This window comes from Catharus ustulatus, chromosome 7, assembly GCF_009819885.2.
Source record: "Catharus ustulatus isolate bCatUst1 chromosome 7, bCatUst1.pri.v2, whole genome shotgun sequence".
NCBI classification, from domain to species: Eukaryota; Metazoa; Chordata; class Aves; order Passeriformes; family Turdidae; genus Catharus; species Catharus ustulatus.
The window spans coordinates 6,511,281-6,573,602 of record NC_046227.1 but is presented as its reverse complement, the minus strand read 5'-3'; the positions used below and the strand labels follow the sequence as shown (position 1 = coordinate 6,573,602).

General features: G+C 40.5%; 1 protein-coding gene and 1 long non-coding RNA gene across 3 annotated transcripts; one reads left to right on the top strand and one right to left on the bottom strand.

Annotated features, from left to right (window-relative positions):
- Positions 1–5,376: 5,376 nt before the first annotated feature.
- LOC116998690 lies at positions 5,377–8,890 on the top strand. Of its 2 annotated transcripts, XR_004418450.1 has the most exons (3): positions 5,377–5,668; positions 7,128–7,213; positions 8,190–8,890. It is a non-coding gene; the product is annotated as an uncharacterized LOC116998690 (long non-coding RNA). The 2 variants fall into 2 exon arrangements; XR_004418451.1 differs by lacking the exon at positions 7,128–7,213.
- Positions 8,891–10,627: 1,737 nt separating this feature from the next.
- On the bottom strand, positions 10,628–53,999 carry ITGAV (integrin subunit alpha V). Its single transcript, XM_033064728.2, has 30 exons — positions 53,834–53,999; positions 49,980–50,107; positions 37,912–38,003; positions 37,307–37,421; positions 36,038–36,099; positions 34,464–34,509; positions 32,836–32,961; positions 32,081–32,125; positions 31,873–31,916; positions 31,728–31,784; positions 31,283–31,335; positions 30,690–30,892; positions 28,607–28,798; positions 28,449–28,494; positions 27,793–27,894; positions 27,035–27,093; positions 25,921–26,075; positions 24,489–24,626; positions 23,900–23,967; positions 22,627–22,774; positions 22,182–22,274; positions 21,103–21,182; positions 19,318–19,398; positions 18,314–18,419; positions 17,526–17,684; positions 16,481–16,594; positions 16,063–16,176; positions 15,869–15,976; positions 15,177–15,299; positions 10,628–14,804 (listed from the first exon to the last, which is right to left on the bottom strand). The coding sequence occupies exons 1-30, from the start codon at positions 53,986–53,988 to the stop codon at positions 14,709–14,711; spliced, it is 3,108 nt and encodes a 1,035-aa protein (XP_032920619.1). The 5' UTR covers positions 53,989–53,999; the 3' UTR covers positions 10,628–14,708.
- Positions 54,000–62,322: the final 8,323 nt, after the last annotated feature.

Sequence of the window (62,322 nt, the reverse complement as noted above, 5' to 3'; positions counted from 1 at the left end):
AAGTTTCATGAAATCAAGCTTTCTGAAGTACAGAGCATGATGCTGTATAATGTATTACAGGCTTCAATGAAAGCAAGCTTTCAGCTCAGGAGAGATGTCTTAGTCTTCACAACTCCTCAGTACCCCTGTGTTTATGCAGATTCTCTTCTTGAGGAAAAAAAAAAGAAAAATAAGTAGTACATATTTTTTTAATGTGTGCTTTATCATGAAAAACCCCAATCTCCTCTTTTTTTCTGTATTAGCAACTGAGTGACCTATATCCTGGAGCACGTGCATCTGTGAACATTTCTTTTTCCTTACTCATTCCCATTTCAAACTGCAGACACTTTATCCCCTATCAGTGTACCAATGCCCTCGCTGATATTTTGTTGCATTACTATGTCTTGGAACGGCACAGAAAATTCAGACTCCTAAGAACATCATCTCCAACAAACCAGAACATGTCTAAGTCTTTCATTCTTTCTCACCTAGCTGAGAAGCCACTATTGTAAACACCAGAGGTGGGAATCCTGAGAAAAATGAACAGTAACTCTAAGGCCATTTTCTGAGCTTATTTCTATAGGTGAAGTTAGCTTTTTGCTGGGGTGAGCATGTAGCACTTGTAACTTGAAAATAAACCATTTCCCTGACACCAGTTATATTCCAGTATCTACAGGGTAAGAGGGTTGTGTTGCTGCTCATGAAAAAAACAAATAATGCCAGCTCTGATCAGAAGTCTCTACTCAGACAGCCCTGGCTTCTTGAGCAGGAACTGTATCCTACATAATCACTAAGCCATGAAAATGACTGCATTTCATTCCTTACTGGAATGCTAAAGAATCTCCCACACAGCTTTTAATTCCTTGCTCATTTTCTTGTGGTATCTGACTACAACAAAAGCTCTAAAACAAAACTGGATTTATTGCAGCCCTACTAATCCCCAATCCAGTGACTTTGGAGACACTAAGCCATAAAGATTGTTCCATCAAGTGCAAAAGAAGCCAGTCACACCACACCATGGGGTTTTTAAAGTGCATTACTAGGTATTATTGCCCAAACTCGACAAACATTACAAGGTATCAGAACCAAATGCTACTTTAAACACCTAAGTATAAACTACACACCAATATACAAGTCATCAGGAAAAATATTCTACAGCAAGAAACATGGAACACCACAATTAAAAAAGCAATAAGTTGCTTATATTGTTGTTTTGGATAAATATTTCCCTTTAGGTATCTCAAATAAAAAGGAAGCATGAGAAAGTTTCCTCTTTCTGGAATGATCAGGAAAAAGAAGACAACATAGAAAAGAGTTTAGAAAACTCTGAACCAGAAATTATTTGTCAACACAGCTTCCCATTAGGCAGCCACTCAGCATCACAGGCAGGCAGACAGTGCTGAGAAATGGGCTCAGAATCAAATTCCACAGGCAGCATCCAGGCAGGGAATTTGTCTCCAGCAGGTAAAAAAGTAACCTCTAATTTTCTTCTGGGTTTGTCAACAATCACATATTTATCTCATCTGTCTCAACAAACAGAGGTTTGTGTATTAGCAAATAAATACACATAGCAACTCCAAATCCTCCCTCTCCTTTGTTCAGCACCACTGATAGCTGCTACAGCTTTTGAATTTCACCCCACAGAACCAAGCTAATCTCCCCATCACATGCAAAGCCATCTGCCTTAAAAAAAAACAAAACAAAAAACATATATATACACCAAGCAAAAATAAACTCCTTTTTCCCTGAATTCTGGAGCAAAAGGCAGATTTGGCATGGTCTCTAACAAATAAAAGGGCAAAGGGGTTTTTTTCTCATGCTGGGACTAGAACAGGTATAGAGGCTATCCATACTTTAAAAAAACAACTATTTTAAAACATCCTCCAAGTGTAATTTAATGTCTCAATATGATAAAAAAATCCCAACATGAAGATGCTGTCTGTCACCCTGTGTAAAGTGACAGTTCCCACTGACACAGCTGCTTTTCCTGCAGGAGCATGTTGTTCATTCAGTACATGTCAGACTGCCACAGAGCTGATACAGATAACTATCACTTATTCAATTAGTGGTCTCTGCTCTATTTATAGCACAATATCTGCATTATAAAGAGAATAATAATGTGGATGAAGATGTCAGGGTATCCCAAGTTCCATGAACATTAAAGAATGCAACTCTCAGCTCCTAGAAATAATGCACCTCAATAAAGATAAAGAGAAGGAAACATGGAAAACAAAACCAGATTTGCCTGGATCAGAGCCAGGACTATAATTCACTGAATTCTGCGCTCCAGCCCGCTGACCTCAATGATGAATATCTGAAGCACCCAGCAGCTTCTCTTCAATTGCTCCTGCACACCAGAGCCCCAATTTCCAAACTGCCACATGGAAAATGCAAAAAACCCACTATGAATAAAGAACCAAGGCAGGTTCTCCCTCCAGCAATCACCACCCTAACCAGAGAGGCCTGTCTCTCTCGCTCTCCAATTTTTTTATTTCCTTCTTTAATTTGGAAGAATGCCTGCATCTGTGAGATGAGATGAGTCAGACTAACTCCATGAACTGAGTTCCTCTTGTATGTCTTCTCTGCCTTGGTATAGAATTTACTTATTCCTCTTGGCAGTGGTAAGTTTGCTGTTGTTTTTAGGGGAAGAGAAGAAGCTGAACAAAAACCCCTTCTCGGCCATGATGTGCCACTAGCATGTCAGCACAGAGTGTGCACCCCAGACACTGCACACAGCTGTGCTGACTTCAGCATCTCTCCTCAGCCAGCACAACAATGACACTGGCAGGAGTCAGTTAATCCAGGAGGGAATTGATCTGTGACACGGTGTAACGAGCTTGGACAGAACAGGGCCATCCACACAGGAACAAACGTCAGTGGCAGCAGGCTGGGAACTCCAGCCCCAGCTTGGTGCCCTCCCGAGCCAGGGAGGATAAATCTCCTTTGCTATAGCAGCTCTGGGTCACACACACTCTGCACAAATCCAAACTCGGCCAGAAGGCAGTGCCTGCCTGGCAGTCCCCAGTGAGGATCTGCAGCTGCCTCTTCAGAGCCTTGCCCTAAGGGATTGCCCTGCTGGAAAGGCAGCAGCCATTTATCCTGCCTACCTCTGTCAGCTGTAAACCATCAGATGATAATTTAACATAAAAAGACATTAGTATCCATTATATTTACATCTGGAGTCACGTCCTCCTTCTAAAAAATGTCCAAAATGTCAATAAAGCAAAAATTACCTACGTGCTTTACTGAAACACCACACAAAAAAACCAAAGTGCTTAGTAGCTTCTTCAGAATAATTAAAGTTTCACAGCAGTAATTAGCTTATCTTTTTCCAAGTCTACCATCGGCCTTTTTCAGTCTTTATAAAAGAAAAAAATAATCAAGATTATTTAGAAATCCAGCCAACAAGTGAAATAAATCTTTAACTACATTTAAGCTTAACATAAACAAATGCTGACAGCTGACTCAAATGATAATTTTTAACATTCATAAATTGAGAGGGATCATGAAAGCTGTGGACTAGAAGACACTTTCTGGACTCTCATACCTCAGAACCTATGATGCCAAAAGAGCAAATAAAAGAAAGCAGCAAGAGCTGGGCATATGGGTCTGCAACATCAATAGCAAGCCAACAGAACAGACATCAAAATGTTAGGTATCAACAAAGACCTTGGCCAGGGCTGAAGGAGATAAGGTAACAGAGCTTCTTGAAAAGAAATCGATACCTGAAACCAAAGAGGATCACTGAATTAGAAAAACTGCCCCCCCCTTTTGTTTTTTTTGCCACTCAATTTTTAATGAGCAAAATGTTCACTGCCCAAGTCAGAAATGCTGCCAATGCCTTTTAAGTGGTGTTTGCTGGTGATTTATGGTATATTCTACTAAAAGTATGATAAGAAGCAAACTAATGAAAAATCATCAGTGAAAATGAAAAAAACAAGGACCAAGATGTTCATCCAATTCCCTTCTTCAAAATACTACAGTTTTAATGTTCAGAAAATAATTAAAAGAAAAAACCAAACCCACACAAAAAAGACCTGAAGAACAAATCAAGGCATTTGAAGAGTATATAAGGAAAAATTTAAGACTGTTCATTTTTCTATCAAATCTAGTTACTTGTCCTACATCTTAAGGAAGCTGCAGGCAAATACTGCAATTTAGTACCTTTGCTTATATTTCCTAATTTGCAAATTGGCTTCAATTCAGGAAAATATAAACCATCTGCCTAAAACTAAGCACATTTTATACCTTCCTGAAGTCAGCTGGGAACAGAAGCATGCCTAGATGCTAAAAATGAAACATATGCTCCAGTGATATGCTGAAACAGAGCCTTGGTGTTAAAAGGTCTTAACTCATGTTTGAAACCATCTTGAAATTCTTTGGTGGAATGCACTACATCAAGAAAAACACCGGGTTTATCCTCATTTGAGCCACTAAACTCCAGACTATACCTGTATTTTTTAAACCAGATGACAGCACAGACACCTCATCATTTGCTCTGGTTCTGCACAGGGGCACCCTCAAACATTTGACTGCAAACCTAAGGCCTGAAGCTGGAAGAAGCACATTATTTTCGTGTTCTTCGGTAAACATCTGCAGAGGGGCTGCAAAAACTAACGAGCTCAGCAGCCCCATCACTCGTTTGACAGGCTCAAGATGCTCGCACACGTTATCAGCTGGTTTATTTTTAAAGTGATACAGATAGACACAGAAATAAATACGTAAATCATATGCCTATGATATTTATATAGATATATATTCATATTCCGCGGACTCTGGGCTATCTCCGCGTGGCGATTCCTGCCAGCCAAGAGGAATCCCTGAGCCCCGCCAGCCAAGGCCGGGCTTCGCTCGCCCGTGCGGGGCAGAGCGCGCTCCACGGGGCGCTCCCGGCCGCTCTCAGCCCCGCGGGCTCCGAACGATCCAAGCCGCAGGGAGGGAAGGTGAGTGCAGGGAGGGAAGCTGGGTGCAGAGGGAAGGCAGACGCAGGGGGGAAGGTGGGTTTAAGGAGGGAAGGTGGGCGCAGGGAGGGTCGGTACCTGATGCCGCGGCGGGGGCGGCCCCGGGCAGCGCCGCTCGCTGCGGCTGCGGGCGGGCGGCGGCGGCCAGGGCGAGGGGAGGCGGCCGCTCCATGGTCAGCAGCAGCAGCAGCAGCAGCAGCGGTAGCAGCGCGGAGAGGCGCCCGCAGGTGCCCGGCATGGCGAGCAGCCCGAGGGCAGCGGAGGCATATTGCGGGAGGCCGGCAGCGCGCTCCGCAGCGGGGCCCTGCCGGCGGCTCCGCGGAGGCAGTGCCCGCCTGCCCGCCCGCCCACAGACGTGCCGGGGCGGGGCCCGAGCGGGGCCGGGCCGGGCCGGGCCGCGCCGCCTCCCCCGGGGGCCGGGCCCTGGTCCGTCTGAGCGGGCTGCCCTCACATCGCCCTGGGAGTGCCTCACGGGGCCGCGCTGCCCGGGCAGCCCCGCAATCAGCAACCACCCATCAGGGTAATGTAGGGTATCGGGAACTGCTGGTAGGAATAACCATGCACATAAGGCAGAGAGATGCCTGTGTGTAGGATCAAGGCTTTAGGCGACAACAGTGTCGTTTTAGGGACTGGAGCACACACGGCTGATGAGGAGGGACTGAGGAGCTGAGTGTATCCACACAGCCAGGCTGGGGTCATGGATAAACCACTACAGCTGTTCTCAGCAGGTAAGGCTGGAGAAAACCCCAAAACCTGGAGAAAGGCAGCACATCCCGACAAACCAAACTGACCCAGAGCAGGCAGCCAGCTACATGCCTGAGAGCTGAGCACACCCTGGGATGACCCCACAGGGATCTCTGAACTGAGAGCTGAGCACACCCTGGGATCACCCACAGGGATCTCTGAGCTGAGCTGAGCACACCCTGGGATCACCCACAGGGATGGATCCCTGAACTGAGAGCTGAGCACACCCTGGGATCACCCACAGGGATCCCTGAGCTGAGCTGAGCTGAGCACACCCTGGGATCACCCACAGGGATCCCTGAGCTGAGCTGAGCTGAGCACACCCTGGGATCACCCACAGGGATCCCTGAGCTGTGCTGAGCACACCCTGGGATCACCCACAGGGATCTCTGAGCTGAGCTGAGCACACCCTGGGATCACCCCACAGGGATCCCTGAGCTGAGCACACCCTGGGATCACCCACAGGGGTCCCTGAACTGAGCACACCCTGAGATCACCCACAGGGATCTCTGAGCTGAGCTGAGCACACCCTGGGATCACCCCACAGGGATCCCTGAGCTGAGCACACTCTGGGATCACCCCACAGGGATCTCTGAGCTGAGCTGAGCACACCCTGGGATCACCCCACAGGGATATCTGAGCTGAGCTGAGCACACCCTGGATCACCCCACAGGATCCCTGAGCTGAGCACACTCTGGGATCACCCCACAGGGATCTCTGAGCTGAGCTGAGCACACCCTGGGATCACCCCACAGGGATCCCTGAGCGGAACTGAGCTGAGCACACCCTGGGATCACCCCACAGGGATCTCTGAGCTGAGCTGAGCACACCCTGGGATCACCCCACAGGGATCCCTGAGCTGAGCACAGCCTGGGATCACCTCAAAGAGATCTCTGAGCTGAGCACATCCTGGGATCACCCCCCAGGGATCCCACACTGGTGTGGATGAACATGCCTCTGCCATGATTTCGCTGAGGCCAACATCCCATTCACTGTGAGCACTTACAGAACGGGCTAATACAAAATTTTCAGTCTGTGTTGAAATAGTGAATAGAAACTTCTCTGGAAAGTATAAAATTATTTGAATTGCCTTTTAACAAAACAAATATCAGTCAAACAAAAGGTTTATTTTAGACACTATAACATACTAGGCCAAATCCTGTAGTTCTCAGATTGCAGAAAATTTCTTCATTGAAAGAGAAACAGAGGAATAGTCACAAATTATAGCAGGGTATAAATTTGCCCATACTGAAAGGAAGAACTGCCTGGTTAGTGTGCATCTTTTTAACATATCTCTTATAAAATCTGAAGGAAATCTAATATATTTCTCCTTATGCCTTCATGTCATACAATACAGTACAATGTAATTAATTCACTGCCATTAACAATGACTTGAAATAGATTTGGGATTTACATAGGAAATACAATTTGCTTTTATTGCAGTTGCTGATAGTTCATTGGCCCCATTTTGGAACAGTCACTGCTTGCAGAGTAAGGCTGCAGTGGGAAATGCACATCCTCCTCAGCAGGTACTTCCCAATACTATTCTTTATTGCTAATCTCTTTTTTTCTTCTTCAGCACCAAAAACCTTTGCCATGAAAACCTGATTTCATTTGACAGAATCTTTCTTGAAAGAAAGCGAAGGACCACAAAACCATACAAATAAAACAATCATTGAATGTGAAACTCCTCCAGGAGCTCATAAAGAAAAGAAAAAATCTCTTTTTGGTTTAGCAGACATGCTCAGTGCCTATTTGCTTAATTAACATTCTCTCACCCAGCTTCCTATTTCAACCTTTTATGTGGGCACTGTGAAGGGAAAGTGGCTGTTCCTGCACAGCCACTCTTAGAACTGAATTAATTTTGGATTCCCTGCAAGCGTGTGTGGTCCCAGGTGGAAGAAAGGGCCCTACAGAAAACTTGCTGCTGAGCTGCCTTTTTTCAGGAATTTTTCTGGTGACTGAGGGGTGTGACACTGAGAAAGGGTGGATCACAAATTCATTTCCAAATGTTTGCAGACGTGAGCTTTTAACAAGATATAAATTATTTGGAGAGGAATAGTTGGAGTTGAACCAACTTGCCAGCTGGAACATTTTAAATTAATGTTGATTATATGAATATGTACAATTATTAATTTATAAATTCTGGGGGAAGAAAATCTGTTACATGTGTGATAAAAGTTCTCTTGAAAATGTCTTCAAAAGGAGAATAACGTGGAAATTAATTGTCTGTATTACATTTAGAAAAATTACTAAGAAAAATTAGGGTACACAATAACATTCATTTCAGCAAAAATATAGTCACAATCAGGACTGTCTTCTTAAACAAATTTTCTTTGAAGACATGAAGGTTTGTAATAATTTATTTCAACTAGCTGAGTATTTTCTTGAGGAACTGTGTCCAGCAGTAACTCCTGCAGTCTTTAAAGGTTGCTACTTTCAAACTCCAAACAAATTACAACCATTGTCATCAACCACTGAACATGGCATCTGCTATTCTTCCAGGGCTGAAAACGTGTGCACAAACACAGAAATGTCAATCTACATGGACTCTGCAAAACTCCCAAAAGCAGTACGACACGGGCCTGGCCTGCATGTGAAATTACAAACACCAGTAATGGGATATTTTACTGTCAATATGCTTCTGTTTATGACATTTGCAAGGTCTGTGTTGTACTTTTGTGTCCTGTAACCTTATTCTTAGTATGTCCTGTAAGTTTGGCAAGAGGGGTAATAATTCAGCACCAAACTTTGATAAGGTTTATCAGGAGATGCAGTAGAACAGATTGATTGTGAAATACCTTGTCTGAAGATGGGCAGCTGACAGCACTAACCCTAATTATTTATGTATATCAGACAATATATTGATGAGGAGTTCCTATAAAGATTTTTTCAAAGTATTTCAAGTTGTTCACCATGTTCTTGAGAATGCCTGAACTGGATTTAAAATTATTAATTTTCTAATCTGTAATAAAGTATTAATGCATTAACAATTCATTTACAATCTAACTAATGACCAAAGTACACAATAGTCATTCAGATGTGCAAGGAGTCAAAAAGTCCAGCAGCATAGCTCCAGTATTCTAACAAATTCTAGCAAGCCAGAGAACTCACAAGTTTGGAGTTTTTTCTAAAGTGTTCACAAGCACTAACATTTACTTCTCAGTGTTTGTTTTATCAATAAATCACTCTCATGTCTGCTTTTATTGTGTCACAAAATATTACTGTCACTCCACTTACACAGGTGAGTATCAGAAAAAAATAATCAGAAAAAAATGTAACACTGAGATAAAATTAGACTAATAATACAAGAAAAGAAACTCCAACTCTCTGAGAATTTTCCTAACCTGAGGACAAGATCTCACCATTTTCTACAGCAATGTGGCACTGATAAAGTCTAAAATATTTATTTCTGGTATGTAGGAATTTCTGTTGGATATCAGTTTTCTGGTGAATATAGAATTTCTATAGAATATAGTCTATGACTAAATCATTTTTCTTGCTTGTGATTACAATTTTTTTTGGCTCAGGGGGCCACTTGAGGTGCAAACATAAAAGTTGTGTAAATGTAACCTTTTTGAATTTCGCACGTAATTGTGGGCTACAAACATATACTATGAAATATTTTCTGGTGAACTGAATGCATTTTAAAAAATACACCTAAGGAAAAAAACCAAAAACACACCTACAGCAGAATTTCTGTTGATTAAGAGGTATTTTATTCCAAAATTCTAAATATCAGAATCAAATCAATACTTACATTTTTCAGTTTACCCAATCATAGTATTTTGAAATTGTATATATACATAGAAAAATACAACTAATAAAAACACTCAAATTTGCATTAGAATGAAAAGAATGAGTTAAAAAGCAAACCATAGCTTTAATAGCTATATATTTCATATCAGTACAAAATTACTGTTCCACAATACCCACTTCTTTGCACAATTCATAATTTAATACAAAATAAGGTGACTTCAAATGTATATTGCTCTCCTTAAATGTACCGAAGACCTTTGAAACGAGTTCATAGTAACTGAAAATATTCCTATTTATGCTGCAAGTATTTACTGCATGACAAAGAAACATAAAATGCAACACTCTTGTTACTATGTTAATTTTCTGCTTGTGCAAATAATGCTCTACTGATTTAATGCACGAGCAAACACAAAAAAAAGGCAAAAAAATCCATTACAAAGAAGTAAAATGTTACATTTTCAGCGTATTTGTATCATAGCAAATACAGGCTTCCTTCACGGACTAGAAAAGCAAAACCTGTAAAAGTTTTTTGAAGATGTAAATGCTACATGAAATCTTCCATTACTTTGCAAAAGCCAAGGCTCAAGTTATTCACCTTTAATGCAGCATATCTGGAGAAAGTCATTGTATGAAAGGTTAGATTTCCTGTGTTATGTTAAAATTCTCACACATTGGGAAAAAATAAACCTAAATACCACAATCACCTGAAACAGTAGTAGTACTACAGACTCAACCCCATTATTCTATAGTCTCTAGTCAAATTTTCCACAGTGGACTTAAAGAAGGTGGTGCCAGTTCTCAAGAACTCAGGAGTTAGTACTGGTTAGTACTACACTTCAGAATATACATCAAGCTTCACCCAATGTGGGTGATCAAAGACTTGCATGAATTCACCACCTCCAGCGAGCACGCTGGCTCTGTCATGTCCTCACAAACTCTGTCCTCACAAATAATGTCTGCACAAAAAAAGGAAACACCGTGGTCCTTTTTGGGCCAACAAAACTTGGACTTGGCAGTGAACCAGGTCAGACCATGTCATATTGCACATGGGGGTTGGAGGTTAAAGATTCAGTACCAAAGAGTTCAGATCCCACTCACACCCACAGGAGTTACCAGAGCTCAGCAATAACCATGATCCCAGCTGTGGCATCTGGCTCATCTGGGACCTGCCATTACCCTTTATAATTTTTGGATTCCTGTTTTTCTTTAATAAAATACTTTTTTTCCCCCCAACTCATTAACAGCCAGCAGCATGGAACACAAAGGATCCTGTTCAAAGGCTCACGTTAGTCTGGACCAAAGACAAAAACTGCCTTGGTTTTCACCGGCACAATGCTGTTCTGCAGCTGTTTGGGAAGATGCAGGAAAAAATACTGCAGGGCTATGTCAGGGTAACCAACAACCAACCCAAATGCTGCAAAAATCTAAGTGATTCCTTCAAATCACCATGCTGATTATAGCTGAAGTATTTTCAATATACTCTTTAAGACTAAGTATGGACACAAGTTTAGAAACAGCTAAATATTTAATACCTTTGCTTGGAATAAATGTTTTATAAAGAAAGAGCACATGTAGTAAACTTTAGAAAGTTTCCACAAGCATTATGTGATTTAGAGATCAATGTGTAAATCAAGATTTAAAACAGAAAAAACCCTGATAACTTGACAAACAATGTTGGCAAACTTACTCAAAGATTTCAAATTATGTTGATAAACATAGCCCATATTTGACTTTACAGTCATGCTTAAACAAAAGGTATTTCCACAATTTCATTGTTCCTTGAAAGACATGTAAACCTATAAATTAGGTTCCTTGCTTTACATTTTCTAAATATTGTCAAATATAGTAATAGATAATAAGCATTCTGTAATACAAATCACTTTTCAATATCGATCATGAGATGCTGCATTAATTGCCAAGTGGAGTACTTATGTAATTTCATATTTCATTATAAAAGATACAGCTCTTTAAAAATGTTTTTACTGTCTAAATAATTACATAGCTGTTGATTTTATATTTATTAAAAATCTGCTCCTGAAACATAGCTCTCAAAAGAAGACTCATTCTCTGTTACTGTACTTGTATTTTTAAAATGCTTCCAGTATGCATCTTATGCATACAATTTTGACTCAAAGGCATTAATTTCATTCTAAAATACCTCCTTTTCTAAAGTTTCTTTAAAAGCTTTAACATCATTCTCCAGTACTTGCTGTAAGAATACACCAATGCCTGTAAGTCAGTATGAAGTTTATATTGACATAAGTACATACATAATCTGGAATCTTATTGCTGAATCTAGAACACGCTATCAAAAGTTTCTCCCATTCAGGAAAATTTCCAGCTTGGAATCTCCGTGAAACACAAATGATACTTTAAATTGGATTTGAGGTGTTACATCTATGCTCACTAAGTCACCTATATACTCCATTTACATATGTTGTTGTGGTCTTTTTAACCAAACTGGAAATTAATTGACATGGAAGAAGCAACTATTTGCTTTCATCCTCCAGTAGAAGGCAAGAAATAAAAAAATCACTTAAATAAGTCTTACTTTATGTAACTTCAAAAATGGAAGATACTTTCCATAGCTACAGTAGTTGTACCAATAAAATGTACCTTCTTATCCTGAAAATCAAAGAAATGAGAGTTTCCAGTTGCCACAGCAAAATTAGGATGCAGTTAGCACTGATATCAGCAATGCTATGGGATCCCATCCATGTGAGCAGGAGAGATCTTGACCATGCTGTTTTTAAATACTCTTTTTCATCTCCTAATAATGCCTACACATGCAAGTAGTCTAAGAAATTTCAAGTCACCATGGAGTGTACATGTAATGAAAGCCCACATGTAGGAATTAGAGCTATAATCTGTCTGGCAGTCTCTTAAACCTCTTACCCTACTAAGATTAAGACTGGGTAAAACCAATCTCCTTGCACATAAATAATCAGCTGATAAAGTGTGAGAACCACAAGCCCATGTAAGTAACTGAAAATGTTGTTCTGTCAAAGTCACATTTTGAGGCCAGGATCAAAGCCTGACTCCTGATTCTCTACTACGTTACTAGTAACAATATTAAAAATAAGGACAAAAACAAAACATAGGCCACACTGAAGAGCTTGAAAGTTCAGTGAAAGCAGAATTATGCCCTGTAACCTTTCACATAAACTAATTTTACCTAAACAAACTGTCTAAACCCAATCCATGTCAATGGATAAATATGTAAGTCTATATCTGGTGAACATACTGGCCCCCCAGACTCTGCTGTCTCCTTTAAGGACTCAGATGCCATCATGGATCAGCAAGTAAGAATGGACTTAACAACAAAAGCCATTGGTGGATTTTAAATCTCTGAAAGGATGCAGAAATAAGAGTTGAAACACACTGCTCATTTCAGAAAATTCTGAGTTTAGTGGGCATTGCTGTATTTATGGGGGAGATGCCGCTGTGAACAAAAACCCCAAGGTACAAAACCAAACCAGAGATTTTGCCCTTTTAAGAGTTTGTCTACATAGAAATCTCACTAGTGTTGTAAGTACAGTAGACATCTTCCTTTATGTACCTGGCTGCATACAGGGAGTTTATGCTGCAATTTATTCCCTGTTTGGAAAAGAGAATAAACACATCTCATAGATGGCACCTTAGTAATGGTTTAAGTATGTTCACTTTAGGTTCTGTGGCTGCAAGCTGAACAACCTCCTGCTCTGCATTTACTTGTCTAATGAAATGCACAGACAATGCTCTTGTGTCAATCAGAGTAAGAAGTTTCCTTTTACTACACCAGTGGTGAGGGAATAAGCTGAGAGTGATGTAAACCCATGCCTTCAAACCACTGACCTTTTGGTATGTTCAAAAAACAACAATGAATCAAAATACTTAGTGTCTTTTCTGGTAATGAAATGCATTGAACATAATGAAATGTCTTGTGCAAAGAAGTGTCTTGTGCAATGAAACATGCAGTGACTGAAACAATGAATGAATCAAATGAAACAAGCCAATGAAGCAATGAATGAGTGAAATGAGACAAGCCAAATCAACCTTCACTTTTAAAACCCTTGTGCACTGCCAGCTCTTCCCTGTTTCCTTTGATCCCCTGGAGGTGAGGGTGGTGTGAGTGTGGCTAAAGCACAGGTTTAATCCAGATCCATGGATGTGGCTGGCAGAAATCCTAGTCTACACAGCCCCTGTGTCACTCCCTCCTGCACCTGGGCATGGTCAAGCAGGGCCAGTAAGGATTAACAGCTCCCTACAGTGCACCAGGCAACCTGTCACACAGTGTCCCTACAGTGTTCTGCTAGAAACTGAAATACAATCCAAGTAATGCACAGCCTTCACTTCAAACCCTGCAGAGGTTTGACTTGTGGACATCAAGGGTTTTCTCAGACATGTCTGTTGGCAGCCTCAGCCCATCATCTTCTCTTGTCCCTGGCAGTGCATGAATGCATCCACACTGCCAAGAGCTCTGTGGAACACCTGGATCCTGCACTGTGGAAATACACAGCAGAGTCTTGGGATCTTGGCCTGAATCCTTTCCCAAGTCCAGAAAGTACATCAGCCCCACATTTCCATCAGTCACCTGGTGTTTGCAGGCTCCATCCCTACAGTAAGAGACCCAGGACCTGGAGAACAGTATTTGTAAGGTCTAGAGGGAAACCACAAGACAGATGACGGAGTAGGCAAGGGAACAGGTGTGCAGAACAGGTATCAGATGCAAATGATTCCACTGAATATTTCCTATTTTTTGAGCAGGAGGAAAAAATCGTCATCAGAGCTAATGGGTAAAGAACATTCTGCAGTACTTTAAAACAAGCTACATTCATTTTTTTTTTGTGCAACTGACTTTCAAGAGCTAGGCAATGAAATGTAGTGTACTCCAGCAAAAACCAACCCAAACTAAACATGTAATGCAGCAAGCACCTCTGGAGTCTGTTGGCTCCAAGAGCAAATGCAGAACCTGCATAGCAATTCATGGAGAGTCAGTACATGAACCAGAAAAGTTGATGTTTCCTGTATGCCAGTAAGCAAAATCCCAGCTCTACTCTTGAGTTTGTCACACAGGGTCAGTGCAGATGCATTAGTGGCAGGTAGGAACAGGATGAACACAGGAGGGAGGATTTAAGTGTATTGCCCTTGTTTTGCACGTGCTGATGCCTTCTGAGACCAGCAGCTCTGCAGTGGTGAGTGCTTGTTTATCAAGGGGGAAGCCAATAGTTGTAACCAAGATGTAGGTAAGTGTACATTTCAGAATGTCTTACAGATAAAACTCTGCTAAGCTTCTGATGTTCCTTCCCCATTCTCGTGTGGTTGCAGTTGTTCTCTTTCTTGTTCTTCCTGAGGTGGCCTCACACGTTTGAAAAAGCCCATCTGTGATTCAGAGAACAATTAAGAAATTGCTTTGTGATTTGCAAAACATACCACATCCTTTCTCTTCCCTTCAGATCTTAGCTGATTAAGTGGTCTTTTCACTCCTACTCTCTTCCTTCATTTTTGACCTCCAAAGACATAAATATCAGTTAAAAAATTAAACTCTGTTCAGCACTATCACAGACATGCTCTTTTATTTATTCAGCTTCTTCCTGACAAAGCTGAAAAACTTTTACAGATATTCCAAAAACTTAGCTGATTCAGAAAATTAGGTGACCAAGGCATTTCTGCAAAGTGCTGGTACTACATGAAATAATTCATCACTAGTAAGGAAAAGCAAATGATACAAAATGCCCCAGACATAGTACTTACCCTGTACATGACAAACACTAGAACAGCCAGGAGCAGTAACCCTGCTAGGACAGCCAAAATTATAACCCACACTGGCACAGGCATGGGCTGTGGTTGAATGCCCCATGTAATATTTGTAGCAACCTGATAAAAAGACACAACAAATCACACTTTGCACCACACTGACATGCTTAGTTCATCCATGAAGTTTAAATCTTGCATACCTTTATCCTCTCTTGATTATAATCTTAATCCATTATATATTACTTTTTCTCTCCAGAATTAATCAAAAGCCACAAATTCTGGGCAACATAAAGACTTCATTGACCCAAATTTAATATGATTTTAAAATTTAATTCTTAATGATTTTCAGTAAAACTGTAGGAAATGTTTTGGAATTAGAGAAAAAAAATTAAGGGCTTTTCCTTTTTTTTTTTTTTTTTTTTTAAAAGGCAGTACTATTTGAAACAAAAAATCAAGTCCACAAGGTCTGGGAGAGAAAAAACCCCAGTTAATAACAGGCATTAGAAACCATATTCAAAAACTGTGATCTCCAGTCTGTGTTACCCTCAACTGAAATAAATACATGAAACAAATATGTGACAAAATTAAAATTATGCCAAGCCATGAAAATGTTACTCAACAGTAACTATCTTTGCACTAATTTTGATGTGGTTGTATATGGAAACTCAAGCTGGATGCAAATTACTTACTACTGTAGAATTGTGAATATCTTCAAAAGAAAGGTTCTTATAAGGGAACTCTATGACACTGAAAGAAGCAGATGATTTGAGAGAGTAGGAATTATTTTGATTTTCTTTCTGTAAGAAAAAACAAAATTAGTATTACATATGGGTAGAAAAATCACTTTTAATGTTTCAGAAACAGAATATTCAAAGTCACTCACATTCATGAAAGTTTGGGTCCAAAGGCGTGATTTTAAATACAATATTGCACTCTTTCCCCTTTCCAGGTGGCCAACTTGACAGACAATCTTTAAACAGTCAGCATTTCCACAGCCCTGTGTATAAAAAAAAGAAGGATATTCCAATTATGAAAATATTTGAAATGGCATTACTTCACCCATATACCTATACTGGCAAAGCACCATCAACTATTAAAATATATTAAATAACCCCCAGTGTTGGATAATTCCTTATAGCTTGCAGTTACAAAGACAGTGATATGCCAATATATTTATTTCTTATTACAGATTACTTCCATTTGTGTTTAGAAAGGAAAAATTTTCTTCCATTTGTTTTTAAGGACTTCCAAGGGCACAGGATCATAGGTGTGTTGTCAACACCTCAGTGCTATGAGCTCACCAAGGTGTGCACGTCCCCCTCCACAGCAGCCAAATCCCTTCTGCTGATGCGGTGGCCACGATGGTCCTCCCTGCCAAGTGTTTCATTCCTCTCATCATCCTTGGAAGCAGAAACCTGGGATACACCAAGCAACCCAAACAAAGAGTTAGTTAATAGCAGGCTTCAAGTTTAAGGTAAAGAGAATACCTAACTGCAAGTTTCTCTCTTTCTATCCTAGCTATTCTTCAGCGCCTGGCTGAAAAGAAATCATTGCAAATTGTGGAGTAGAAGCACAGGAACTTTGTATTTATACATTCACTGAAGTTGCTTTTTGGTTATCAAAGATGTATAAGTATTCTTCATTGTTCTATACAGGGAATATCTTCCCTCAGTCCTTTTTTTGCTCAAATTCTTCTGGAACTAACATACTGAATTTTATTGCTTGTTCTAAACTATCCTAGAAATCAACTCTCTACACTCAATTAAAATTGCTGGGTGTTTATTTGCCTAGTCCAGCCCAGGAAAAAGGAGTTTCTTGTGCTCTATAAATCCCATGATTTGTTGGCAGTGATAGCTAACCCCTATTGTCCTTTCTGACCTTTGAATGAGTAGATAAATTCATCCAAATGGGATTAATGTATCCAATTAGATAAATAGATAAATGTAATATTAAAAAATCAGTGTTTTCTTCCAAGAAACAGAACTCAGAAAATTTAGATAAACAGTCCAGAAGCATCTAATATGTTTTAGGTTTTAGTTCCTGACCACATCCATTATAATTCTATTGCTTTGGACTTAGAACTCATATAAATAGCCTTGAAGTTTAAAAAAAAAAAAAAAAGGGAAAAAAACCCCACGATAATTAAAAAAAAAGGCAAATTGATCTTTGAGCTGCTGTTTACCTTTTATTTCATTTGCTACATACATTGGCATGTACTGTGGAAAAGCGTAGACTTGTTCATCAGCCATGATGAAAAAATATCTCAGTTTCTTCTGTTCTCAGGGATTTGGCTGTTTTGAGTATTTACAAAACATTGATTCCACTCAAAGGGAAAGTCCTGCTTACCTTAATTTTCAGTGGGTTGATTTCCATGTCAGAAGTGCAGTTCATGGGACCATCAATTTCATACTGCATAATATACAACAGTGTGTTGTTTTTATATTTGTAAGGCCACTGCAGAGTCATCATCACCTTGCTGAATGCACTTGGACCATTGTTTCTCAGCTGATCATGAAAATAAAATTTACAGATATTAAAAAATAATCCTGCTTTCTCTGTTAATGTGCATATAGCTGTTACTTTATATTTAAGCTACGAATGTGGTGCTGCCACTACTCCCACCCGCAACTTCTTAGGGCAACAGCATCAAAACTTTACCTAAAAGTGATAAACTTTTAACTATTATTATTCTTCACACAGCTCTCTTTATAAGTTTTGCTTAATTAAACAATGTAGATTAAATCTGTGATAATTCTTTTAAGGACATATTAAATACTTAATTTTTTTCACAGCAAAGGCTTCAGAGTAGTGTTTCAGAACAGAATACAATAATTTACAGCCATGAGCCGTTTCCTGAGCTCACATTACTTCAAATGTTTTATTGAGATTTCAAAGAGCAATAAAATAAAATGTGTGTACTTATGTGGGTAATCAGCCCCTGTTACACTAATTGCAGGCATTCCAACCCTCCTTGGACATACCAGTTATTGGCCCAGCATTAAAAAAAATAAAATCTCTCCTTACATACAAGACAATAGGAAAAAAAAGAATAATTTATTCCAGAGAAAAGCTACACCAGAAGACTTCTTTTCATTTATGACAGAACCATGTCACTGAAATCAGTAATTCCACACCTCATAGATATGCTGAACTAGAGGTCCAATATCATCTTCTGTTTGAGGATTCTCCTTTGGCTGCCAGTTTGCAATAGGGAGGAATATGTGATCAGGGGATGACACACTAAACAGCAGAGAAAAGGAGTTGTTATTAGGCAAGTATGAAACAACAAATGTCATTCTCTAGAACAGCTAAAGAAAAAAAAATCAACACCCTTAAAATACAGTCTCCACTTCTTCATCCTCTCTATAACACCTGGAAGAAGAGAAGTGGTTTGAGTATTAAATGTTCAGTTCTGTTCTCTAGGTTAAAACAAGATTTGTCATCCAAACAAAACCAGTGTGAAATACTGGGATGATGAGAAATATTGGTGATGTAGAGCCTCAGCAGTACAGTCCTAAGACTAACTCATCCCTGCAACAGTGAAAATACCAATCATGCTTTTCCAGTGTGCCATTCCCCACCTCTCAGATACTGAACAAATTTGTCACAATAATGAATGTGGTGGAAAATTAAAAAAAAAATATGATTCAGGAATCCAAGTTAACTGGTTAAGCAAGAGGACTTTTAGGTGGGAAGTCGAGGTGATGGAGTAACCAAGTCATTACAATATTAATACTATGCTTGAGACTGACGAAAATGAGGACATTACAGACTTAAATTCCATAGAATCTTCAACTTTGGTTTCAGTGCTTTTCAGATGAAACCCCAGTCAGATTGTGGAGAAGAAAAGTGACCTGCAGAAATGTAAAACTGCAGAGGGGTGATTTTTATTTCTTCTAAAAATATCTCTAGTAATGGAGGCACAATACTCCTTTTTGAAATTAATTTCATAATTATTTAGAATTATTTAAGATCCAGAGTTTCCAAGGCTGGCTAGAGAGAACCATATTTTCTTTATGATTAAAAATTCCCCAGACCTTCCCGAAAATTTATGCAGACCTGAAAGGAAGTTCAGTGAATATGAAGAAGCAAATGTGCAAAGCTTCTTAAAAGTGTTTATTAAAATGGTATTTCTTACCCTCTAATTTCGACAGCTGCTAAAATAGCAAGGTCAGCCTGATAATATGCTACTGGGCTCAGGTTGTCATACAGGTTGGAACTGCAGGGAAAATAAAAGGTAAATTATTAAATGAAATAAGCAAAGTATTTAATAAAAAACCCTCTGCACTTCAAAGTAATTGTATGTAACATCCTAGCATGGCTCCTGAACCACTGTAGGAAAGCAAAATTGCTAAAAGCTAGGGAGACCAGATTCCAGCGAGTGAATGCATGGAAGCCCCACCCTCTGCACAGTTTGGGGAAGCCTCAGCAGGGAGAGGTTGAGGAAGGACACAAAGTTGATGCTGACTCTGTTATACAGCTGTCATGTAAGAAAATACAGGGGATGCTCCCCCCTCAAAGTGGTGCTGGGAGCAGAGTCTTGATCTCCTTTGACACATCTGATTATTCTGTCTCCCTAAACAAACACTTTACAAAGACCTTCTTGAATCTTCTAATTATTCTTCAACGCTTCTGTAATCTACAAACACATGCAACAGTGCTTTCCTCCTGACCTGTGAATACCTCACTCTTTTACAGACTAGACCTGCTCTATTAGGAACTGAGTCAGCATTGGAAATCTAGCTTTGGGAGTTTAAGACAAGCATTGTGATCCTTAAAACCTCTCCCAGATAATCCCCTGGTAATGCCTGTCCCTATAAACTGTGATTACTGTGTTCCATTGCACCACACTTCACTCTTCTTGCATCCACAAGTCATGGAAAGAATTTTCTTCCTTAAAAGGCCTAAAACAGCACAGGAACTTCCCTTCTCTTCCACCAGGAGACAAGCACGTCTTGAGCAACCTCACAGACTGCTCCTGCCCCAGTGACAGTGGCAGGTGGCTGCTGTTAGCCCAAGAAAGGTGACAGACACCACAGAATAGATCACTTCCTGAAAAGAACACTCTCATGCCACTGGCACACCTCACCAGCTGGAGAAGGGGAAAAACCAAACAGAGAGCAATGGGAGATCAGAGATATTTCATGTGCCAAGGCCTTTGATTGGTATGGCAAACCACTCTATCATTAAAATAGAATGGCAGCTTTAATCTTTCCTAACTCCCAGAGATGACAAATGCATAGGTGGATGAGATTAACTTATTTGCTACATTAAAAAAAAAAAAAGCCCTCAAATGGAAAAAGATAAAAAGTGCTTTTGGTGCACCCCAGGGAAAAAACAAAACAGCCATATTTGTACTGTCCATTAAAAGCAACATAAAACTGCTTTGGGTAAAGACACTCCTAATGATCACATCTCTGGCCTTAAATATCATCTCCAGAAGTTACAAATTCAGATTTATATATCAGATTTATATGGCAGTGCTGTGCTCATCTGATAATTAACAGGAGCACTACTGTTTTGTTCCATTTAATTTTCAGGCTCTTTAAGGCTGGCTGCTGTGATGGTTCACTGCATGTTGCTTCTGCTCAGACTACCCCACACACTGCCTGCCCTGGAAGACTCTCCTCCTCTAAATACATAAAATTCTGGTTTTACTTTAGAAAGAATTCAGAGTTCCAGCATCACTTTTAAAAAGAGAGTTATAAACCCAAAGTCATTCTGTGGCACCACAAATGCCAGCAGAGCACAATGATATGCCTGTACAAATATTCTTACATTTTTCCTCTATTTTAGGAAACCTAATTCAGTGTGTTTATTTATTTTTCAAGCCATTACGAGGCAAAGACAAGAGAATTAGGCAAGAGTGTCACTATGTGTGTGTCTTCTCCCAGGTGAGGTGCACACTCAGAGATCTCCTTACCTCCGGATTTGCAAGTCAAACTTGACAGAGGTGTCCATCTCAGACTGCTGGTGCACGCTGAAACGCAGGCCAGCTAAGAGCTGGAGGGAAAATCACTGTGGGTCAGTTGGAGGCACAATAAAGCACACCATAAAAACTTCTCAATGCTACTAGACTACCATGAAATTGCTTGAGACTCCTGTGATGAGAGAACACACACACAGAACTGGCAAATAAAGTTGTCCAGTTCATCCAGGCTGGAAGTAAACTGCCCTCTCTTAGACTACAGCCAAGGCATCACTGCCATAAAATACAAAATAAGGATTTTATCATGCTCCCCACCCTTATTTCAGCAGCCATTTCTACACATAACTGAGCCTCCCCAGATGTTGCAAAAAGTATTGTAATCTAAAAAGCAGGGAACACATTAATGATTCAAAATTATTTCTCAAGGTTTGGTCCAAGTCAATTTGTATTTGCTTTAACATCTGGGCAGTTCAGCTTGATACACTTCAACAGACTTTAGAAATAACATTTATTTGTCTATACAAGATGGCTCTTGGAAGAAAAGCATCATAATATTGTTATAATTGTGACTGATTTTCACTTCATTTCTGCATATTACCTTAAAACCTGCCTGATCTCAGAAATAATTTTTCAATTCTTCCAATTTCAGCTACATTTGATGAAACGGTAGAGGTTTCAACTAGACAAAACTCTGTCCTTCCTCATGAAAGTAGACAGAAAAGAGATTAATTAAGAGAAAGAAGTGTTGTGGACTAGCTCTTGATTATATCCTAAAAATACATATCAGATGAATATAAAAAGCTCATGAGGGACCAAAGTCCATTAATTCCACTATTTAATGAACAACTCATTTAGAGTTGCATCACAAAACTCATGAACACTCCTTTCAGCCTTTAATTTAGCTGAAAACTTGAAACCAACTACCGCTGTGCTAACCAAACGTGGGCAGCTAAATGTCAGATCTAATCTTAAATTCCTGTGAGAAAACTTCCTGCCCAAACACCCTGTGATTAAAGAAAATGCCACCTGCCCTCCTGGGAGAGGTACCAGGCACCTGCTGGACCAAACCTTACCTTAGTTCCTGCTTTCATGGGATTGCCAAGGTCACAAACTACCATGCGAGTCTGATTCTCTGTTTTGAAAGCACATGACAGTCTGGCTAAAGCCTGCAATAAACCAGAAAGACAGACTAAGGAATGTCATTCTTTACATCTGAACACCTGGATGAAAGTCTGGAGAGAAGTCCTAGAAACACTGTATTAATTTTAATATAATTTCTCAGCTATAGCACAGTCAAGTACTAAAATGAAATAAAATCTGAGTACAGAAGTCTCTAAGGACACAAATGTTTTTTATATAAGACAGCCCTGTTTTCAAAGTTATAAAAGAGAGGGGCTTTGAAAAAACTGATCACTTTTTCAATGCTTTCTTTGCTCTAAGGCTGAAATAATAGAAGCCACTACAGATTTCCACAGCAGCACCTGAAATATGACTTCCCAAAAGCAGTTTGAATTTTACCTCGTTGTTACGAACCACTCCGATGAAATCTGCTTGGGGTGGAACAACAACAAAGAGTTCTGCTTCATAGGCTCCCTCCCCCTGGTTCTCAGCACTGACAATGAGGGTCAAGGGATTGTCATCACCAATATAGATCTGCTTCTGATCACTACAAGAAAACAGAGTAAAAATGAGCTCTGCGTTCGGGTTTTAAATCGAAGTGGTTGAACTTACAGAAACAAGATATTCTGAAATTTCAGAGACATTGGAGAAATCTAGGGGCAGTACATTTGCTTCAGGAGTGTCAGGAGAGCTCTAAGGTACTTTTAAAAAAACCTATGTCTGTAATCACAAATGGAACAAGTATTACATGTTCTTTTGTAAGAACCTTTCCTGTAAAATGTACCACAAAACAAAAAACATAGATACCCTTTTCTCACAGGGAACAAACAATTATGAGCAGTTAAATCCCTGTGTACATTTTGAATTACAGGCCCACTTTGCAGAGGTACAAGCATGTATTTATAATAAAACTCAAGGGAAGACTCAACTACACAGAATGGAGCTGAGACCTCTGCAATACCTTTGGTTCCAGATACAAAAAGACAATCTTGGCAAACAACGTATTTTCATTTCACCAGCTACAAGCAAACATCTGCACTGACGTAAAATGTTACTGAAGAGCTTGTATTAATTAGTGCTTGTGAAGTGTCCCTTCTACATCCAATGTGCATATGCTGTAATGCATTAAAAAACAGATTATGAGATAATACAGTAAGAGAGGTTTTAGGCCACACAAAGTACGAAAAACTCAGACCCATGAAGGAATTACCACTGAAAACTTGTTGGTTTTTTTTTCTAGGTTTGATGAAAGATACTATCAATACCAGCAATTTTTTTTTCGTACTAGTGATGAGAGAGCCCTATTCCCCCCCTTGCTGGATAAAATCACATTTTCATGTGTCTATCAAATATTAAACAACAGAACAATGGCAGCTAGCAGTGGTTTATTCTCACTGCACATGTCCAGCTTAGCAAATAAATAAATAAATAAATATGGCCTACTTAGAGTGGAGGCTGGGGTGGGAGTGGTGCATTACATGATAAAGACATTAGGTTACAAAGCAGAAAATAGGTTTTCTCTAAAGCATTTAAGCCTGAGTTTAGATTGCATACGATGAGGAGTCCTACTTATTTCAACACATTCCTTAAACAAAAGTGTTACCAGCTACTGAATTTTAGACTTCAAGTAGGGAAATTGCTTTTCCTTGTTGTATTTTTGTCGTGTATTTACCTTTGTACTGACACCTCCAGCTTTGGTTTGCAGATATTATCATCCCCACAATCCAGCAGAATATGGGCCTATGCAAAAATCAAACACACATACAGTTGTAATAATTCCTTCATCTGTTCTAGCATACATTTTCAATAATACTGTTTTACTACCACATTAAAAAAAAATTCTACATAGCTGGTTATGAAATGTTTTCATGTCATTAGTCTCAGAAGAGTACAAATGAGTTTAGATATGTGGGGAACATTGTGCCTTGTCCTGCCCTACTGCAATTCTAGGATTGATGTTTACACCTTTACAATCTGTCCATACTTTGAATAATCTCTTCATATTAAGTTGCATCTTCACTATCCTCTTTACAAACTGTAAAGATTTGTAACAAGGGCAAAAATAAAAAAAAAATATGTCTATTACCTTAAGAGAACTTTAGGGAAAAAATAATGTACATGGAGCAGCATAGTATGAGAATGGATGAAACATTCCAAGCCTTCAATGTTAACACTTCCAGTACAACTCTAATTTAACTAATTTTCTCTCTAAGAAGAACCAAAGGATGTTCTGACTTCTCCCATCAGTGTAAGCAGTGTACCTGTCTGCTCATATTGGCAGGAGTGAACTGGTTGAGGATGGGGTGCAATCCTGTGGCATCTGCAGCTGTTCTGTAATCCAGACGATATTCCATAAAAATAGTGATGGGAGTGAGCTTGTCTCTGAACTCAGATTCATCCTGAGGAAACCAAGGATTTGAATCACAATTAAAATGTAGTAGGAATGGAGAGGCCAAAACAACATACAAATTTCTGAGCTCTTTTCAAAGTAGAATATCTCTTGTCAGAAAACCTGCACAGTTTTAGTAGTAACATGCCTGTTTAACAAATGGAAAACTGGAGCATACAGAAATATTAAGTCATGGAAATCCAGTAACAAGGAGCCTGAGGGCTGCACAAATCTGCTCTTCCTTGTCAGACCAACCTCAGTCTGCTTCTAAGATCCCTCATCTTTGTACTTATAATTTTTCCTTCCTAAAATTATTACTTGGCACTTGGAAGGTGCTGACTTTCAAGTTGTTCATTTGAGATGCCTTTCAGAGAACTTACAAACCATCTCTTAGCTTTACAATAGCCACAGATTTGCTCAGTGTAAACTCTGTTTGGTTTCAGAGAGTAATGACAACTACTAACTCTGGCACAGCTCACTGCAGGATATTATTTCAGAGCATGTCTTCTTTGTCTTTTTAAGAACCAACTTACTTATTTTCTATAGTTTTAAACTGGTTTTGCACCCCATTTATGATCATTTCATGTAGGTCATGTGTCATTACATTCTTTATGAAAATGTCAGGTGGAAATGTGCTAAATCTTTGCTAACCCTGAGATCTGAGATGTCTAATTCCATATGTAACCTACTCAAAAGCCAGGTCAAAGAAAGTATTACCTATTCTCTGTGAATCCTTAATGATTGCTGGCACTTTTATTTGTTCTTTTTGGGGTTTTTTTTGGTTTTTTTTTTGTGGGAAGCAGGTATGCTTATGTTTGTTTTGTAAGTGCTCAGAGATAAATCTGAGCTGCATAGAACTTACATAGCTACATGCAATGTTTCTATTACTGATTTAAACTTTTAATTGTGTTAGCATCTGTTCACATTTGTGGGGATGAAAACAGAAACACTGAGAAAAAGCAAACTTAGTATTTCAACTTTCTCCATCTCCTCTGCTATTTGCTTATTTTGGCTTGTCAGTTGCAGGTCCATTATTTTTCTTCAAATTTTAACCTCCAGAGTAGATGGGACAACCTCTGCTTATTGACTTTCATGTTCCTTGGAAACTGTAACTAATTTGGTGCCTGGATCACTTATCCAAGAATTCCAGAACAAGGCTCTGAATTGAATTTCCAGTGCATTTAGGGACCAGGACCATAGCCACCATAAGATTTTTATTTTTTTTTCTGTAACACCTAACAAAATGAAATTAAAATAGACAACACACCAAAAATTATTTGCCTAAAACATTAATGGTTACTTACCCTCAAGAAGGCATCAAGCTCCTCACAGTTCATTTTGCCCCCCTTTGTAATTGTCATGTTCTTAGAGTGGCTGGGCTGTTTGCTGTGCAGGAAGAGAGCTCTCCTTATGGCTCCTTTCTGCTTCAGTTTATCCAACAGCAGCTCCACCTGGAAATCTGGCCAAGCCATAGGGTTTGGGTTAGGGATATTGCATTCCATTAAACACAGTGCAGATTGCCCTCAGAAATGGAGCTGAACACTGATTTCCACTACAATGAAAACCTAGTGCTTGCCCCTCTTAAAACTTCCAGTCCTTTCCATGTGAAATCAGTCACTACATTAGTTCTCAAGCACTGCTGGTATCCTAAATTGGATTCTGTTTTTTCCTTAATATGGAAATATGTAAGAACACAGATACATTTATAATTTATAATTGCTGTAGAACTGCAAGAACTAAAGTTAGAATTTTTTCCCCTAGAAAACTTCAAGCAATCTTGCACATAACACCTGTATTTTTAAATACTACTGCTAATCTAATTACTTGAAATATTTGATATAGATAAAAAAATTTAAAATACGTAACAGATACTTATATGAGCCTTCCCATGTATGTGCCACAGTATATAAGGAAAAGACTTTGCAATCAAAAACCTGTTTGCAGCAGGTTGCTTGCCATACTACAAAATCTCTTGGAGACAACTTAGAAACTTGTTTGAAACAACCTTTTCCTGATTCTGGTCCAAGAACCTGATAAAAAAGTCAGTGGTGTCAATCAGAAAGCCATGATCTCAGCCAGATGTGACAAGTTCCCTATGGCTTGTCTGTCTCTCTCAGGCCTAACAATGCACATACTTGAATATTCTTGTCTAAAACTCCCCTCAATGAGATTCTGTAAAGTACAAAGGGCTTGCCAAGACTAAACATATGTTCAGCTATGTGGTTAACTAAAGTCTCTGGTATGGTCAAATGACTTCTACACTACTACAGCCAAAAAACCACCGAGGTACATGCCACCCCTGTGGCAGCAGTGTGCTGCAAAGGGCACACAGCTGTTTGTCATGAAAATAACAATGACCAGTGCTCATGTTGCAAACAATACAACAAGACTTCCAATTTTCAAATGAGCAGAACTTACTGAGTGTGTTCGGGAGCTTTCCTTTGCCATCCGCTTTTAAGCAGAATTTTACTTTGAAGCTGTTTGAGAGGAAAAATAAATTAATTTCACACATTTCTCTCATTTTCTTCTAAAATTCCTCACTATTTATTTCTGTTCAGATATGTTCTCTTTTTGAGATTCTAGTTCATTTCCAGAAGCTATTTTTTACTGATGAAAGAGAAACTATAATCTATTAATGAGGAGACAGAATTGCAGGCAATGCAAAGCTTTGGAGTCTGGATTTGTCTAGGGATAATCACCTGTGCACTGGAATGTTTATTTCTGTAATCAAATGGGTCTTACTTCTAAAGCTATCATACTGACCCTGAAAAGAAAGCTAACAGTAGGAAGGGAAGTGGGTTTGCATAATAGCCTGGGAAGCAGAAGCAAAACCAGTTTACAGAGCAGATCATTGCCCAAGTGTGTACATTAGTGGGTAAAAACACTGCAAATACCATGTGGTATGCTAAGGTCTTGGGAAGATGTTACTCTGCTCAACAGGGACAACTTGCAGTCTCTGCAGGTTTTGGGAGTCAGTCTGGCATCTACTAAAGACAGTGCAGGTCAGAGAGTTCTTATTTTGTATTGCATTGTCTCCTCTTTCAGAAAAAAATGTGTTTGTCTTTTTTTTTAATAAGCTGACTAGACTTCCTGAGACCTTTCAAAATTGGAAGTTTACCAAATTAAAACCCACGAAATCCCTCCCCTCAAAGGAAAAACATAGATACTCTGCTTACCAAGAAACTTTTACATCTTCCAGTGAACAGGCTTTGTTTTCTGGGTTTAGAATGGTTGGATTAACTTCCAGGGCAGCATTTACTCTAATAACTGGTCTAGCCCTGCAAAGAAAACATCATCTTGAAGAGCACTCAACACCACGTTTGACAGTGCTCCCTTCCATCAAATTGTGCAATACACACAAACACACAATATTTAGTGAAACCACAAGAAAAACAAATAACCATTGACCAGATGAAGCTTTTCTGTGCCCTTTCATTTCCATCAGCCACAACATGGACAATGTGTAAAGAGGAAGTCCTATCTACTTATAGCACTGACCAAAATTTCTCCCAAAATGAGCAAGCTGGGAAGAGTCTGTTGGGATTGCAGTGTAACAGCTTGCAGCTATTGTGTCAGAATCTAGAAAACTGTCACTCAGAAGCCTTGAAGACAGCTTATTTATGTTTTCTCCTGATTACATGTTATTGAGAAAGATGAATTTTAGACAGCAGATTGGTTTACTCAGTTAAAAAAACAATACAGTGTTTTTTCACCTCCAGAGGTTTGGATAGTGGAGTGGCAGATTTTCAGACTTCCCTGATCCTGCTTTCTTTTGTAGCTCCAGAACTCCACTGAGCATTTCACTCAGGTCCAAGCACAGAGGGACCCTTACCTGTACAGAACAGCTGTGTCCACACCAAAGGCTCCAACAATCAAGTCTAGAAAGAGAGGAGACATATTACACATTACAATTTGCTTTTTGAAATATGCTGTTTCTCAGAGGTGAGACTGCTATTGAGTTACTGTAAAGTGCCATTTGGAGCAGAGGACCTGGATATCCATTTTTGTCCACATCGGTGGCTCCTTTCAGCGAGTACCCAAAGCTGGGGGGCATAGTGCGAGCGGCCCACTGTCCTTCCAGGATCTGGGAGGGGATGGCATTCAAACCACCTGCTCCTCCATTGTAGATGTACACAAGTCCTCTCTTGTCCTCTCCACCATATGGTGCAGCAATTGCAATATCTGAAAACCAAAAGAAGAATCATCAACATCTCCAGACACAAACTAGAACGTATTTGTGCTTACATCAATCAATAGTTTCTGATATTACAGTTTCAGTGTGTGTCAGTAGGGAGGAAATGCAACCAGCCTTTAAAATACTTATCAACATTTGTTTGCTTATTGCTCCTTTTATTTGTTCTGTTATTATTGGATGCTATTTTTTCTAGAAAGCATAAATGTTTAACACATCACATCCTTTTATGGGGAGAGGAAGGAGAGAAATAGTTCTACAAACACTTCTGCACTTTAGTGACTGACTTGCAGTAAAATCATATGGATGCTTTGAGATGATTAAAACAAGCAGAGTTAGTCACTGTGGGTGCCAAACCACAAAACTAAGTGTGACTCTCTTCCCATTTCATTTATGTGTTCATGTTCCTCCAAAGGGTGGAACATGTTAATAATTCTGGAAAATTTAAATCATGCTAAACCAAATAATGGCAAATATTTAAATCCAGTCTCTCCCAGCCATGGCTTGGCAGCATCCTGTATGGAGAACTTCCAGTAAGTGCAGTTATTCTACCTCTTAAATTTAAAAGTACTCACTGTTAATGATTAATAATGGTAAGAAACAAAATGCTAATTGGACTATCTGTACAGACAGCTTTAGAAGTGCACATATGACCTAATTTCAACATTTCCACAGACAGTTCAAAACCTGTCAACAGCTTTTTTTATGTTTCAACAAAACACTACTTGAAATAATTACATTTCTCCTTTCTCTTTTCTGAAAAATTAAAAAGAGGCAGTTTTTGATATGATTTGCTTTCCTACAGTGTATTTCAAATCTAAGTATGGTAGAATCAAAAAATGTTTGGGATAATCTCATCAAGTGACTGGAATTTTGGCTATCAGCTGTCCAGTGTCTTCTGTGAATAGCTGCAGTGATATTGCATCTTCACACTGATTCTACATCCAGTTAGCAACTAAAAAGGTCTGCGCTATGAATTTATGACTTCATCAAAACTAAATTAGAGCAACCCAGTAACTTGAAGTAAACACCTACTGTAATTTGTGATCTTACAGAAAATACTTAGCTTGCAAGTAGTTGGGGAAAAAATTAAGATTTTTGGTGGAATTGATTCCCACTACTCTTTGGGCAACACTGGAGTATAATGGGCATTAAAAAGCATTCTCCTGAGGATTCCTGGAAATCTCCATCCCAACACTACATGAATCTCATCTGCTTCACTGCTCTTCATTCCTATCAGAAAGTAACAAGAAGCTTGGACAAGGGGTTTGAGAGTCCTCAGCTCCAGTTGTGTCAGACTGAAACTTCTCTTCCAATTACTCACTCAAGATACTCAGCTCTTGGTACATCTGGCTGTAGCTGCCATTTCCACCAAACCCTTACATTTGGATAATTAAATAAAAAACCACCCTGCACTTTTCTCAGGAAAAGATTTTTTCTTTTTTTAATGAACAACTTTTAACCATCAATCTGAAATAAAACCTCCTTTTCTGTCATTGTGGTGTCTCTAGAGAGGAAAATGGTTTTTAAACAATGGGAAGAGGAAAATTATATTGAAGATGTCCTAAAAGTTACAGTGGAGAGTCAGGTGTTTTACTGAAGTTTCTACTGTGGACATGACTTAGAAAGCAATGAGGTGGTCAGTGTGGGAGCCAGAGCAGTGCATGGTGTTTCAATGGTATAGTCTCTGCTCGATGCATCCATGGAACTCCTGCCAGCATTCCTGGGAGTAGCACACAAGCATCAAAAGGAGTCTAGACCTCAGGGTCCCACACTCATCCACAGCTACAGCACTGAGGGCTTGTGTGCAGCATCCACATCCTCTGTGCTGGCTGCTTCCCTCCACAACCAGGAGATCCTGACCAAGGATCCACATCCTACCGTTGAAGCCATCCTGATCCAGGTCCCCCAGGGGAGCGATGGAGCTGCCGAATCTCGCGAAGATCTCAAAGCCGTTCAGCTTGGACGTGACAAACCCTGCCGAGGCTCGCTGGAGGCAGATGGTCACTTGGCCAACCTCCTGAAGTTTCCCATCTGAGCTTCTATCCATGAAAAGAGGGGCTCCAATGAACAGATCTGTGTAACTGGACCAAAAAGGAGAGAGATCTTCAGTAGCAGCATGGAAATTAATTCTCTTCAGCACCTGTTCACTCAGCACTGAAGGCAACACTCAGATGAAAGATAACTATCTTTAAATTCAACTGAAGGTAAGTATTTATTGACAAAGTAAGCAAAAATAACAGACCTTAAGCATGTGAATATACACATGTATTTATGCAGATAAATACAAAAACAAACCTATAAATGGTAAAACAAAGGTGGAGTGTTAGCAAAAGAGTCATGTAGGTGTGTTAAACCAGCAATGAAGACAGAAATCTAGACTGTAGGAAAGACTTTTTAATAGAAGCTATTTTTTTTCTTTCCAGAAACAAGTTGGGTGGCATTGGTGAGAAGAGGGAGAAGAGGGCACCTACTTGTCCCCGTCGATATCTGTGGCAGCCACCGAATACCCAAAATAGGCAGCCATCTGGAAAACAAAACCAAACCAAACCTGTGAGTTGTAGTGATACAAACATAAGCAAGTTTACACAAATCTGTATACAAAATACATCAAGAGATGATAATATATGCTAATATTTCTTTTTGTTCCTTTCTTTTTTGTTTCTCTTCGATACTGTTAGAAATTAAACCCATCAGTTATTTTCCCATTTTCCCCTTTCATGATCGAGTCTCTTCCTCAGCTCTCAAAACAGGCAGCATTTTCTTTACCTAAATAAGATCATAATTCCCTCAGATTTCATAAAATTTTCCTTTGGCAATCAAGCCAGTAATATACAGACTACTATGTAGTATCCTAAATATTGATGCAACACAGGAAAGGCTTCCTGCTCACCCACCACACTCAGCAAAGCCACACACCTGCTCTCCAGTGAAGTTGTGCATGGAAGACATGTTTTTGCCATTGTAAATGGACACCTGCAAGTGAAGAAATACACATTACAGAATACCAGAAATTGTCACCTTTTTTTATTTATTGTAAAGTTTAATGTTTCAAATTTTTTACCATGCCCAGAGTTCTTGCTGCTCGTGGGACTCCCGACACAAAGTCTGAAACATAAAGCAAGACACAGATAACAGTCAGGTCCCAAAGCACAGTGACTTTTCTGAACAGAGCAGCTCATTCCTAGCCCTTGGTGCATGCATTGCACCATTGATTTGAAAGATCTGCCCAGCCTATTAACATGATGTTCTTACTGAAGCAAGGGGCTTACCTTCAATGCCATCACCGTTGAAGTCTCCAACAGCCACTGAATAACCTGCAGAGACAAGATGAAAACCTTTAAAAACCTTATTAAATCTTTCATCTCTCTTTACACTTCTCAAAGTGTCTCTGCACAGTCTTCCTCTCTTCATCTTAAAATGCACAGGTATAAATATTGCCTTGAAGCAGCTTAGACTATGAAGAGCTCCATGAGTGGCTGTAATTTATCAGTATCCAGGAAGTTGAGATCCAAAGATGAAAATTTTAAAATTATCATCCTGGGAATTGTCCTAGTATATCCGTGTGTTTTTCCTGAGCCTGGTTACACATACCTGAAGCAAAATGATGATTTACCACTCCTCATTGTTTGTCCTTCAAAACTTAATTCTTTAATATTTTTATTTTGTTTTGGTAGGTTATTTAGAAACAGCTGCTTTTAAATAACAAACAACCACCTATGTGACTAACCTCTCATATAAAAATCATGCCTCTGCCATTCCCATATTCAGCCTGAATCACAGAGCACAGAAAACCATGAAAACATTTCCATTTATTTTGCTATCAGGTCCTTTTTGAGTCAAGCCTACGGCAAAATAAGTACAACAAATAACTACAATTCCATCATATGTAAATGACTGCATTTTCAGCAATGTCACCCTCTTGTTATCTGTTAGATGCTGAATTATTAGCTGTGTGATTTAGATGCAAGCATCAGTAGTGGCAGGGAGTGTTCCAGGTGGAGGTTTCTCATTTCCCACCACGTACCCAAGTAGCTGTCATCAAAAGCAGCGCTGGCGGGTCTGGTTGCTAACTGCTCATCGTACTTGGTGCTGTAGACTTTGGAGTCGTACTTTGCCACAATCTCTGTGACTCGATCAGAAATAAGCTGGCCTAAAGAGAGAGAAAACAGCTTAAAACCACAGCCAGGACTTGGGAACTCATTCACCCAAGTGACTCATTTGCAGAATGCTGCCCTCGAAAGCAGCAGCTCTTGCACAACACCGAGCGGAAAGGGCCAGTTGCACAAGGACACAAAAATAAAATGTGGAAATATGGATCCTACTTCAGCAAAAACATCTGCACATATTGAATCAAAGGCACAGAGTTCCCACTGAAAACAGAGGCCAGTCCTACACTAAGGCAGGATTTAAATGCAGTGTTGAGATATCATATGCTTATGGCTGTCCAGAGCTGAGCCTTTTGGGTGCTCCTTGCTCAAATACCACAACAGAAGAACCTGTTTTGGCAGACAAGAAGCAAATAAAGTGAACAAAAATTATTTGAGCACAGTGTAATGCCATGTTCTCCATTTTCACTTCATCAGCCACTAGGTGGTGACTCCATTACATTCTTTTCTTCGAGTTTAAATGAAAATTTGAATCACCAAAAAACCACATTCAAAATGGCACTAACTTCACATACATACTCATAGGTGTATGAAGTGAAGGGAAGACTCCTTCTGCAGCATCTCAGGATGTGGAATAAAAGTTCAGGATGAAAATTTCTTTTCAGAACTATACTATTGTCTTCTATTCAGAGCCAAGTGGGGTTTTGTGGTAGTAGAAGAGAATAAGGTTGTTTTGGCAGATGAAGTGCCACTTTTGCCAAAAAGCAATAAAATGAATACAGGAACCAAATTTATATGATACTGTATCTGCAGTTTAGCTTCAATCATTCAATTTTGTTTATAATTTAAAACACAGGACTGGAACAAGCCTCCTATGCTGCTGCACCTACATGTAGGCTGGCACGATACAGAGAATCTATTAATAAATGTTAGAAGTTACATTAGAAAGCAGGCAGCAGTTTGGCAGCTGTGTCCTGATCACAGCAGCACCCTCCTTTGAACAGAGAGCTGCAGTTAAAGGCTGAATAATCCTGCAAACAAACACCAGTTGAATCCCACATGAGCAAAGTATGCATGTAATACCAGGTAAAATGTGCCCCACAGCACAAACCAATTAATACAAATGCAAAATATCTTTGTCATCAGAGGAAAACAATGGAATTCTCTTTAGAAGGGATATTTCTCACTGAAAATGCACATGCTGTATGTGTGTCAGATTAAAAAACACATAGATAGTGAAACAAAATATGCTAAAGGAAACTTATCCTGCTGATGAAAACAAATCCCGTGTTCCAGGGAAAATGCCTGTATAATGATTGTGGAGTTATTTGAAACACAAAGGAATCTATACTATTATTACTACAGTCTTTATCTGTGGTTGCCTTCCTTATTCAGGAGATATTCTTTTGTCCCAAAGAACATTTCTGTCAATTTTCTTACTGACAAAGACTCTGACAGCAGCTGGAAGAGTGTGGATCAAAATGACTAAGAGGATAAAAAAAATCATAAAGGTCAACTTCTCTGTGATTTAAATGATATATCTCACCTTGCCAGTAAAAACTTCCAGGTCCTCCAAGCAGCACCCTGTCTCCCTTGGAAGGGAATAAAACAAGGAAGACAGAAAGAAAAATTAAAAACTCATGAAGCACATCTAATGCCAGACAACATGTCCCATGTTTATGGGAAGAAATTCCATACATATACATCACTAGCTCTGCTGACCACCACACATTTTCCTTTTTGAAGGAGTGATTAATTAGGAATGCATCTTGTAAAATGCTAACCAAACTATTTCAGTATTATTTCAGTAACTATTTCACCCATTTAGAATGTTAGGCATAATTCTGGTTTTATTGTAATAGACCCTTCTTCTCCCATAAATGTATGGCAACAGGAATACAATTAGGAGAAAACTCAAAGTGTTCCTTCATGTTTTTAGGTCAGTACACAAAATAGTGTCATCTTCTGCCTCTGCCATTTTCTGTAACTTATCATTAGAAAAGCTTAATTCAGAATAACTGTGATGTAATTCCCCCACTCCATATTTCTTGGCACAACTGCAATTCACAAACCATTTTATGAAACTTTAACCACATTAACTATCCCAGGCTTGGGAATTTGCTCTGTAAGTATTGAATTAGGCCATAGGCTTTGCTGCATGATTAAGTCATTTATTCAGGTTTTAATCCTAAAAACTCCCATACTCACCACTCAGAAAAATCTAGGTCAGACATTTGGAGATACACCCTGGCTTGCACACTCTAAGGTTTTGGATTAGAGCCCAAAGTTGGTTTCAACTGGGCCTGGAATCTGCACAGTGAATCTGAGGGTGTGTGCAAAATAACCCAAAAACTCACAGTCCTACCCTGCACTTGGCAGTTTCCTCTGGAGGAAAACCAAGAGTGGCCTTGGGCAAAGAGTGACAGGATATGACCTCATCCTGAGATGTGAGAGCCCAAAAAAGGAGCCACATCACAAACAGGGCTGGCATGGTCTTAACACGTCCTGACTCTGCTCAGCAATTTCACTGTGCAATATAAAACACTATAGTAGATTCTCAGACCTCTGCACAGTTTTACTGGGCTTGGATTTCAAAAGTAATTGTGAATTTGAAGTAAATAAAGAACTAGAACAGGCAGGGAGGACACAAAAGTAGAAGAAACACAAGTCAGTAAAAAACCCCTGCTAGCTGATGAGAAAATCAAACATGATTCACAAGCACATTGTTTACCAGTTCCCTGAGTTATTTCTCAAGAAGTGACACTAGCTATGCACCAATGCCATGCCTCAAAAATCCAGACTATTAACAGCTGAATTCACTTGAGGACCAGCTGCAGCAGAGGGGTATGGCAGGAAGCTGGGAAAGCAGATTATTTGTTCAGGAGATGGTGCCTACTAGAGGTGAAAGTGTGCTGCTGTGAAGATGTAGGGAGAAACAGGTTTATAAGAGCTCTTTGAGTGGTTTATTTATAAATTTTGCTCGGTTGTGGATTCACTCCCTGCCAGGAGCAGTAACATTTGGTTTCATAATAGCAGTGCCTCTAAGTGCTCTGTATCAGGAGTGTTTGTAAACTTGCAGCTGTCTGCTGACCCACAGAAATGACAAAAAAAATCACATACCTTTGTAAAGTCAATGCTAAATCCACCTTGACAAAATCCCTGTCCATCTGCATCAATAGTTGCTACCAAAGAAAAAAAAGATAGAAAAGAAAGAGAAGAAAATAAATAAATTATTATCAGTACTCAATCAGTTTTCTGCAGAGACTTTCCAATGCATCTTTCTATGTAAACTTGCACTCCTAAACTTGAACCTTGGAATACTTTTCTCCTTAATCAGTATTTTCTCTTTATCAACAACTCCCAACCACATGCTGTAACAACTTCAGGGCTGGCCTATTAGATATAAAACAGTAGCACATGTTCTAGCCTAGCACAGTCAAAGCAAAAAAGCAACCCCATATTCCTTTGTATTTAATCTTCCAAAGTCTTGGGGAAGATGGGTTTTCCATTTCTATTCAGGAAATAAGGTATCTGGAAAAGAGGGGATAAATTGTTCTTTTGGTATGGAAAAGAAAGCTGAATTGACTTAAAACAAAAAGAGCATACCTGGCTGAAAAAAAATACCTCCATACTGAGACTCATCCTAGCAAGAATTGTTATGGCTGAATCAATTTTAGGATCATACAGCTTCAGAGTAGAAATGCTGGAAGCTCCTTACCTGAAAGTGTGACTGCTTAACTAGCATGATTTAGTTTAATATTTACTTATTTAAATTCTTGTTATGCTGGACCAGGCTGGATTTTATTCCCACAAATAAAAAGTCAATATTAACTTCAACATTCAAGTTTTAGGTTAAAAACCTCTGAATAATCTATCAGCCCAACTAGAGGAAACAAATGCAAAGCATTTGGAAAATAAAATGTCCAAATATCCAAATGTTCAACAGCTAATATAATTGAAACAATGCATCTCTACACGTGTATGCACACAGGGACACCAGAACCTATTTCTGCAAAAGCTTGTCTTCTAAAATGAGCTTGCACCTTAATATGTCTGAATAATAATAAAAATTCTAGAGCTGGCCTTTGAAAAAGCACTTGCTAAATAATTTTGAGTGATTACTACAGAATTGGTCCCTTCAACAACAGAAGTCCTCAAGTCCAATGATACTTGGACCTAAGATTTTCCTCTGCCCTACAGTAGTGGAAACAAGGTCTGCATCATGAACCTCAACTGGAGGAGAATTCAGATGTCTGAATCTAGCTTTTAAGTTTTGTTCTAATTGCTATACATGGATGAGAGAAATAACTGTAAAACACCCTGCTCCAAAATGTACACAAAATGTGACACAAGAGGAATTCCAAAGAGAAAACCAAGCCCTATACTTACTTGACCTGCAGGGAGCATATTCCACAAATTTTGACCCAGCAAGCAGGTAACAAGTTCCTACAGGTTCTCTCTCTTGTTTTGTTTCAGTTCTCCAGTGGTACAGTGGGGCACAGGCCTAGGGAAGAACACACAAACTCCTCTTCAAAATGCTGGTGGGTATCAAATAATACAATGAAATTCCAATTTTATACAGAAAAGCATCAAAAAAACCCTGACAGATGCATTTTGTCTTATTAGAGGAGATATATACTATCAGCAGTGGGGCAGAATTACCACCAGTTTGTATTTTATAAATAGCTAATTTATATCAAGAACTTTAGAAATAATATTTTCTTAAAGCAACGGCTGTAAAGTGTTTATCAAGAATTTGTAACATATTCTAACTTCATCAAACTAATTTTACTACTTTCCTTAAGACTAGAAAAAATGCTTCAACCTTTGTTCATAAAGAGTTAAGCAAAGCCTAGCTAGGAAATTCTGAACAAAAGACAATTTATGCTGATAAGTGGGATTTTGTTTAAATTCCAAGTTATCTGGATCTCTTCACATTTTCTTCCACTGCAATATCTCAGTACTGATTCATCTGAATGTTGTGAAAGACCTACCAGAATTTTATCATTTTGGGACCTCACAGAGGCTCCAAACCACTGATGAGACTTAAATTCCAGCGGATCGTCAGGAGCGAAGTCTCTGTTACCTACAAAGAAGAGAAAAAAGAAGCCTAATTTCAGAGAAACCTGTACAGTAAAAATGAAAAAAAAACCCCCAACAAACCAAAAACAAACACTAAGCCATTGCTTTTGATGCACACAGAGAAACCCAGAAACAGCAACATTGGAGAATATCACCCTTTGATGGAAACAGGCTTCAAAAAGGATTTATTAGTATTTTTTCCTATCAAGGGCCCAAAGCAGCTATTTTTGCTCACAGAGCATTGGCACAAAGGTGATTAGTTGTAAGAGCTCAAAGTTTATAGCATGTTTGACAGCCACACAGTAAATACCTCATAGTTGAGCTATTTGACTTCCAAGCAGATTACAGCACTGCTCAGGAACCAGAGCCAAAGCTAGGACTAATGTTTCTAAAAGAAATATTACCTTGATTAAATAATGTGAGGTTTGGCTAGAATCAGGAATGAGATCCTTCTCCTAATTCTACCAAGTGGTAACATCTCTATTCTGAGTGTCACTGCAATGCACAAAGCAGGCAATTTGAAAGCTTAAAAGATATGGGGAAAGAGAGCAAGTTAATGTAATTTGCACTGGAGTCTGTTCCGTGATGCTGGCTGCCAGCAACAAGCAATATTTCTGCAGGTGTGAGTGTTGAAAGTCAGAATTATTTGTTGTTTCTTGTCTACTTTCATTGGCAAAATGAGGGAAACTTTGCCAGCATGATGAGAAAATCGATGTAACACTTTGAAAAAGATACCTTTTCTAAAAGTTCCCTAACAGGCTGGTTTGTAGAGCCTGAAACGACAGGAATGATGAGACAAAAGCCACATATCACACCCAAAGTGCTGGGGGGATCCCCAAACCCAACCCTGCTATGATTCAGAGACTGTGGCCACTTGAACTAAAACTTCCTTGCTTGTTCCACACCTTGTAAAGAATGTTTTGTCTGCAGAGATTGTGTTACTTCCTTTAGGAAAGTCCCATGAAAAAGACAGAAGAGATTTTAATCTGCCAACTCAGCCAAAACAAGCAAGTATCTGAACTATTTTTGTTCTCAGATTAGAACTGCACAGAAACCAATGCCAAGCACATTGCAACACAGAGAACTATTGTGGTTTTTTCTAATGTCATCAAAGGTGGCTAAAAGCCCCACCTCCCACTGTTATCTCCCCTCCCTCTCTTACTGGACTGGTGCTAAAGGCTTGGAGGGACTGATGGTCAGCACATCTGCACAGATGGATGTACATCGAACATTTATATCCTCACCCTTGCATAGGCTGAAATGTAACTTGGAGACCTGCATGTCACCTTTTCATGGTACAAAAAAGCAAAACTAGACCAAGATGTTTTCCAAACAGGGAACTACCTTTGGCACACACAAAAATCCCTGGTTTATCACCATTTTCTCTGTTCCTTGCCTTAACCACGAAAATCCACCCACAGGTATTTTTGCTCAAAGGCATGACTGGATTAGTTTCAGATGAAGCTGCCACCCAAAGGGGCAGCAGTTCCCATTTGCTCCTGTCCACAAGTTCATTTCTGCTGCCCATGTCTCTCTTGGTACTACTCCCCTGGTGACATGGCCACAACATGAACCACCTAAGAATGAACCCTCCTAAAAAAGTATTCAGCAGGATGAGGTTCCAACCCAGCTGGCTGAAGGGGAGGGGAGCAGTGCTAACCTGCTGGGGAGAAGACAGCAGCATAAAGCTGGGAACTATATCCTTTTTGGCACCAACTGGGATTTAAAAGTGGTTAATTCATCTTTTAACCACGCCCAGGGTTACGTAGCCTGGAAAGACAGATTTGGCTTCTGCCGTCTACTTGTCCAGCTACTCCTGAATACAAAGAAATGTCTCAGCTCTACTTGCCAAGCTCAGCTTTAAACAATGTAAAACTTGGGAATAGTTACAGAGTGGCATTTTACATGTTTCTGTTGGATACTTATAGCACACCATGTATGTATGGCAAAAACGAAAGAAAATATCAGTTCCATAGTATAAAGCAGAATCCTATTGTTCCAGGTACTATAAAGGTGTGGTGGCATCCAACCTCCTATTTCAGTTTAAAACAACAGGCAGGAAGTAGAAGGAAAGGTTGTGTTGCAATAGTAAGTAAGTAGCCATTCTGCATTATCAACAAACTGATTTTATCTCATCTGTTAAGGAAATTAGTTCCTTCAAGTCTGGGCTGAATGATGAGAATAAAAAATACAATAAAAAGAAAGGCAAGTAGTGGTTAGTAGTGCCACCTGCCCGTGGTCTGTGTTGACTGCCCTGGAGAAGAGCGGAGCCAGCAGAACAACCAGCACAGGCTGCCCAAACAGCTCCTCTCTGCCTTTTCCCTGGGCACTCTCAGCTGCCAACAGGGATCAGTGTCCAGGACAGCATCTCCCTAGTGTTAGGAGGACAAAAATACTTTTCTACAGTATTAAAAAGCCCTGATTCAGCTCTAAATTGAGGATAATATTAGAAATCTCCATGCTTTCAGATACAACCAGAAGCTGGCACATAAAAACCCCAAATCTCCAAACCGGAAAGCAAACGAACATGACCACAAAGATAATGATGTGCCAAATGGAGTTTATGTGCCAGATGTCATGACTTCAGAAGCCAGCATCGTAATTTCTGAGGGCCTGAACAACAAATGAAGAATTCTTACAAAACCCCACCGCCCCACAGAAAAATGTGTTCCATTAGGCAATTTGGCAAAGTGGATTTAATTTATTTATAGCACACTGCTGTTGTAGAAACGTTTTGCAAACATCTCAGTCAAGTTGCTCCATGTCAGTGCAGACACACATAACAAACCAAGATGTGCCAAAATGTCTTAGATTGAGTTTCTCTTCTATTCAAAGCCTCTTTAGGTTCTGTAAAGCTAAGTGAGGGGGTCTTAAGAAGAGAGCCTTGAGTTCAGCTTGAAAATGGCTGCAACACTGGAAAGTGCATGAGGACAGAAGATCTAGATCAAGTAGAAAGTGTGTACACTGGAAACACTAACAGATGTCTCAGGTAAAAAGTTGATACAGGCCAAATGTGATATTAACTCTCCATTACAGAAGAAAAGCAACCTTTGTTAACCTACACTCACTCAAAATTCCTCCCAAGAAAAACTGTGCAAATAGATTATAAACTTCTCTCAGATCCAAAGGGAAACTAATTTTATCAGGAAATCTGGAAAACACCCATTCAAAAAAAATCCCCTCACTTTAAACAAGAAATCATTTGAGTTTTTCCTCAGGAGCTCTCAGTGAGGCAGTTTTAACCACAGTTAAATGTTGAGCTGTACCACAAAGTATATGTGTCATGGGAAGGTACAGGACTGACTTCAGCATTCCTGTGCTTTATTATAAAGAGCCTGACTTGATTGTTATTTCATCTTTGTATAATTTTTAGCAGTAGTGATTTATATATACACACACACATATAAAAATCTAAAAATCAAAATAGAACAAGTCTTCCTCTTACCCTTTAGAAACAGTACTTACCTTAAATGAACCAAACTGTATTACAGGTAAGATTTAAACATCCAGGGATTATAAATCCAGACTAATGCTTTGATGTATTAAAGTCAGCCTTAGTACTATAAGGGATCTTCCTTATGGCATTTCTCACAGCCTTTTCTTGTATTTCTAAAATTTCAGAGGATCCCAAAAACACCTTACACATGTCTTGAAGCTAATGATGTGCATTTTAATCATAGAATCACAGAATGGTTTGGGTTTGAAGGAACCTTAAAGGTCATCTTGTTCCAACCTCTCTGCCATGGGCAGGGACACCTTCCACTAGACCAGGCTGCTCAGAGTTCCATTCAACCTTGCCTTGAAAAAGCCTTTAAAAAGGCATTCAAACAAATAAATCTAGTCAGGACAAACTATATTCTGACTAGATGTATTCAAGAAAACATTCAGAGTTTTTATACAGTGCTTTTTGTCAGGCTAAAACGCAACTGCTACAGAGACTTGTATTTGATGGGTCACTAATTCCAGGGTTATGTCATATGGCCATGGGGTATTATTTCCTATCTGTAAAGGCAGCTTATGCCCTGCTCTTTCCTTTGCTCCCTCTGATTGTAGCAGGCATCACAAGATGATTTTACATGACTCTTTCAATAGGGAAAAAGGGCTGACATGTCAAGTCAATGGGCTGTGTCTCACAAGGTACTTTTCCAGGTAGAGGGATGGGGTAGTCAGGGCAATAAGAAAATTTAAATAAAATAAAATAATAAAAAAGGTGCATTGCTGGTGGAGCAATGGAGCACAGTCTCTTTACTACATTCCATAGGATTTGAATTTATAACTGAAAATTAATGTGGAGAGATGCTGGGTAGGAATTGCAGAAAAAGAAAATAAATCCACCTTCCAAACATAATTAAAAAATCAAAAGTTTTTTCAGCAATGGATTTCTTTTAACTATCACTTTTGGATAGCTGGCACCTTCTTTTCCCAAGGTAAATGTTATCAGTTACAGGAACAAAGGAGTTACTAGCAAAGTCCTGCTGTTGAGTAAGCGGATCCAGTTGTAACTTGCAGCCCGCGTGTTTTTATGGTAATGAGCAAACTGAACTAAAACTTTTACTCCATCTTCAGCCAGCCTTAACAGGGATGATTGTGAGTCAAGAGGCACTGAACTGATGAAACCTGGTTCAGTGTCACCATATCAAAAACACTTCAGAAGTTGTAAAACGTAGTCACCGGATTCACAGACCTCTGGTTAAAATGAACCTCTTTGTAACTATGCTGATTCAATGTAAATGGAGTTAGGTAAAAGGTAACTAGTTCCGAGGTAAAAGGAAACTATGCAGCTAGCCAAAAGAAAGACAAAGCTATGAAATATGCAAGAGCCCTCTTTTCATAGTAGGAGCACTCTATGCAGTGTAAAGTATCTTTCATCTATCATTACAGCCAAAGTCTGAATGATTTAAACTTCGGCTGACGCAGCAGGAGCAAGTGAACACAAGCTTATCTTCATCTGAAACTCCCCATGCTGGGAGGCAGCTGATGCTTTAGCAACCTTGGTTTAGCCCCAGTGTTTTGCAATGACTCAGGGAGATGGGAATACAGACCTTCCCACTTCTCCCTTGCCTCTTCTGAGGTATGAATCCCACGTTTTTCCCCGGGCGGTGCTGGAACAAAAACATCTTTTCCCTTGCCTAATATAAGTAAGCTGGTTTTTTTTTCCAGCTCGTCATTCCCCTGCGATCCAGCCACACACACAGAGCCAGCAGTTTTCATGCAGGACTGTGCCTAATCACAAAAGCACAAGCAGCTCTCTGCTGTCAGCTCCAACCACAAGCAGAGGAGGTTCAATACATTCTGCCTCTCCTGCATCCAGATCCCAAGGCACACTTCAGTTATCCAGCACCAGGATAAGGATAACAACCAAACTTCAGGGGCACTGAGCTAAGGAGAGATTCAGCCAGATAAAAACCAATCCATTTCACTCCCAATCAATGAATGGTCTTCACAAGATATATTGCTTTAGTGTTGACTAAATCAATGGCCTTTGAGATTGAAATTCCCCTGTGGATTCCATGGTGATACCAATAAAGCAATCAGCCAAAAATAAAGCAGTACTTTGTTAAAGTAAGCTATTTTCAAAGAATACCGACCTATCTCACACTTCCTTTTTTTTTTTCTGTGGAAATGATGGCATTTTGAACAATTGATTGTTTTGCGCAAATGATCAAAATCTCCAGAAGGGAAATGTAAGCTCATGGCACCCACTCCAGCCATAACTTCAGCATCAGCAGATCTTCAAGGTCTGCTTCAAGATCAGCAGATCTTACTGGGTGCAATGCTACAGCCCAAAGCTGCCCGAGGCAGTTAAAATACCCACTTCAAGCTAAATAGGTCACAGATAGATCCAGCCATGCCAAACTGGTGGTTTAGGCTTCCAAACAAAGCCTCCTATTGTCTAAAATCGTCCACTTGGGGGACAGGGAAAAAAAACCAACCAAATCTGTAAACATAAGGAATTAGGGGAGCTCTTTACAACGCTATTTCCTTTGCAAAAATCTCCTTTTGCTCTTTTAGCACAAAACAAAATATCCAGTCTCCAAAGAATTGTATCCAAAAGCATTTAAGAACAAACAGTTTCTCTAAAATTTTTGCATCAAAACATGGGAAGGGGGAAGAGGAGGAACAGTAAAACTTTTGGTGATAAAACTTTCTCCAGCAGAGGCTACACTGAATTCTTTTCCCAAAGCACTAAAACCACACCACACTGAGCTGAAAACATTTGAGATGCTCCCAGTTTCTAGTACTGAACAGCTTCTGTAAGTCTCCCCAGTGTTGAATTTTGAGATCTGCTACAGAGAATGAAAGCAGTAGGGAAAGCTTTCCCCAAGAGGAGGAATGACCACTCAGCCATGCATCCCTGGTTTACCACAGGTCTCAGAAAAGCAAAACAATGCATTGTCTGAACAAGCAAATCTTCCTGGCCTTAACACGAATTGTGCTCAAGAAATCTGCAATTCATTAGCATAGAAGTTCAGATTGGTTTTGTGAGCATATTTTCCTTTGTAACAGTTCATAGAGCTGTCTGCATTTCATCAGATGATTCTAAATGCAGCAGCTCTTGAGGCAGGCTCAGGACTGCACTTTCTGGTGCTGACATAAAGAGCTAGTTTCAAGCATTTTGTACTGCAGCAGACACATTTCTTAATTAAAGTTTTCTTTAAAAAAAGCAGCAGGTAATAAAATAATTTGGTTAAACTTTTATAAAAGTCATAGACACATGAAGAAATGCTATTTCTACCAACCCACTTTCCACTGTTCTTGACTGATGATGAGCTAGGACCCCAATAAGAAAAATAAAATAATATAAATAACTATCAAGATTTTTATTTATTTTTTTTAAACAAGCACACAGGAAACTTTTGATTTATATTAATTTGCCACGTGTATAGCCTAATTAACTCCAACTGGTTACACGGATCTCTGAAAAAATTTTTTTGTTTGTTGAAATGAAAACTCAGAATGATCCTCTAAAATTCCAGGGGCAAATAATGGAGGTACTTATGTAGACTTCAGACAATTAGCAAAGTCTATCAACCCTGCCATTCCATGCATGCCTGACTGTAAAACACATAAATAAAACCAAAGATTTTGTGTTGTTTTCCTAAACAGCACATTTGGCCACCTCTCTGCTCACTGGTTTTGTTGTCTGGCTCAGTGAATTTTTGATCCTCCTGTTGCACAGAAAACACATGTTTAATTTTATACACAGAAAATGGGCAGCTACACAAAATACATTTAACTTGTGGAACACCCTTTAACTTTTCAAGAATCTTTTTCCTGAGGAAGACTATGGAAGCACTGTTGGCAATATCTGGTACTATCTACAAAAAAGTTGCTGTGCCAGTCCATGAAGGCTGTGGAGATGAAAAAAGGAGAGGGAGACTCATACATCTTTAAAACAAATGGGTTTGGACCTTGGCCTCAGAACTGATCAGAAACAGAAAATGGGCTGCTGGATTACGTGCATTCCCTTCAAGTTTACCCACAAGAAATATGTTATTCCTGGAAAATGCAGCTGAGCAGCTGGCAGAAAAAGCCAAGTGTTAAGCTTTTCAAGAGAGAAACCACGTTTCTGCTCAGTCTGGTAGAAAGGGCTCAGCCAGGTGTAAAAGCAGTTTTTCCACAACTTGCTTTCCTGGATACTTCACAAAATTCAGAGCATCCCCCTATTTCTATGGATTTAAACAAAAAATAAACTAAATTTTTGGTCACAAAATTATCCAGTGTGGAAAACAGATAAGAATGAATGAAAATAAATATTTACCTTGAGCTACAACCTGTGATTTTTTAAAATTTGAATGTGCAATGTAAAACATCTTGCAGAGGGAAGGACTTATTATCATTGCTTGTGCTTGTGGCAGTTTTGAAGAATATGTTATCTTGAGAATACAAGTTTCCCTTTAGTGCTTGTCCTGAAAAAAAAGTGCCTCCTACACATTCTGAAAGTCAACTGGGACAAAAGGGAAAAATTCCAAGTATTTTGCATAATGGTTGAATTGAAATTGTGGTAATGCTTTGTCACTTGTAGAAAGAAGTCAAGATACAGAAGAAAACCAATAGCAGAAATTTTAGTTTTGTGACAGAAGCATGCTCACTGCTGAATTAACAAGGTATACAGGAAGAAGGTGTAAAAAGTGTTTCAATCAGACCTGTTTCTATCTAGACTTGCAGGATAACCTATTAAAGTAAGAGCAGCACTGCTTCTTGTTTCTGTTTTGCAATAGGACAACAGAGGTGTACAGATGAGGAAGAATGCTCTGGTGCTTGGGTCCTTTTAACCTACTACCTTTATGTGCTCCTAAGAGCAGAAGCCAGTCTGAAACACTTGCCTGATGACATTAGAAAGCCTATTTTAAAAAAAAGTATTCAATTTCCAGCCCCATGACACAAGCACATGCAGCACAGCCATGTGCACCCCTGAACTTCAGGGCAGATTCCACCACACAAGTCTGTTATGCCACTGTCACACAGTGAGAACTGTGTTAAATCAAAGCCAACTGATGTCACTGCTACAAGGCTGAGAAGCCCCACAGCGAAGCATCTTTACATTTGGGAAGTGTTAATGTGCCACATAAACATTTTGCCTTCCAAAGCCATCATATACACCAGAATGTCAAAAGCAATTAGTGTAATGTGCACAGAAACACACAGACACACACGGACAGAATATTCTCCAGTGTATTTTCAGGGAGTAGAACCACTGTGCTGAGAGATCCAGGACAAGGGGATTCCCTTTCACAAACTCTCCCTGCCCATGCCTGGGGGTGGCAACTAGATCATCTTTAAGGTCCCTTTCAACCCAAACCATTCTGTGATTCCATGAAATATAGTCCTGTTTTAAATGAGGAAATTTGCTGTGAAAGAACATTGCTTTTTTAGCCAGAGGTTTAAAAATTATCATAACTGCTTTTGTTTGATTTTGGTTTTTATGTCACAGGCTGATGGGAAGGGCATGAGAAAGAGGAAAATACATGTAATTTCAGCATGAGAGCTACATAAGTGACATTGCACTCCATTGCAATGGACTCTTACTGCCCAAGTCCCTTCCTGATGGAGTTGAGTGGTCACCCACAGGAAGGAAGAAACAAAGTAGTAAATTCTGTAGTACAGGAACTGTCAGCTTAATCACTTATCACTTTGCTCCAGGGCAGCTGGGCTGAGGGTAGGTGCAAGTAAGCAAGCAGTGCTGCTGCAACATCAGGGCTGGAACAACTTTCCAAAGATTATCCTCCAGCACCTGGTACCTTCCCTCCTGGGCTATGGAAGAGCTGTGGCATTTGATCACATAAATGACCATGCTGATATACAAATATGGTGTTAAAGCCAAAAGCAAGAGCTAGAAAATAAAACCCAGCCCTGTCCAGCCAGTGGGCTCAGCATGGCCTTTGCACAGATGGGGAAGAAGAATGGACCCATGAAGCTGCAGAAAAACTTAAACAAAAAGTAAGGAATGTTTAAGAAGAAATAGTCCTAATTAATAATAACAGAAGAACATATAGAGGAAAAAACCTTGCTTGCCAGACCTCTGTAAAATCCTAGTCTCATATTAATTTGTGACAAACACAACCCTACACAGTGAGAACAAGGCTTGCTCTTTCCTCCATTCCCCTGCCACACTCCCAGCACAGGAACACAGCCTCTGCCCTGCTCCCACTCACTGCTTGCCTGCTCTGGCATTTCCAGCTGTGCTGCCTGGCAGAAGGGAACAGCAGCAGGAATGGGGTCATGACTCCTGTTAATTACAGGGCATCCAACTCCACACACAGGCAAACAGAGGAAATCCACATCCTCATTATTTTCATTATTTTCACAGGTTAGATTTCTCAATGGCTGTAAGCAATTAGAAAATAACTCTGAATAAACACATCTAAGTAATGATGCAGAACATGTTTTTTCCAGTAATTTGAGAGGGAATAAAAAATCTGCTTTGTATGGCAGGGCTAAGCAGTACCTCTGGAGTTACAAGTGGTATTGCACAAATGATAAGCAGTGGTGGATGAGCCTGGATTCCTGCAGAGGCTGCATTTAGTCACCTACAAAAAGCCCCTTTGCATCAGCACCATAAGCTAGTGGTCAGATCTTCCTCTTCCTGTTTTCCCAAAGTGGGTCATGAGCCCTCCCTAAGCCCTGTTCCCTAATGAGGCAGGGGCAGGCAGGGGCTTACAGTGCTGGCAGTGACTTTGTCACCAGGACACAGGGAATCGAGCATTGTGTTACGCACAAAGAAAAAGACATTTTCTTTTTTGTCTCAGGGCATTTATTATTTTATCTGAAATACAATGCCCCTTTTCACCAGGAGAATAATTGACAAATGTATTATTCCCCCATTCATTGCCTCAAAGCTGGAGTGAGTTAAAGCATGCCTGAAAGAAATCCTCTTAAGCTGTTATGACCTGCTATTTTTACTGTTAAATTTCAAGTGATTAACATGCCTGCTCCTTAAAGGCAAATGATGAGCAAAACACTCTCTGTTTGCCCAGGAGCAATACCTTAAGCACATACAGCAAAGCAGTGTGGCCTCTATCAGCTCTACCTGGCACATGGAAAAGCCTACTGCAAAAGTTCACAGCATAAACTCATAAATCCACTGTAATTCCCATTAGATGTGTCTAAAACCTACATGTGTGGCTTATTTTTCCCCATCAGAAGTTTTTGGGCTATGATATTAATGATGATTATTAAATAGGGACATCAAGATTCTTTCTTAAAATTACCCAAACTAACAAAAAGTACACTTGTATTCTAGTAAACAATTAGCCCAGACAAGAACAAAAAGAAGATAGTTATAATCTGTTTTTCCTGTCTTGACACTGATGCAGACAAAAATATCAGATTTAGCAGCTTATTAGAGATTTTTACCAATCTGGCAGATATAGAATGATATGAGACAATGATAAATGAGTGAAGAAGGAATGATAATGACTTGGGGTTTGTGGGTGCCATTACATACTTTTTTTTTTTTTTTTTTGCAATGGAACTGGTGACATAGTGGTTTTCACAAAAAGATATGAAGATTTCAGAAATCTGAACACCAACAACGTTTTGTGGCATACCTCTACAGTGGAATTGGAAGACGGGCTTCTCCACTCCACTGCACACGATTTTAAAAGGCTGCATCAATCTAGCAACTTTTAGGCTGCCAAGTCAAAATACTGGCAGAGGCAAGAATAAATTACAAGCAACCAGACCTTCAAGGCACAGGTGTTTCCTCTGCCCCCCAACATAGGTCTTGCTAATCCCCTCCCATGACATGGGGAGGTTTTTCCGCTGCCCTGAAACATGCTGTGGAAAACAAGATTCAGCACCGACTGGCTGGAGCAGAAAAGCACATGCAGTGCATTCTCATGACCTGCCACAGCCTGTGGAAATCACTGTGTGCACCAGAGCATGAAGAATGACTGAAATATTTCATGTCCATGCTGCTGCTGGGCTCTTCTGTGCTTCAGAAAAGGGTAGGGAATACCTACGAGGCAGCTGAATGCTGCTTCATAGAAGGCACAAACACTGTGGAGTTATATCTGAGGGGAAAAATTTTAAAAATACTTTTTTTTCCACAGCTTTTAGTTCAGATGAAACTTCTGGGCATTTCTGCCTATACCACCTTTGCTGATATTGAAAAGTATCTTTCCTAATATGACACATTCTTGATTGGAAGAAAACCCCTCGGGGTTCATTGGGAATTAGGTTGCCAAATGTTTTAGGATTGCTGGAAAGTGCAGAGGAGAAATATAAATAGGTTAAAACACAAGAAGGACAATGTCTGCTCACTCAAGCTTTCAGCACATACTAGGGACAACAGAATTCTAAAAGAGAGGAGAGGAAAAGGAAAGCACAAGCAAGCCTTGGTTAGTTGCCAGTCAAAAAACAGCCACATTCACATTGACCATGAAAAAATCCCACAGGAACCTGAATCCTTTCTGCTTCCCCACAGCAGCATTAGAGCAGAGACATTCCATCTCCCCCACAGTGACCCATATGTTACCTTTGTCATCAAATATTATGGGCTGGCAGTTCCTGTTGGAGTCCCAGTTACATTTGAGCACCTGCCCTCCTTCTACGATGTTGTGCTGGGTAGTGTTTGCTTTTGGAGCTCCCACCAGAAGAAATGTCCTGCAGGAAAAAGAAGAAGCAAAACAAAGGTTTCAACACCTGTTGAAACAGGTGGCGCAGCTGTTATAACTTTATGACAGCTGAAGAGTTAATAAAGCAAAAGTCTTGCCTACTCTAATCTAAATCCAACTAGAACTACCCTCAGTTACAGAGAAATTCATATGAGGTTCTCTTTTTTGCATGGGAAAAAAAAAAAAAAACATTTACCAAAAGCAGAGAGAAAAAAAGATATTATAAATTTAAAGTATCCAGGCCTCCTTAGGATTATATTTTAAACGAGAGAAACATGTTTTATATTCTTCCTTTTTCCTTTCAAAAATATGTACGTGTGTAGGAGAACAGGAAATTGTGTACTTCTGTACCTTACGAAAGCCATCAGCTGGCATAATTTCTGGTTAATTTTGTGAGTAAGGGTAATTCAAGGAAGTCAAAAATGGAAACAACGTATAAACAAAGCAGTAGTGCACTCGGAGCTCAGCATGTACTGAGCTGATGAGTCAGCCCTGCCCGAGCAAGTGCTCTTGTAAAAACAGTCCCAGAGTGCCAGCCACGCTCAGCCACAGATCTGCATGTTAATGAATCCTGAGCCACGTTCACTGCACAGTCATCATTTGCTTATTAGGACCTGCTGTGCTTTTCTGCATCTCTGCTTCTACAGACACTTGTTCAGAGCACTCCCAGCAGGAGCTGCCAGGACGCTGTGCCTGCACAGGTGGCAAAATTCAGGAGTGTCAAAGTAAGAAACAGAGTGAACAAGGCTCTTGGCCTCTTCCAACACCTTCCAGGAGCCCCAGCACCTCTGAGACCCACTTGACTCATCAGCACTTGACTGAGAAAGTCAATTAGAAGCATCAAGTCATGCTTAGAAGACAAAATCAAGTGCTTCCTTTCATCAGGATCAGTCTGGTCCTTTGCTTCCCTTTAGACTGCTTAGGAGGGAATCCAAGAGCAAGTCTTGTCAGGCATCACAGTTCTCTAGTTTGGAAGCTGGGTTTGCTGAACAAGCTGCAGGACTGGTTGGAGAGAATCTCCACAGGCAAGCAAACCCAGGCTTATCAAACTTACTCTGGTTTTCAGAGCCATCTCCAGGCTCCTTTTTGGTAAAGAGATAAGTATAGGTATAAACATGCAGCACCTCATCAAAGCTCAGTTTGCATTAAGACCTACAAGTTTTCAGCCTGTGTGAATTTTCAGAACCTTAAAAATGTCCTGGTGTGGACCCTGATAAATGGATTGCAAGCTAGCCTGGATTTTCTGTTTTCCTTAGCTGCCATTCATAGACTGTCTAAAATTCTAGAACAGGAATTTGAAACACTTTAATCAACTTGAAAACAACTCTCCAGGAAGAACAGAAATGCTTAAAAATAAACATTATAATGCCAAGTAAAGAAACACATCAATTATAATAATTACAATCTATTAAACAAGTGGTAGCTTACCTCCCATTTTACTCTTGTACCACTGACTTTTGAGAAGTTCCCCAAATGAAATGCTTGTTTAAAAGATTTAATCATTCCCATTCTATCTTTTAATTTTTTCTTAAGCTAATATTTGTGATGAAGCTCATTAACAAGATTACAAATAAAGGAATCATTTTGTGGCTCCACAAGGGTCTTTTCCCCAAATAAAAAAGTGCATTTTTATCATCAGAAACCAAACAAACAGATTTTGTCACAGCTCATATAATAATATGCAAATTATGCAAACACTAAGAAGTCTCCAATCCACATACTTTGGGAAAGAGGGAATAGAGGGACAATTGTATTTCCATGGGAATGCACCAGCTATGCTTTGATGCTGCCAATTTCCTGAATGATGCTGCTGAACCATCCACCCCATCCCAATGCTGGGGCAAGACTGGGAGTGTTCTAGCACCTCTGGTGTGCTTTCAGGAACAGCCCCTCTCCGGGGCTTTCCATGGCAAACAAAGAAACTGGGATTTCCTTGGAGGTGAATGCTGGACTGTCAGTGCTATCCCCTGAAACAGAGGGTGCATGAGAAACCTGCTGCAGTTGTTATGGAGCTGTGTTCCTGTGAGAGCTGTGCCCACTGCCAGGCACCACACAGCCCCTGACACAACACCATTTCCACTCCTGCAATAGGACTTCCACGCTGGACTTCTAAATAGCTTTAGCTTGGCATCCAGCACATCAAAATAGACTGAGAAACAGCAGCTTGAGCATTCAGGAACTAATACCATGCCTTTGTTGTCAGGCTAGGCAATTCAAACAGCTTTAGCCCAACGAAACTGCTTCATCTCTGGTGCTGGTGTATAAAATAGGTGATAAATCAAAGCTCATCAAAGCAAAAATAAAAGTGTAGAAACCACCTGACCTCCCATATGCCTGGACACTGCATACAAGTATTTCTGGCTATTTCAGGAAGCAAAATATCAGTGTCCATAGGCACAAACTGAAAATTTAACACCTCTAGAGCCTGTTCTTGTAAAAGTTGCATAGCTATTTGGTTCAATTAGGAACTTTAATGTAAAATAAAGTGTTTAGCTTAGCAGGTACAAACAAACTTCTTGTGATGACAAAAAACCAAGGAGAGAATTCACTTATAAATGTACAGAAGTTTTTCATGCTGCCTGACAACCACACTGTTTTCTTTTACAGCAGTGCAATTTGAGGTCAATAGTTCTTATAAAAACAATGGAAAGGTTCCAAATAATGATTTCATGGAGAGCTGGGTCATATAATTCCTTATCAGAAAGCAAGGAAGAGTTTATTACATACATTTACCAGCCTCTTGATAACTCTGCAGACACACATGCTGACATAAAAATAAAGGGCAGGACATAAATAGAAGCTTTTTTTCTTTTAGTACCAAGACTTACAGGATTAAGATAGCAGACAAAGATGGTGCAACATGTGCAAGTTAAGACAGGATGGCTTCTAATATACGTAGGCAATAAAAAAATGCAAACAAGGCTGGATGATGTACTGCAGAAAGGCTTGCTCAATAGACGTACAATTTGCTTATGAAGTTTTACAAGCTAAAGATTAAGGGAGGGGAGACAATATCCCCCTCAGCAGGATGAAATCCAGCAGATTTTCCAGTCTTACAACCCTTACTAAAGATGGGAGAGGAGTGGGGGAAAAGTGACAAAAGCTGGATGTTAATGTAGCCCGCATTTCAGAGCTAGAGCCTGGTTCATTCTGGGAACACCGAGGCTTAGCGACACGAGGATTCAAAGGTCTGAAACACAGCAGCGACTACATACTGCCTGATCTTTAGCATGGAACGGGAATACATTCAGGAAGCAGACGTGGAGGGTGCTTACAGGGAACTTTTCCCTCTGCAGCTCCTCAGCAGCTCGGTGACTCGCACAAACTCACAGTTCAAACACAGCACTCCCGCAAAGCACACTCAGGGACAGAGCAGCACCTCGGCTGAAACGCCACGGGACACGGCGTCAGCAACTCAAACACCATAACTACATCTGTCCACACCGCATTTATCACCACCATTATGTGATGAGACCCGGCTATGCAGAGAGTCCCCCAGGCGAGGTCCGTGTCCCGCCGCCGCTCGGGATCGGCTCTGGCTCCCGGCCGGGGATTCTCGGGGCAGGGATGCGGAGCGGACCCCGCTCGGGCACGCACCGGCTCCATCCCGCTCCGGGGCCTGAGCGGGGCTGCCGAGGGGCCGGGGCTGCTCCCCACGCTCCGGGACTGGCGGGGAGCGGCTCGGCGGGGCAGCGCGGGCGGGGCGCGCACTTACGAGAACGGGTCGGGGGCGAAGAAGTCCACGGCGAAGCCGAAGTAGCTGCCCGGCGGGCCCGAGTAGACGGCCGGGCGCTCCACGTCCAGGTTGAAGGCGCTGCCCGGGGCCAGCGCGGCGCCCAGCAGGAGCAGCATCGGCGGCAGGCGCGCCATGGCCCGGGCGCTGCTCCGCGGGCGCGGCTCTGCCGGGACGCGCCGGCCCCGCGCCGAGGGGGCGGAGGGGCCGCGATTCCCGCGGCGGGGCGGGGAGCGAGCGCTGCCACTTCCCCTCGCCGGCTGGGACGGGGGCGGCAGGAAGGAGAGGCGGCATCATGTGGTGCCGGGGGCGGGCCCTGGCCGCTCCGAGCCCGGGCCGCCGCGCTCTTCCGCCGGGAGCGGGCAGGGAGCGCCCGGCTGCGCCCGGGCTGCGCAGCTCCGGCCCGGGGCTGCCCTCGCTTCAGGCATCCCGCTCCTACCTCTGCCCCAGCCCAGGCATGGACGGAGCTCAAGGAATCTCTTGTGGCGGTGGCGAAATTCTGGCACAGAGAAGCTGTGGCTGCCCCATCCCTGGAAGTGTCCAGGGCCAGGTTGGACAGGGCTTGGAGCAGCCTGGGAGAGTGGAAGGTGTCCCTGCCCGTGAGATGGTCTTTAAGGTCCTTTCCAACCCAAACCATAGAACCATCCTATGAAGGAGTGCCTGAAATTTGAAGAGGGGGACACGTCCATGCCAGACCTTACCAAGTCTGTTTGGTGACTCCCTAGCGAACAAATCTTTCAGGAAAGCTGCTCAGCAAAGAGCAAAGGGAATGCCAGCGTGGACCCAGCCATGGAGGAAAAAAAACAGTGATTTTCAAACACATCGGCCATTAAGTGAAGCGATTTTAAATCCCAGGGTCTCAGCATCTGCCCAGCAGAAGGTGCAAGGCTGGGAAGAGCGGCTCTGCGAACCCTCCCTGATGGAGATCTCTGTTACTGTTGCACCCCTGCACCGCCCATCTGGAGAAGAAGCACAGCTCCAACCTCTTCAGTCGCAGTTTGTAGCTCTTGTATCACCTCTCACTAATAACATTTTAGCACTATCATCCCCTCAAACCCTTCCTAGCCTTGCCCTCCTCAGCCGACACAAGAGTTCAACACCTGCTGAGTGTCTCAGGTAAAAGAAAACATGCTGAACACCTACAAAGAGCAAATAATTCATATATTAATTTGTACAACATAACAGGACTGGAGTTTATTGCCACCAAAAGTCTAAAATTTTTGTATTCCTCACATGAGCATGACAAAATGCACCAGAACAAATAATGATGTTTCAGGCCCTAAACACAAGTTAAAAATACCCCATACATATCTACCAGGGGACCGATTTAATCTAATGGGAATCTCGAAAGAAAAACATTTCCACAATAAGCAGAGGAAAACCCAAAGAACTACCAGCCACTCACTTGTTCTTGCTATTAATTAATTATAATTTCTTCACAAAGCCACCACAAAAATTTTATCAAGAAGTGGAGTTCCCACACATAGACTTAATATTTGTTGCTAATTTTTCTAACTTTGCTGCCTCAACAGGTTAAAAAAAAAAAAAAAACACCCAGCAAAACAAACGCAAACCCCATATTACTTTTATTATTATTTACTGACTTATCTCAGAGCTTTTATAATACAGACCTGATCAAAGCAAACCTGCAGATGAGTTAATAAGTTCCCAAACTCTAGTAAATAGGGCAATAAACTAAAAAAGAGTGGTTTACGAATACTTTGATCAGTAAGTCAGTAACCTAGGGAAAAGGAGGATTTATTTTCTCTACTTGATTGTATAACCTCACAATGTCACACAAGCAGTGAGGGATAAGCTATCTTTAAGATACTAGATTTTGTTTTTCACCAAAGGATCAGTTTTGGCTTTCTGGGGACTGACTGTGCATCACTTCTTGTCAGAAACTGCAAAGCCAGGCTGTAGGAATAAATCAGACGGTTTACAGAGCCAGGGGTTACTCACCACATGGGAAATCTTTTCTCAAACCTTTCCTCCCTTCAGGATTGCTCTGTGGCAGCTGTTGGGTGCCCTGACTCAGCACCAGCTCCCTGCCTGAGTCAGCAGCTGCAGGAGGAAGCGGCGGCGCTGCTGTCTGGCCCTAATTCCCAACACAGCCGAGTCAGCCCGTCTAGACACAGCTCCCTACACGGCATCACAGCCCCCAGCCTCCCCGTGGGAAAAGAAAATGAAGTGTACAGGCTGGGGATACCCTGCTAATCAAAGCCAAGCTTACTGAAAATAGGGAAAGTGCTTTCTGTTGTGGAAAAGCTGAGTGATTGATTCCATTGCATCTGGACAGAGGAGTGAAAGTCAAAACTGGACTTTGCTGTTTGGGTAGAGCAGCAAACACCTTCCAGTGAGGATGTGATTTTTCTTTCCTAGTTGGTTTAGCTGTCAGCATGACTAACAAACAGATAAGGAACAGCCAATGAGATCACATTACAGAATGCAAACAAGTTAATTACACGTTTCCATGTTTACTTGTTACCTGTAGCTTTCAGTCCTCAGGCTAAGACATCCAGTGGTGAAAATCAACAACTAAGAAGTGGGCAGGGATTCTTTCTCTCAGTCTGATTCCTTCCAAGACACCAAACTTTTTGTCTGTATTCAAAACAGAATGGAATTATTTTGGAATTGACTGGAATCTAAAGACTTCAACTCTATCCAACAGATCAAACTCATAGTTCTGTTACAAGTCATTGGTCTTGTTCTTGTTTACTCAGACAACAAGCTGTTAAAACAGCTGAATAAAACTCTGCAAGATGCAAAGCACTTTTGGTGGGTAGGTATTATTTTTTTTGCTATTCCCGAGTGTCCAGGCTGTAACATAGAGTATTCCAGAATGTTTTCACTTTGAGTCTCCACCTCATGACATGAAAAGTAGTAGCAAGAAATGGACAAAGTGCCACAATTTGATAGAAACTGCAAATGTGCAAACCACTGTGGTCCTGCTTCAAAGGGTCAGCAAGGGGTCCTGTATGTAAGCAATAAACTTCAGCCTCCAAAACAGTGCTTTACAGCACCAGCAGAATGGATATCTGAAGCAAAGAAAGGATCATTTGTTCATCGAGACTACTACGAGTCTCCCAGAAAAGCCTTCATCACCGCGAGTTTTAGTAAATATTTTGCTCTTGTGCCATCCAGACACTTGGACTTTCCAAGAGGTTTAGCTGCTCTGAACACACCTTTTATGAAGTAACTCAGTTTCTAACAAGGCAGTAGAAAACAAAGTAAAGGATGGACTTCACATATTAGTTTGCTTTGGTCAGCTAGTGCCTTTTAATTTCTATTTTGTTTAATATGGTTTTTGCTATCCACTGGGAAAAAAAACCACCCATCACATCTGAAAACTGTGGAAGCATTAAGTGGTGAAACACAAGGAAACCATTAGAGATGTTTAGGCTTGATTTGCTGCATTGCTCCTATGAGCAATTCACATCAGCCCAATCTCATAGCCCGGGGCCATGGGGCAATGTTTTCCCTCGGACAACAAGGGTATGGCTACATTTGTTAAAGCAGCTCCTAGCACGGAGTCTGAAATCTCCCAGTTCAAAAGGAAGTGAGCTGTACCAGGTTTTTTCTTGATTTGTTCAGTACTGATAGCTCTACTACTCCAGTGTTAGTCAGAGTCTTTGTGCAATACTCCTTGTGTGTTTATAGAGTGTATTACTCACCAGGCTGTTTTTTTACATTAGGGTTTCGTACCATCAAATTCAGGGACAGCAGTGCTTGATTTACCCAAGGATACATATTTTTTCAGTCTGACAGAATTGGTCATTATAAATCACATGTGACTCAGTTTTTGCTTCACAAAGCATCCAGTAGATTTCCAAACAAATATATCTAGATGCTGCTCAGTAACACCACCAAAGACTTATATTAAAATATATTTTTAAAGAGTACTTTCCCCCTAGAGAAAAACTTGGACAGGAAATAATGCAATAAAGGAGAAATGGATCAGGAAAAAACCCAAACAAGCTCCGTAATATTGTCTGCACCACCTCTCTGAAAATGTTTTTACAATATGCATGCATTTGGAAGATGTAACAGAGACAAAAAACTAAATCCCACCCTACTCTGTTAAGGAAGAGGATGTGAGAACTCACCCGCCCAGAGGGAAACGCCTGGGAAGTCACCACACCTATCCCCAGAAGGAGTGCAGTGCCCTTGGGTAATCAGAGATGGAGCTCCCAGAAGAGAGCCATGGAGACATGGGGCTCTTGCATCTTCTGGTGGGAAAGGTCTCAGGAAAGCTTTTTAGAAGGGGATGGGGAGAATTTGCTACTCTATAGAGTGTGATGGAACTGGCCTTCTGCTCCTAGAGTAGGAAAAGAGATGAAACATTGAAATCAACAGGCTGTGCACTTGTCTCCCATGAAATATATATATAGTGTGTATGGAAGTTCTGTTCTGCTGCTTCTGCTGTCCCACTGAAACATCTGACCTGGCACAGCAGCTGTGCAGCCCATGAGATGGAAAGCTCCAGCTCCCATCTGAGTTACACCTGCAGTGATGGTTCCTTTACAGCACAATTCCATCACACAGAAATGCACTTCTTCCTAATCCACCCTTCTGCCTGTGTCCAGCAAAGCTTGTAAATACACAAGTCACACAATTAATACTGGAATGCTAACAGTACTCGTGATCAAACAAAGAATCATCCCTCCCATGTCTTTATCACTCTCTCCTCCACTTATTTCTTCCTTTCCTGGAAGGAAGGTGCATTGCTTGCTGGGTGCCATGAATTTTAACTCTACCTTGTTATGTTCACAAGACCCTCTAGAGCATGCTGCTTTTATGCAGTTCCCTGAAGGTGAGGAAGAGATTTTTGTATTTTGCCATCATCTCATTCTTAGTTATATCTCATTCTCCTTCCTAAGAACCTTTTACTTCTCTTGCCTGACACTGTTTTCATACTATTTTAAGGACTGTCCTTTCTGCTGAGACCATCATCCATGGCACGTGTGCACACAGGTTTTATTTAGAAAGTGGAAGTGCCTATGTCTGGCAGAAATTCTTGTGGAACAGTATTCTGCTGGGACAAAGAGGAACAGAGCACTTCCCCACACAGGTTCTATAGGCACAAAAGACTGGTCATTTTCTAATTTATTTCCATTTATGGAAAATTTCCACATGACAAGAGGCATTTCCTTGGTTTCTGACATTCTTGACTGCTTCTGGTTATACAGAAATACCAGAGACCACTGCTTCCTGTTGTATCCCAGAGATATCGTTATCCCTGACTTTAGTGCAATTTATCTCTTATTTACTGCAAATGACAGCTTCTTATGTACAACTTTTGAATCTTCCCCCCAAACTTTCTACTTTTTCCTATTAACTTTCTGATTTTTTTCTATAGTATTTTTTTGTGCATTTTCAAAGGAATCTAACAAGGCTCAGACTCACAGAGCAGTCATGTTGGCTTTTACATTGATAACTCCAGGCACATAATGCCAGATCTGCCTTGAAGCATCTGTCCTCTAGTGCTCCTGTATTACAGTAATGCTTCCACATTCCTGCTGAAGGATTTGGAACAAAAACAAGTTTAAAACTTTCAAATTCCCTGGGAAAGGAATGATTCTTCAGGCTGCTCTGTGCTTAGTAACAAGCTCAGACTTTAAACGAATTAAAGACTTAGATAACAAAATAATAACAGGATGCAGAGCAAGTGGGATTGAAAGGCACAGAGGAATAGAGACAAATTCCTTTACATCCAATACTCTGAATATTCTTTTAGTCAAATACAAAAGCACCACAAGATGGTAATACCATGAACTGACAGAACTATTTCCTTCCCCTTGTCTCTCAAGAAGCATTTAAAATGTTTGAGCCCAGGCATTCTCCACATTGATATGCCAGCTCAGCCATCACCTCCAGCCTCTTGCCTTCAGAAGACACCTTACCATCTTACAGAATGCCCCAGAGTTCAAACTTCCTCCCTCTTCCCTAAGCAGAAATGCCCCTTTCTCCCCAAAGAACCCCAGCTCACCCTCACTTTGAGTCTATTATACTTTGACCCTCTGTGTCCAAGGAATACTGTCCTGTCTGACATTAATATTAAACTAAAGCATGTCCTTATCTATAAAACACTATACTGGTGACTAAGCCATTGTTGAGCAAAATAACAAATATTTCCCTCAAGGAATAAAACTAATCACAGATCAACACGTAATCAGACCTTTATCCATTCTAACAGGGGATTTGGCTAGGGGAGTGAGGGGTGGGGGTGATTGGTGTGGATTTGATTTGTTTTCAAATTTGTGCTGCTGGCTTCTAAGCAATCAGCCTGCCATTGCCAGGCATCACTCCAGTACAACCCCAGCTGGGTGCTGCTGGTGAAAGAACTATTTTTGCATCTATCAAACAGAAGTTAATGCTGACAACAGTTATCAGTGGTGGAAACTACAGACACTTCCATGCCCTGAATAAAGAGCACATTTAAGCTTTTCCCTTTTTGCCCTCTTGGGGGAAGATTGCTCATTCCACTTCTCCTGGCTGCCCATACACACAAAGAATGGGCAATTATTCATGTATAGCAACTGCTGTGCAGAGCTGTAACTTGGTATTTCTGTGTGGAAGGCACTGTGTTGGAACTGCCATGGACAGAATACAGACTTCTATTGACAAGATGACTGAAGAGCTCATGGTGTAGGGCTGATAGTACTGACAAAGTGCAGCTCTGTCACCTCTCAGGTGCTTATTCAAGGAAACAGTTCACAACAGTGAGACCCTTACAGTTTATAGTTCCCGCTAATTTTGACTTTAGTCTGTCAGATATTTGAAGAAATAATTTTTGCTCCATTCCTTCTGACCAGCTTTTCTAACACTCCTAGTCTCCATTTGATAAACAAACCCCTGAAGTGTTTGGAGTCACGTTAAGGAAGCACCGCCAAGGATCCTGTGCCTTGCTCCAGGCCTGTGCAGGGAGCCCACAGCAGCTGCCTTCACAAGGACTGCTGGCTAGCTGATAGGGATTAGAGTCCCTTCCCCAGTGTTTATACTCAGCAGAGGGAGAAGACAGCAAAACAAAGTGATGAAAAATGAAGATTAAAGGTTTCTTACCTAGAAACTTGACTGTTTTCTGATTTTAAGTTGCAACTGTGAAATTTTTTAAGTGGAAGTCAATCTTTTTCTGAAGCAATCTATTGCTCCCAAAGCAAATAACTCAACTACCTGTCATGTCAGAGATCACTAAGATTGATAGAAAAGAGTGATTGAGAGCTTGCAAAGGATTTGTATTACTGTGCAGAGACTAAACTACCACATCCTCTTCAATCCCATCTCTGCCTGCCTTGTGCTCAGAGCACAAGATGGGAAACCAAGGAACCAAACAGAAGTGGAGGTGGAACGTGAAGAGGTAAAAAATTCTCCTGGAAGAGGAGTGAAAATGTAGGGTAGAGGCCTGAGAAATGTAAGTTCTAAGCTGATTTCCTCCTAGAGATGTGCTACACCCACATTATGTGCTGACATACAGCTTCATTCAAGCACAGGTCCAAGGATGCAGGCTTCATAGAACACTTTCCCCAATGGCTGATGGTACAAAGAACATTGTTTTGCTTTGGGAACCTTCCATAGTAATTTGCTCACCTCTTTCATTCAGGATTGCTTCTGCTTTTTCCGTTTTCTAAAAGAAAGCTGTGATGCTTTCTTTTCCATGGTTTCTTTCTTTAATTCAGAAGTCCATCTCATTTTTGAAGTCTGTGTAACTTGGGGAGTGCCTCTTAAGTTTTAAGCCAGCCTTGCTCCAATTTAGGTTCAAATGTATTACAACACCACATTTTCAACTACAAATGTAAGATAAAGAGATTACCTCCAAGGTCTCTTTCCCTAAACACAGATGAGATACTGCTGCTGCTATTTTATGACTGAAAGGACTGATTATTTTTGGCATTCATTTCAATAATGTGCTATGAAGGAGCCTATTGTGGTCACATATTAGGGCTGTAACATCATAAATGAATAAAACATCTTGGCCTTATTGCTAACACCAGCAACAGCTGCTCTCTGTAAAAAGACAGAGCATCCATTGAAAGGAAGAAGTATGTGAGACAGGCAAAGCCAAGGTCACTTCTAAGCCTGCAGTACCAGTGTGGGGGAAAAAGAGAAGGGTCACGTGCACATATCACAGTAAAAGCGCTTCAGGTGATCACAGCTCCATAAAACACACCTGGCACCTAATCAGAAGCAAAGACTGCATTCAAACGCTTCATCCATGAAGCATTTGCTTCACAAAAGATTCTGCTTATTAGAAGCCCATTCAAAGCAAAAAAAAAAAAAACAAAAAAAAACAACTATGTCAAGAGAAAGCTTTCAATTAAAAAAAAAAAACAACCCTTGTTCCTAGCACTGAAGTACATCAAGATACCGAGTTCTTCACAACTGAAAGACATCAGCTTCTCTTTCTACACCCCCTTTCTCTATCTGACACTAAGTCAAAGCACAGCACAGGATATGACTTCCTGGAAGAACCC

Coding starts and splice junctions, on each gene's coding strand:
- ITGAV (XM_033064728.2), bottom strand. CDS start 53,988: ATGGCGCGCCTGCCGCCGATGCTGCTCCTGCTGGGCGCCGCGCTGGCC. Junction 22,275..22,626: donor GAGTGGTTCGTAACAACGAG/GTAAAATTCAAA, acceptor GGTTTATTGCAG/GCTTTAGCCAGACTGTCATG. Junction 14,805..15,176: donor TAGTGTTTGTCATGTACAGG/GTAAGTACTATG, acceptor TCTGAATCACAG/ATGGGCTTTTTCAAACGTGT.